Source organism: Strongylocentrotus purpuratus, unplaced genomic scaffold (assembly GCF_000002235.5).
Source record: "Strongylocentrotus purpuratus isolate Spur 01 unplaced genomic scaffold, Spur_5.0 spur5_scaffold_21, whole genome shotgun sequence".
NCBI classification, from domain to species: Eukaryota; Metazoa; Echinodermata; class Echinoidea; order Camarodonta; family Strongylocentrotidae; genus Strongylocentrotus; species Strongylocentrotus purpuratus.
The window spans coordinates 27,122,487-27,184,965 of NW_022145607.1; the positions used below are offsets into that span (position 1 = coordinate 27,122,487).

General features: G+C 37.7%; 3 protein-coding genes across 4 annotated transcripts; 2 read left to right on the plus strand and 1 right to left on the minus strand.

The window, feature by feature from the left end:
- Positions 1-27,056: 27,056 nt before the first annotated feature.
- LOC582980 (28S ribosomal protein S31, mitochondrial) lies at positions 27,057-36,862 on the minus strand. Its single transcript, XM_782908.5, has 8 exons — positions 36,732-36,862; positions 35,881-36,049; positions 35,146-35,333; positions 33,764-33,919; positions 31,905-32,117; positions 29,735-29,793; positions 28,577-28,735; positions 27,057-27,336 (listed from the first exon to the last, which is right to left on the minus strand). Exons 1-8 carry the CDS (start codon positions 36,770-36,772, stop codon positions 27,092-27,094), a joined length of 1,230 nt encoding a protein of 409 aa, XP_788001.1. The 5' UTR covers positions 36,773-36,862; the 3' UTR covers positions 27,057-27,091.
- Positions 36,863-37,148: 286 nt separating this feature from the next.
- LOC115928358 (28S ribosomal protein S6, mitochondrial-like) lies at positions 37,149-40,610 on the plus strand. The gene is made up of 3 exons (XM_030995549.1): positions 37,149-37,277; positions 38,438-38,577; positions 39,423-40,610. The coding sequence occupies exons 1-3, from the start codon at positions 37,233-37,235 to the stop codon at positions 39,658-39,660; spliced, it is 423 nt and encodes a 140-aa protein (XP_030851409.1). The 5' UTR covers positions 37,149-37,232; the 3' UTR covers positions 39,661-40,610.
- A 1,308-nt stretch (positions 40,611-41,918) lies between these two features.
- On the plus strand, positions 41,919-49,207 carry LOC753513 (PEST proteolytic signal-containing nuclear protein). Of its 2 annotated transcripts, none has more exons than XM_001182487.4 (5): positions 41,919-42,044; positions 43,844-44,167; positions 44,980-45,054; positions 46,123-46,178; positions 49,006-49,207. In XM_001182487.4, the coding sequence occupies exons 2-5, from the start codon at positions 43,967-43,969 to the stop codon at positions 49,148-49,150; spliced, it is 477 nt and encodes a 158-aa protein (XP_001182487.3). In that variant the 5' UTR covers positions 41,919-42,044; positions 43,844-43,966; the 3' UTR covers positions 49,151-49,207. The 2 variants fall into 2 exon arrangements, with proteins under 2 accessions (XP_001182487.3, XP_011683554.2); XM_011685252.2 differs by having other exon boundaries at positions 41,964-42,044; positions 43,596-44,167.
- The last annotated feature ends 13,272 nt before the right edge of the window (positions 49,208-62,479 follow it).

Sequence of the window (62,479 nt, forward strand, 5' to 3'; positions counted from 1 at the left end):
ACGAGCAACCGTGCAGAGAGTTATATAAAGCAACCAAAATGTTAGAGAGGGAAAATCACTAGCAACGCGCATTGCCTTAGAAACGCTAGAAGGATTATTATTATTGCAATGACGACCTTCGTCATTGCCTTGTTTTCGTTCACATTCTGCCCCATTAATATTCTCCTTTTCCTCCTTTTCCTGTTCCTTATCGTCAGAAAATCGCATTCGTTTTGCACGTAGTGTTTGTTATTCCTGGTTCGGTGCTTTCCTCATGTCCTTTTTCTTTCAAATTTCATAGGCATGGTCTCTAACATCTCATCAAGGTCACTACATTCTTTGATTTTCGAAATCACTCATGCATAACCGTCCAGGCGCCATTTTGTCCGTTTTTGGTCCATTTTAAGGCCTTTCTGTCTTCCTTCCTATCTCCACTATCCTAGATCCTACAAACTTCTAACAAATTCCTCTAGATAGTCTAATAGATGTTCTTTCATCTGCGACGTATGACCTGACCTTCAAAATGCCATCTTCGTACTCAAAATTCAAATCTGAAACTGACTCCGTCAAAAATCTCTCAAATTCTTGAAAAATGGACCCCTAAAAATCTAAAACTGCCATAACTTTCTCATATAAATTCCGTTTTGTGTTTTAATCTCACATTATCTTTATCTTATAATTGCACATAGCCATGCCAAATTTCACGCTCCAATGGCTTTGCACAACATAAATAGCGCCCTCTAAAGTTCTGGGAATTGGCTTTCTCTCTGTGGCCGTATCTCCATAATGGCTTGGCAAACCCGTACCCTTTTTTGGATTTAGATACTTGAAGATATGCCCTTTCCAGCCATATACAAAATTATATACCCTAACACTGACCAAATTTGAGAAAAATGCCCTCCAAAATTGCCATTTTCGAGAAAATTCGAAAATAACTTCAACTTGCTCTAAAATGGCGATCTTTATACCTATATCAGTGAAACTTGGCGGATATATGTATCCATATACGTGACAACTGTTTGCCAAGTTTGGTAAAATTCGAACATGTCAGCGCAAAGTTATCGCCCAAAATGATGAAATTACTATGCATTACGTAATAGCGCGTTTAATGCGTGCAATACATTGCGCGCAGATAACAATGGTGTCAAACTGACCGCAATGAAGTGCCCTTTCGAATGATACCAAGTATACTATATGTTCACACAGAAAATTGTGAGTAAATCGTATTTGAACAAAGGTCACTACACGAATTCCGCTGAGTTTCCGCCCGAATCTAACACGTATCGGCTATGACGTCATTTTTTCAGACTGCTTTTCGCCCCTTAAACGTCCTTTTTTTTCCTTGAAAATTTGCAGTGACATGCCGAGTTCCAATACGCAGGGCACCTCTTGGCCGGATTTTTGAAATTGGTCAAGGGGGCCATTTAAGACGCCATTTTGTCCTATACATTTATTTTACATCACGTGTTTCGATAGGATTATCATAGAAAAAAAGAGAGTGGTTTACAATAACAACCATGAAATTCTCTTTCTAATGATACCAAATACGGCCCATAAAGAGACGTAAAGAGAGAGAGAAAAAACAATTTAACTCCGGCCATAATACAGATCCTGCACGTTTTCCGCCCATTCATTACACGCATTGTCTATGGGGCATATCGGGTTCACGCTTTTGGCCCCCAGAACGAACTTGATTGCAATGTCAAACATGCACCAAATCCCATTGGTTTGTGCACGCAGTGCTTGCGAGCCCTTTCTAGGTTCTTTCCCCTATCCCAATTTCTTTCAAACTTCGTAGGCATAGTACCATCCCATCAAGGTCACTGTTGATGCCTTTCTTTCGCCCTACCTATCTCCAATATCACAGAAGCTACAGACTTCGTGCAAATCTGGATAGTCCGAGAGAAGCTCTTTCGTTTGACACGTAGAAACACGGCGTCATTGCACGCACATCGTTCTGACACGATTGCATTTCTAGTTATAAATTGTTGTCATAAGCACTTGATAAAAACTTAGGTAACGTCGAAAATATCCCCCCCCCCTTCCCCTCGGCCATATGATCCTAGCAATACCCATCTGATTTTATTTTGTTGGTATTTTTGGGGGGTTTTATGGTCTGTTTTATGTATTTTGTTTTGAGAAAATCTCGTGTAGATCCAGGTATGCACATCGCTTAATATAGAGTTCATATTCAGAGCCGACAACATTTAATATCTGGATGTGTCGTCCATTATGCCCATAATTTTAGAGTAATTAGCTGAAAGTTGAGGCTATCTTTCAGGTGTATCTTCCGAAAAGCTCACTTCATTGCAATCCCAGAGTGGTTCGTAGAACTCGCGCACACACAACTTTCCGTGTGCAATATATACAAATGGTCACTCTCTAAAATTACAACCTTGGCCAGGTTATATATATATATTTCTTTGAATCTGTCATCTGTTTAATATTCCATTCCAGGAAAAAGGGCATTGCATCTTAGCATTGTTGTTGTCTTTTTTTTCATCATCGATTAATTTTAAGTAAAAATGAAGAAGTTTACTAGAGTTATGCATGGCCTTTATTGTGCGAGTTACGGCAGCTGTGTGGACGCACTTTATATATACTTGGGATTTTAGGCGGGAACCCTAGATAACCTTGTAACGAAGCAGACGATCAGGGCATGATCTGAAAAACAATTCTGCGCTCTTTCTCTTTTCTTTATATCTCTATATCACTCTCTCTCTCTCTCTCTCTGTCTATTTATTTCTCTCCCGTTTCTCTCTGACCCCTTCTCCTTTCTCTCTCTTTCTCTTTATCACACACACACACATACACAAGCACACGCCCACATTTTATCAGTACTTTTTCTCTTTCTGTTTATCCCCCTTTCTCCCACGCACGGACCACACACACACACACGCACACCCCCTCTCTTTCTACTCTCCACTCTCCATCCCTTTCTTTCTCTCTCTCTCTCTCTCTCTCTCTCTCTCTCCATCTCTCTCTCTCTCTCTCTCTCTCTCTCTCTATATATATATATATAACTTCTCTCCCACATAATCTCACTGTCTTTTCTGTGTGTTTCTCTCTCTCTCACACACTATTTTTCTCTCTCCCATATATGATATCTCACTACCTTTGCTGTCTATCCGTCTCTCTGTCTCTCTCCGTTTCTCTCTCTCTCCTTTCCCATTCGCTGCTTCCCTCATTTTGTCTCTATATCTTTCCCCGTGTGGCGTGCCTGATTTTTATGAAAAACCTTGAAATACATGCCAAAGCTGGCCGATAATTGATTAATTAGTAAATAGCATGAAATCTTATTCGACCTTCCCTTGCTTGTCAATGAAACCACGTTTTGGCAGTAATCTCAAGTATTTCTCTTCCATTGTATCCGTGCATAGTTATTGCTACCAAAGAGATACCTTGTTCTTGATCTCTTTATTCATATTCTCTAAGATACGCCATTTCTGATGAATGTGTACGAAATATGACGTTTTGTTTTACACAATATGTCTGGTCCTTTTTCTTTCGCTTAGTATCGTCTTATGGTGAAAATTATAATGAATAATACACTACAGAGACATATACTGCCATTATAATTTTAATTTGAAGGGCCCACTATGTCGGACCGGTAGGATAATAGGTAAATATGAAGGAAAAAAATACGAAAATTATTTTAGAAAAATTAATTAATATTTGATGTACATTTACCTGGATAATATATATGCGCATATAATTATAATATATTCATCACGTAACAAAATCTGACAGTGTTACCTGTTGGGCGTTTGATCAGAACACATTACCATCATTTCTGACCATTGGTTTTAAATGAAGCCCTCACACATTATGTGCACAATCTCCATTTCCATTGTGAGAATTTCATGACTCTGTTTTTCCACTACCAACAACTTATCGCACGACTAGGTCAAAATGTAAAATAGCATATTTTTAAAAACAGATCTGTGGGATGAATATAGAGGATTTTCTCTTTTCAAACGTGCTTGAGTTTGAATCCCGACTCAGAGACTATTTTTCTAACCACTCGGTCATTACCTGCTTTTTAGTTTGAAGCCCATAGGCCTATAGCTCAGTCAAGGCCAAGAAACTTTTCGTCATCCCCTCCTTTTTCTTAGCATTCTCATCTGCCTCAGCTACTGTGAAGTTAGAATTAAATGTCAAACAAATTAGAGGTTTAAACAAAATCTAAATCCCTGGAAAAACACGAGATTATATCCCAGTGTGCAAGAATTTGTTAATGAATTTTCGTTCCAAAGCAAAACGGCATGCAGCGTTTTTAGTAAATTTTGTAATAAAATGTGTTTTGTTGTGTTTATGTTGTTGGGACATTCTATGATCAGGATGAATGCTGTTCACTGTCTCAATACAGATTAGACGCCACGATAATATTTTTAAAAGGTAAGAGTTTTTAGGCCTATACATCAATCACCTTGTAACAGTCCCCGGCCCCCCCCCCCCCCACTCAGGTTTCGAAATGACCGCATGCGTGTTGCCAAAATGTCCGGTAAAGGGGTACTTTTCGTGCGACAAAGTCCGGCCCGAGAATTGTAAAAAAAGGGGTGTATTTGACTTTTCACCCGGAGATTTCTTTAAAAAGCCGGGGGTGTTTTTTCTTTTTTTCTCTCATCTATTTGGACTCCTGAGAAATTATTCCGAATTTAGGGGGGTACATTGAGCATTTTTCCTGATTTAGGGGGGTCTCCAAGGCAGGAAAAGCCCGCGAAAAGCCCGCGAAAGGGGGGTTCGGAAATGTTGGCAGTCCTCAGATAGGGGATTTCAAAAAGAGGGAACGAGCATATGCGTACCCTAAATAACACTGAGTGGGGGGGGGGGGGGCCGGGTAACAGTCATGTTGATTTTAATTCATTAGCCCGAAACTTGGCTGGGGTTATTATTATAATCTTTTCGATTTATCTTGTTTTGACCAGTCGTCCTTCATTTTATACGAAGGTCTGTGATTCCAATTACATGGACAAATTAATATCCAAGAACAATTATCAACCCCGGAAAATCCAAGCTAATTAGTTTAATTTCATTGAAAGAGATTAAATAAAAACAAAATCACATAAAATGCAATTTCAACAAGCCGAAATGGTCCTGATTATTGATATGGCCGAACTGTATTCTTCTAAGTTGAAACAGAGAGAATGGCAGACGAAAAATAATAATCTGTTGATTCCCAATTATTTCTCTTCAAATTATACGATCACGAAACTTATTTTCTCCATAATCTCTAAAGCATTTTTGAGAAGGCTTAGATGTCAATGACAGTTGTCAAATCAAGCTATATAATTATTATGGGGCCACAAACTTTAAGTCCTAAATTTTACGCTCCATCGGTTGTCTGAATAACTTTTTGTTTGTTATATTCTTTCCATATATGAGGTTAGGAAACTAGTCTTGTAGAAATAAAAAAAAAACTTGCTTAGTTCCATTGCGATTTTGAACTTACCTTGTCATTTATTGTCTGTGTTGCCTCTAACAGTAGCGTATCCGTCAGTGTGGGTGTAGCCATAGCGTTTACGCTATGGGTGGACGCCCCCGCCCCCCTCCGTTTGAATGCCCAGAATACCAAACAAAAATCAAAGTTGCACAGGGTCTATTGTAGTACGCGGGCAGCCCTTGTGTAATCCTATTCACTGTCCTACAATAATGATCATTACTACTTTTTGATATCTGGAAACGCCACTGACCGCCCCCTCCAAAAAGTAAAAACGAAAGAGCTGGCTACGCCAATGTACATGCACTATCATCAATACCACCTTTTAATGCGGTCAGAGTTACGGTCACTACACTGGTCAAGTACTCTTTGTATAAAGTAATGAGTTTCGATTTCATCCACCATTGCGTCCTTTTGACCAGCTCTTACGCATGATGAAATTCTAACGCCGTCCATTTTCGGCATCATAACATCGTCTTTCGTCTTTATTTTTCACAATACCAACTGACCACCTGCGTTTAATGCCGTGGGAGCACGCTCCAATAATTTTTCAGACCTACGTAGAAAGAAATGGTCCAGTATCCTTGTTTTTTCTTCTTCCCTTAAGTCCCACTGCACTACTTATAGCTACTAATTGCGCCCTCTATAACAAACAATGCCTAATCGGTGACTGTTGGTCCCCCATGATCCCATTTTTCTTATATAAATTGAGAGCTGGTTTGATGAAATAACCACCTGTCAGTGACCTTGCAGGGAGGTCTAATCCCCCTTGACCAAACTAATACAACCGGGCTTTAAAGGGTCCATTACACTCGATGGGCCCTCGTTATAATCTTGCACCCTCTACGCCTGTCCATATTTTGTACCCATCAAGGACCTCTGATATACAGCAGCATCCTCCTGAATGTGCTACTTGTATCTTTTTTTTTTATATTTATGTAATGTGCTATTTGTATCTTGATTTCAGACTTCGTTAATCCAGCATAATCTATGTATAGTTCCTTTAATCTTTTTCAATGTCGGATCAAGGATTACCTGATGCGGGGGTACAACTCCAACTCTGTAACATCCAAATGAAAAGAAAAAAGGAAAATACAACTTCATCAATGTATAGTTTCTTTAATCTTTTTCAACGTCGGATCAAGGATTACCTGATGCGGGGGTACAACTCCAACTCTGTGACATCCAAATGAAAAGAAAAAAGGAAAATACAACTTAATCTATGTATAGTTTCTTTAATCTTTTTCAATGTCGGATCAAGGATTACCTGATGCGGGGGTACAACTCAAACTCTGTGACATCCAAATAAAAAGAAAAAAGGAAAATACAACTTAATCTATTTATAGTTCCTTTAATCTTTTTCAATGTCGGATCAAGGATTATCTGATGCGGGGGTACTCAAACCCTGTGACATCCACACACAAATATTTTTTTATTTTTTATTTTTTTAAAGAGGCCATAAAATGCTCTGACAACTAATACAATTAATATTCACCCCCCCCCCCCTTTTTAACCCCGGTGCCCCTTTGATCTGTTAATCTATCCACTTTACCGTTTACAATTAATTTACCTTCTAAGTTATTTAATCCGGTTTTGTTATTCCACGAAGGTCCATTATGTGTCGTTGTCGAGTGGTTTAAGCACTTGACCGGGGATGTGAAAGTCGGGGGTTCGAGCCCCGGCGCGACCCTGTCGACTCCTTTGGCAAGGTTTTAACAACACGATAGCAACTACTTTTGAAATATCAACCTATTTTGATAGCCTTGTGTGTCACATATTAAAATGTGCGAACGTGATAATGACATGTTATGTAATCCGAACATGATTTATGATTTCTATGGGATTATATTAAAGGCATCGTTTAACAATGTTAAATCTGAGATGCATGGCCCTACGCGTTATCAGTAGAGAGGAAGAGAGGAATTTCTTGAGCACTGGAAACAGCAACCGAGCTAGTGGATGGGTATTGGGTCGCCTTTAGTACCTTGCGTTATTAATGTGTGCACTAGATGCTTCATAGACCTGAAGCGGTCTACTTCGAAATTTACACTGGCTGTGCCCTCAACGTCATGTAGTCTTTTTTCGGGTCCATTTTGCACCCACGGTGAAACACCGTCACTGATATAGATGCAAAACTATGTCTTGTATAAAGAGACTATATACTAGATAAGCTTGTTAATGAAGTAGATCAGCGTTTTTTCTACCGTGGTGCTGCAAGACATCTGTAGGGATGCCGATAGAGATTTTTTTTTTTAATGAAAGAATATTCGTTATAACGTCAATTTCGTGAAAACTAAATATCAGAATCCGCTTTGTATTTTCATTAGGTAATTTCAATACAAAATAGGAAAGTGTCTTTCTTCATCGGTCGCTTCGCCTACTCGCAATATTGAGAAACGAGAGAATGCCTCCATACCTCCATATTTGGGCAACAAGGTGCCCGAATATCCTTCTATTTGACAGCGAGGTACCCAAATGCCGTCATATACGGGCAGCGAGGTGCCCGAATAAAATGCTTTTGATATCGAAATTACTTTTCACCTTACGTTCCCTTTACTCGCTCGCAACATTATAGAACCCGCATAATTTTGAGCAACGAGATTCCCCAATATCCTCATATTCATATATCGAGGTAACCTAATGATTTTGGTATCCATTTTTGGGGCAGCGAGGTGCCCGCATACATAATGATACCTTTTTTGTATCTAGTCTGTTTTTAATTCAAAACACAAAGTTTTTTTTAGCCATAGCGAAATGCTTTTTGTTTGCTCACTCGCTTTGCTCCCTCGCAAAATTTACTAAACACATGTGCCTGTACGTGTGTTTGGATTGGGGTAGCGCGAACTTTTTTTATAAGGGTGCCGTGACTAATTTTAAAAAAAGGTAGAAAACCGCTGTACAGTAATAGATTATTCAACTTCACCTTGTTTGCAATGCATTACTTTCGTATTGTTGGTGATACTATTGATTACTTTAATATGTTTGTTATAATGAAGAGAGTTCATCCATGATTTTGTACCTTAATTTCATCTCCACTGCTATGTTTGATAAAGATGAAAATTAATAATCTTGATCTGATACTTCTCTCTCGCTCTCTCTCTCTCTCTCTCTCTCTCTCTCTCTCTCTCTCTCTCCGTGTCCTTTCCCTTTTATGCAATGTCGCATATTTTCTCTTTTATGTAACTCTCACCTTCGGCTCACGGTCTTTGTCTTTGTATCTCCTTGTCTCGTGCTATAAATACTCTACACATGTCTTCTCTCACTCTCTTTTAATCTCCATGAGTGCCCTAATCAAGGCTTTTCAGTCGTCTTTCTCTAAAATCCTACATCACGATGACGCATGACAAATTATTATTCTGTTACTACTCTTTCTCTCCCTCCCTCGAACACCCCCTCTCTTTCTCTCTCTCTCTCTCTCTCTCTCTCTCTCTTCAGACCATGAGAGATATTAATTAAATAAAACCCAAGCTTCTTTTACCAGACTTTGTTTTCGAATTTCTCCTCTATTATTAATAAATAGCCTACTCGAAACCACAACGCACAATTAGACGATGACCCCGTATTCCTAGAATGGCCGGGCAGTATGGGGTCGTTAGAGGGCTAAAGATATTGCTCATTTTCGATAGCGGGGCGCACATCTTACTCATTAGGGTCAAATTTAGCGATGACGTCATCGTGGCAATGAACTCCTGCGGGAGGGAGGAAAAGTACACTTTGGTCAAGGTCATGTTGAGAATCTGATACAGGTTGGGAAGTAGTCTCGAAGATCAAACCTTTTCTTTTTTCCCGTAATTTTTGAAAAAGAGAAAGATCAATATCGATGGCGGCTGGATTTAAATGATAATGATCATAATAATAAGAATATATTACAATTTTGATGATGATTATGATAATAATAGCCTGAAAATTATAATAATAATAATAATGACAACAATAATGACAATAACAGTAAGAATAATAATAATAATAATGATAGTAATGATAATACAATGTTGCCCATAAAGTTGGAATAAATTTCTTTAACCTTCTCAGAACTTTTATGATCAAACTAAAAATTCATAGACATTGATCAATAAAGTTCTGAGAGGATATATAAAATCTATAAAAATAAATCATGCGTTCACAAATATTCCATGAAAAGAAGTGAGAAACAAATCTATTCAAACTTTATGGGCAGCAATAGAAATACGTACTGTAAGTAAATAAATAAATAAATAATGTCAATTCATATAGAGCAGCCTCTCTTCAAATGAACAAATCGGCGTTTACCAAATACTGTATTACCCTACTTTAATTGAGCAATCATCAGTGCTAAGCATTCAATTAATTTCTTCCTAATGAATTTCTATTTCTCTCCGCCATTACATTTATAGATACGTTTTGTTGACATAATAGTGGAAAAGAGGGCGACGCCCTTATTTCATTTATGCCCAAAATAGACATAAGAAGTTGACATTCATGGAATTTATGGTTGTAGTTATTTCTTTGTAATTTCTATGTCAAACAAAGTTTTGAGAGTCAAAACGGAATTATGAATAAAGTTAAAATCATTATTATTACTATTATTTTTAATTACTAGGCCTATAATTACTACTATAGTTTGAAGTTTCCATCTGTTCATTATTACATTTCCCTTTTATACAGTAGCGTGAATTTGATAACATTTATTAAGTTTTGAGAAACAGGAAAAGATAGGATTGGGGAGAAGGGATAAAATTATGGTGCAAATGAAGAGACAGGAATATGTTCATAACAAAATAAAAGAATCAATAATTATAAAAGCGGAATGGAGAAACAAAAAATGTAAGTCAAACAGGAACAAATACACACACACAACAACAAAAAAGGTTGAAGATGCTAAGACGATAGAGTAGGAGACGAAGAAAGAGAAGAAGTGGGAGGATGAGATGAAGAAATGGAGGGGGTTAGGAGGAGGAGGAGGAGGAGGAAGGGGCAATAATACGGATAATAATAATAATAATGATGTTGATGAGGATTATGATGATGGTCATTGTAATGTTAATATAGAAATACCATTAGAGGCAGTAGTAGTAGTTGTAGTACATGTAGTTATAATAACAATAATGATAACAACGATGATGATGATGATAATAACATTAAGTAAAATAATGATAATAATCAACTAGAAGCCGAAGGAAAAGTAACGTAATAAAGTGTAATCGTTTTGGAGGAAATATGATAAATTAAGGTGACCAATCAGAAGAAGACAATGAGAAAACATAAAACATAAAATATAGAGAATTCAGATACTTACCATTTGATATTTGATTTATTTTATGAGGAAGGGAAGGTCATAAACAAATTGTTTGTAGTAAGTGCAGACTATAGACGGGAGCGGAGAATGAATTGAAATGGATAGATTAAATTCATTAGAGACTTTAAATAATATTGAAAGAGAAATTTGTAGCCAACAAAAACATTGACATTCCTCTATTTATAATGATACCAAAATAAAAAGTATGATATCATTAAAAAGAATTTCATGCTCGCTATGAAAAAGAAAGCACTGCTCACACGTAGATGAAATGGATTTATAACTTAATGTATTCATTCTTCTTCCCCCTATTATTTGGAAAGTTTCGTAATGATTTCACGAGCCATTCGCTAAGGACACTTACTTTTCAGAGTCATAATAATATATAATGCACATTCTTTGCACATATTTTATTTATTTCTATTTTTGTTTCGGGATTTTGCAAGTCTTTTATGATCACACCTAAAAAAAATCATGTCATTTTCTCTACATTCAAACTCTTTTATTTTTTTCTTCTTCAAAACCTAACTGTTTTCGTGTTTGGCGAGAAATATTTGTGGGGTGTATTTTAATGTTCATAAGGAGGAGGAGAGTTAGGGTGGGGGTAGAAAACACACACAAACATGGATAATTGTCACGAAAGTACAAGTTTAGCTGCCGGGTACAGGTCATGTTGAAATTAAGACGTTTTTTTTTGTGTACATGAAAACACAGCAATGCTCGCTCTAATTTTCTCGGAGGGCTCCTGGTGAGACCACCTCCTGAGCGGCAAGGTTAGGGATTGTTACGGGGCTGTGTCGGCGTGGAAACGTCAAGCTCCGCTGATGGGCCAGGTCAAGGAACAACGTTGAACTTGATCGAGTGAGGATTATACGGTGAAGTAGGATTGAGCAGTTGGATGTATTTAAAATCGCTCTCACATTTATGATTTGTTTTCTTTTTTCACTCGTGCCATTACAGGGTCTTCTTGTATGAACAGCGTTAAAAAGAAAACTTGATAAATAAATAAATAAATTAGATCACATTTTATTTAACAGGGGAAAACATCCTTACAAAACAATATGAATAGGCCTACTGATACTGATCATTTCACATAAATCATGATTCGCAAAAGCGACGCCAATAAATGATATATACAAGACGTGCGTTAAATCTTAAATGAGTATGGCACTTCCATCAAAATAAGGCGATAAAAACAATATTTCGTTTCAAGTTTCACATTTTAGTTTATTTCCTACTTCGTGACATACAAAACGGTATTGAAATTGCCCCATAAGTTAATTTTTGGAAATTAGATGCGATCGAGTTAATATTAGATGTATTTATACCAAACGTAAGTTTTTAAAAATCAATCCGGGGAGTCTACGTGCTTTTGACAAATAACATGAATGCTGTCATTAAATCCGCCAGTCGGATTGGATGCTCTAGATGACGAAATGAATTACCGTCCAATTTTTTCGTCCGGGGAATTTTCGTGGGGATGGGATCAAATCCGCCGAGGAACCATATTCGCCGGGACACCGGCAAACTGGTGCTACGGTTTGGCGCTTCTGTAAAATATTCTTTGAATCGCCTACAAGGTTCCGTTTCCAAAGAAAGGAGCTTATCCAAAGACTTGCTTAATCTGGTAACGAACTATATTTCTATTCGTCCTTAAAGAACTGAAATTATTTTGTGGCAAATTGGCAACACTATTGCCCTCGTGCAAAATCTCGCATGTTTTTATTTTCTATTTTTTGTTGTGAACCATACAAGTCTTGGTTGCAGACTAGCGCGTCTCGGCGGACTGTCGCGGATAACGTGTGAAGCAAATATTGGGCCGTCGCCGCGACTCGAGCTCATGTTGAAGGCGATATAAAAATAAGCTCTCATTACGGGAGGAAAAAAAGAAGAAGGCAAGGTTATCCAGAGATAATGGGACATTTTTAAATTGGTATGACCGTGAATCGAGAGCTCGAGAGACAAGCATTACAGACAGGGAATATTTTTACAGCCGGTCTGTGTCCTCATTCCTCTTCTAAGACCTTTGTTTTAATGCGATGCGAAGATACATGGGGAATATAAGCGCTAGACGAAACAACAATTATCATTTCGATAATTTCTATCTCTCTCCTCCTCTGTGTGTCTGTCTCTCGTTTTCTTCCCCACCCCCCCTCTCTCTCTCTCTTTTTGCATTTCACTTTCTCCACTCCTCCCTTTCTCCCCTTCCTCTCCTCTCCCCCTCCCGTTCCTTTCTCATTTATTTTGCAACCCTCTCCGCCCCTCCCCTTTTTTCAATTTTCCCGAAACGATAAAAATTCCCCTTCTAGCTATTTCAAATAATGTCCTTGTTTTATTTGAAAACAAAAATTGATCCCCCCCTCGCATAGAGCTATCTTTGCAGGTTAAAGAAAATGACAACTACAGGCAGAAAGTATCGACGTAAAGGGCCTTGAAATAGAAATTTCAAGTTGTTTTGAGGCTCAATTTCTAAGTCTGTTTACGTCATGCTCTTTGGACAAAATCATTGCCTCCAACTTTTACTTTCGAGAGAAAAATATTTCATTGGGTTATTGTTCTCAGTTTCTATTTTTTCAGAATTAGGGCTGCTTTTTTTGTCATAGCCAAAGTATTCAGTTTCTGTTTTCATTTTCGTCACTCACGAACAGCGAAAATGACATTCTATGAATTTTTCGAAACTAATTTACATTTTTATGGAATGAGTAAATGCTTGCCTACGTAATACTCTATTAATACAATTCTATTTTTCATTTGAGCTCACTGATTTCTTTTTATAAATGCATGATGGATGAGTCAATGGCTTCAATGTTTTCCGACATCCAGTAAACAAAAAGATATTAAAATTGTTTATTTTAGGAATCCATGATAGGTATAAAGAAGTTATGAATCCCTCCTATGCGAGATGAGTTGGTGCCTAACTGAGTAGTTTTTATTTTCCAAACACAGAAAATTTGAAATTTGACAGTGAATAAAAAGGAGCAACCTCCATAATAGCAACATTTCTTATGAGCTCATATATCCCGGGAATGCTCAATACACCTAACAAAATACTTCTATAACAGACAGTAATATGAAATCTGTGACAAGGATAACAATCAGGAAAAATAATAATTCTTGTAAATAAAAATCGATATTAGTGTTTTGTACACATTTATGTATTTTAATGTTAAAGATGAAATTGAGTTCTGGTCATGCGATTGCATTGTAAAAGAAACGGTGTGGAATCGACCAGAAAAGGTTGATCATCTAGCATAAGAATTTGTGTGAATTGCAAGGTTCTGGAATCATCAAAATGATAAGAAATTAGGCCAAGTCTTGGTAAAGTTACAAACACTGTACACAGAAAGATGTATATGGGACTACATGAACACTTGGCGTAAAAAACCGGCCCCCGAGTTTTACGAACATGACATAAGAATTAGGCATTTGAAGAACCATGCTTTTGAGGGAAAATGTCTTACCTGATGTTCTTCCACACTTGCATAATAAGAATGATAAAGTTTACAAATTATTTTTCACCTCTGCCCAGAACTCAACCTTCTCTTTAATTACTGTGTTGTTGTATAGAAATATATTTGCAACAATTATTTTTAGAGTGCATGTATATGTATGACTGAACAATTTCTTCAGGGTAAAAAACCAATTGTCTGATTTTTTTAGTAAAGCGCAAATGGGAGGGGAGCTCGCAAGATACGTCACAAAGTTGACAATTTGTGTTTCATTGATTGGAACTTCAAAAATTCATAACTTTCTTATCTTTAATCGGATTTTGCTCAAATTTTCACTGACCCGTTCCTCTCATTTTCTGATTCTATTAAAACAAACTTAATATCAGGGTGGACTTCCCCTTTAACTCAATTGTAATCCTAAATCTGATAAAGCCAGAAACAATAATTTTGGCCGGGGCAAAATCTTGAATCCTTACATCAACCAAGTCCTGCATCCTCATTGGATGGACCATCCTCCAATTATCTTGACCTCTTGCACACGGCACGTGGCAACGCCCTGCGGCTAATAAACCTGGTAGGTCACGTGGTCTGTTGGCGACCTTGCCTGGGCAGTTGCGGTTTCATCTCCGAGTCTAATCGAGTCTGCCCTGTCCTCATCTGAACTCTATCACTTTGTGGCGGATCCGTCCTCATCATCGCGACATTGCCAAATATCTCGAGATTGCCAAATAGCCCGCTATTTGGGAAATAATCCCGAAGTAACAAATCGCGTCTGCACTATCTCGAGATTCGACCTCGAAACTTGAAACTCGACCTTGAGAAATTAGCTCGAGATATTTTGCTCAGCGTTAGCGTGTATTGCGAATCTTCGGTCTCGTGAAGACGCACGGGACAAATAGCTGGATATTTTGCCAAAATAGTAGGATATTTTGCAAACTATCCCAAGATATCTTGGGATGACAATCCTGACCAAATATCCTTCTAATTGCTACTTCGGTCTAATGAAGACGCAAATTAGCTGGATAGTTTGCGATCGGGATAGTTCAAATAGCTGGATATTTGGCAATCTCGAGATAGTGAAGACAGGCGGGAGATGGGGGTGGGGGGGGGGGGGGGGGGGGGTGGGGGGCAATCTCACTTCTGATATGGCCTCGCCTACTACTAGTAATGAGAACTACTTCTAGAGTACCGCACTTTCTCCACCGGCCACCAAATTTGAGAATATATTTTCATTTCAAGTTTTTTGTGTAAAAAAAGTTCTTGTCAGGGATTTTTAAAGACAATTATGGACTAGAGAAATGCAGGAACTATGTTCATTATCAAAAGGTTTTTGTAATGTTTTCATCTTTGTTTGTCAACACTGCTTTTTAAGAAGTATTCCAACAAACAGAAAAATGTAAATCATCGACTTCAATTTTGTTCCTTCTTCAATTTGGCTTCATTGCTAAGAAAAAAAGAAGAGAGAATCCGGCAGAAAATCTGTAGAGGGGAAGGAAGATACTCCACCCCTCAAACAAGAGCTTTGCTTTGATCAGGTTAATTTTTGATAAAGATCTATTTATTTAAATAAGCTCATACCGGTGTATCTCTATAGTGATATTTAGTGCATGTTAGTACATTATCCATGCATGAGAAAATGACAGCTACTTTGAAACGTTTGCTTTCGAAACATAACTTCGTTATCAGTAATCCTGCGTTTCTATTTCTAACGACGAAGCAATCATCGAACTTTCAAAACAACTTAGCTTCTATGTATCGTTTTGTTTGGATGCGAAACGGTGATCTTATTATCACAGCGCAGCAAAAAAGGAAGAGTATGGAAATTTTGTAATAACAAGAATACATTTACAGAGCCAAAATAACCTTTTTTTTTTATAGAACGAATTACTCACGAATGTTGAGCTTACCAGCTAGTTTCACTTCTAAAAATAATCAGCCTCGTACAGAGAATACAATTATAGTTCAGGGCCATTCTGTGACAACGGAGTGAAAGCACAGTTTAAAAATTAGAAATAGACGTTTTCAGAAAAAACTCCCCCGAATCTACGATTCTGTGAAGACTGTAATATGAATCTTGTAGGAGATGAATTCCATATAATTATGAAATGTGACAAGTATAAAGATTTACGAGTAGATTTTATAGAAACAATTAGTAATCTGGAAGAAAATTTTTGTAATTTGGATAGTCAAGAAAAATTCATATTTATAATGAGATTAGATAATGAAGTTGTAATAGATAGTTTTTTTTTGTTCACCAAAAACATAATTGCAATGAGGGGTAATTTTTAGATACTATATGTTATAACAAAGTAGTCGTGTACAATCTTATGCTTTTGTTTTAGTTCTCATTTACATATTTCGTATTGCATGACTTATTGTTTATTTAGAAAGGTGTTGTTAATGTTTTATATTATGTTTTATATATCGATTGTTGCATTACATTGTAAAGTGATTATAACTATGTCTATAAACAGAATATTGATGTACATCAATGATGTTTAATAAATACAATACAATACAATACATGAATTCTACTTAGATATCAAGTTAGCGATAACAGGTAGTGGAAGCCGATGATTTGGCTGTGTTGAACTGTTAAACTAAGCATTGTAAAATATTTTGAAACAAATGATAATCTTACCAGTTTACACATCTTAAAGGGATCATTTAACAATGTTAAATCTGAGATACACGGTCCTACATGTTACCAGTGTCTGTGATTTGGTGTAATATTGAAGCGCTAAAAAAAAAATCGCGCTTCAAAATGATCAAGAAGTGCCTCAAAAAAGTAAAAATCTTTGAGTGACCGGTTTTACCATACTCGTTTTCCCCAATAGACTGTAGTGTTATGAAAACCGTTCGGCGAACGGTTTTCAAAATGTGTAATTCCAATCATTAATATCTTGATAATCGGACAGGCGATCGGCTTGTAAGAGTTCCTGACTGACCTAAATGTTTATATTTATCATTGCAGCATGAGCTAAATCAAGGATTATTTCTAAAGGATCTAAGACAAAGTTACCGGATCCCTTTAATATTTATCTAATGATATCATCCCTTTAAAATCTGTCTCGTAGCCGTAAAGCCGTAAAAACAAAATGCAAACAACAACACATAAACGTACTGTACCAACATACAAGGAAATAAATATGATACGTAATTTGGCTTGGTGAAGTTCATCTATTAATATGATTAATGTAATGCAATTAAATCAGAATATTCTGACAGCGTAGAACTATGTAACCCTTTTCCATTAATATGAGAACGAAAGAAATTATGAATATCCTCAAAATAATACGAAAATAAGCAACCGTTTCGTAAATGTATTCAAATGGGTTTCTGTACATCAGATGAGATTATCATTATTTTTACTGATTTTTCACAAAGAGCGAGGTGAAAATCCTCTAGAATCCAAAATTGAGATGATTATCATTCAATATTTGCCACGCATGATCATAAAGGTAGTCATATCTTCTAATTAATCTATCTTAGATTGCACGAATGTTTTCAAAATATATAATCAATGTATGGTATTGCACCAAATAAAGGGAAAAGAAAAAAGGAGAAGGTATTGATTTTTATGAATTTTTCCGTTTGTACCGAGATGCGCATAATTTTAGATTGTCATAATGAGCAAGAGGAGTAATTTTAGAATTTAGATCATCATAATGAGCAGTTGAGTAATTTTAGATCATCATAATTAGCAGAGGAGTAATTTCAAAACAACATAGTCCATCTTTCGTCACCACCACTAATGAAAACCTTTAATACTGCCCTTAACCTTTTGATTTCTCGATATCGAATGAAAAAACAAAATCTATTTTGTATTTGACGACATGTACGGTTTCCTGTTAAATACTAGGCCTATAGAATGTTAAGAATGTTACCAAACCATGCAGCATCTGCGAAATAATTTTCTAATGCCCCGTATTTATTTTTGTAAGAGTTACGTCACCTGACTCCATTGCGTTATTGTGTTAATCAGGTCAGTAAAAGGCAATTAGTGTAGGCATATACGCCAGTAAAAGCAATATTTGGGTTTTTGTTTTTGTTTTTGTTTACTTAACCCTGTCATGTACATTGTGATACGTCGATCACTGCCATATGATCCGCCAATGGCGCGGCCAATTACTGACGCAGTCATACGCCAATCACGTATGACGCCTCATGTGTGCATTACGAACTTAAACATATGGGCATGCCTGAGAAGATGTACAGGTTTAGAAATTAGGCCAAAATATCGTCATTTCAGTCTCCGAGCGAGACTAGTAGAGAATCTTTGAAGCAAACATCACACATTTGGCATGGCAATGACATTTTGAACGACATTGAATTCCAAATAAATATTGCTTAGCCGAGAGACTCTGGAATTATTGACGAATTATTGTTGTCTGCCAACCAGAACATGGATTTTTGTCGGTCAAAGACAGGGAGAGAGAGTGATTAGGCTACAGTCAAGACGGTCTAATTTATTTAACCCTTAGCATTAGTCGTTTTCGTCACGTAAGTTTATTGACGATGATTTTGTGATTTCATTTCTACCTTGATATACACCCTGCCCCAAGCCTAGAATTCCTTTTTTTTTTGTTGCTTCAAGATGGCCAGTGCAACGGAAATAAAGGGGTATGTCATATTATTATGAGTCCTAAAATATTTGCTGATAAAGAGCTGAAAAGCATAGCCGTAGTAACATAAATCGCGACCACTGTGTGTTTACTGTAACTTCACCCTAAACCCTAGTTTAGGAATTCAAATTATGAAGCCCGGACTAACTTATATTTCAGTCCAAGTCTGCTGTAAATAAACTCTGGTTTAGTTTAAACTGCAGTTAAATATCACAATTTAACTTCATTTTTGACAAATTCCAAATAGAAGGTGCCTAGTCATCAAACTGTTACACGCGATTTTTCTCAGTCATTCAATATCATGTTTCTGTATAATATACATTATACAGGCACTTTTATAATGTCAGCTTTGGGCAGTGACGAAGTTAAGGAAAGTGACAAACAAACGTGAAAGTCTACGAAATAGGCTAGCGGAGGACATGGAAAATCGAAGTGGGGTCCTTGGAGCGTCATTGGGCAAAAATAGCGCTCTAAAAACACGACCAAGGAGTGTTTATGTAGACGTGCTTTGTCGGCCAAACCTATTCGATAAATCTGTTTGGTTCAAGGGGGGTAGTGGTGGGGGCGAAGCCCGCCCCCAACAAAAAGAGAACAATTATTCAAGCCCCCTAACAAAATGTATACGGGAACCCCCGAGTGCCCCAAGTCCCCATCCCCGAACAAATCTTCAAGCGCCCACCTCAATTTGTGTTGATTTATAAATGAATTTAAGAGAGGCAAAATAATGTGGTTAAAGATGGCAAGAACCCCAACCCCCTAGCTCCCAATCCCCTTTAAAAAAAAAAAAAAAAAAAAAATGTCCGGGCTTTTCCATTCTCCAAAATTGCCCATGAATGCACCCTGTCTCTGACCTTTAAAATATGTATTCTGATTCGTAAAGTTATATTTTTCATAATAATAATATTCTCCATATGAATATGGTAAAATAATAAATGGCCTATAAACAGACGGGTGCGAGCTATGCCTATTTTACACGATGCGCCATTTACTGACGTAGTATTGCGTCACCGACTGGCGCCAATTTTGATGCGCATTCTGTGAGTGGTCTCATAAAAAGCGAATGCAAAATGATAAGCGCAAACATACTTTTTTGGATTATTGGGGAATGCTTTCACAGGCTTGATTCATAGAGGTGGGTCGTGGTATTAATAGTGGATACGTCACTGGAATGTGAATCGCATGGATTGCGGTTCGAGTCCCGCTGCGGCACTAAATGTAATTTGCCACTCTCCACCCATATCCCACAATGCATTACCAACTGATGACGCGCGCGTGATGATGGTTGGGTACTGGAACCTGAGATCGCTCTATGTAGGCTATATGTTTTCCCAGAAAATACATTTCAGCAGCAGCGATGTCTGTAAAATACCCTAATTTTACATCATAGATCGTCCTTGCCCTTTTTCTCAAAGAATAGGAAACAATGGAGGTGAAGGATACAAGGTCGATCTTCCTTGATGACTTCACCAACACTTACTAATTATCATTATCATGAAAAACAGGTGAAGTCTGGGGAAGGGGCATCAGGGGCTTTGCTAGAAGGTGGAGGGACAGGAGAGGTGGTCGGCAACCATTTCCAAATTTCTCACAGGCAATCTTATAAACAATATTTCATTTTCATCAAAAGAAGTGGTTCAGAAAAATTGACGTCGTCATATAAAAGCGGAGGTCTTTCCTTTTTTATTCCTGTTCGAATTCTCCCCTGAAAGTTATCAGGCGACGAAACGGAGAGAACAATAGAAGTGGGGAGAGATAGAAAACGGTAGAAAATGGAAAATGATAGGCAAAATTCATCGCATTGGCAGGGGGTATTGATCCCCACCCCCCCCCCAATAAACAACGCTTGTCAGTTGGCCGAAATTTGACAGAGAGTTGGTTGGCAAAGTTGACACAAGCTTCATCTTTTTGTGTAGACCCCCCCCCCCCTCCCCGCCCCTTTTTTTTAAGAATTATGGGTTACGGGGGGGAGGGGTGGAGATGACTGAAGAGAGAGATTGAGAGAGAGAGAGAGAGAGAGAGAGAGAGAGAGAGAGAGAGAGAGACAGGGAGAGAGAAATGAAGAAAGAGAGAGAGAGAGAGGGGAAAAGAGGAACACAAAGAGAGAAAGAGAGCGAGAGATGATTGTATACAGAAGGAGTGGTGTTATTTACTTAATTTCTTTTTGTTTTGGGCGCAGATATTATTTAACATGATTTTGAAAACATTGCACTGCTGCATGCCTTCATGCTGAATAGCAAGTCAGTCGGCTGCTATAGCAAGATAAATATCAAACTCTTGCTCGATACATCAGTTTCAAAGTATGTTCAGGGACATTTTTTTCCTGTTTTAGTCATCATTAGGACAACCTTGAACGAACGTGGAAGGATGCTTGCAGCCGCGAATCAAGCGGGACGCTCGATAAGACAAGGCCGGGGCGCGGCCCGCTGATTACGGCCTTGAACGAGGCCAACTTCGCTGGGATCGGCCAGCTCGTCGACTGGCATTTTCAAATAGGATTAACTTGAACTTTGTCTTGATGTTTGGAAATCATGAAGCACTATGCATTCTCCTGCAAATTATTCCTCGAATTTTCCCTGCCAAAGAATTAAGTCGATTGAGATTGAAGGTCGAACCCACGTGAACTGTAGGCCTATGCGCCAATTAAAGCGCAAACGGAGCTTGAAAATTGCAGTTTCACAGTAAATTAGTCTCTAAATGAAAGCAATGTCACTTTTCTCAGTCATGCTCTATTTGTTTCAGGTCAGATTTTACTTTGGTATGCAACTATACTTTTATAACCCATTATCTGAGTGGCATTCTTAACCTTTGTCATTTTGTCAACGAAATGGCTGCAAGTTGTGTTCGTGAGTGCCCCGGCGGTTTTGACATGCAGAGCTTGCGAAAGGAAAGGCCTTAATAGAGGAAGGTGATCAAAATAAATGATGACTATTTTGCTAAAATGTAATATTAATAATTTAATTCCATTAAGAAGTGATGGTGATTAAAGTCGGAACCACGCCCGTTTCTAAATTGTAATGATCGTTATGACCAATGGTTTAGCCTGGGGGCGAGGGGGAGGGTGGACGTGGGGGGGGGGGGGGGGGGGGGGGCACGGGCCTTGGCCAATTTCTAAAAAAAAGGAAGCAAAATTGAAAATTTCGGGGGAAATTGAAATAGGGAATGCGGAAGGGATCGTGAAAAGAAGCTGTTATGACCATCTCAGACCCCTAATCAATAAAGTTAATAATTTGCATTGATCCGCCGAGTATCATAAGGAGAATGTCGCCCCTCTTGCAATAATGTCCGTGCCGCCCCCTCAATGCTTGGTCCTACGCTACCCCTTTGAAAATGACTGCCAGAAAGTAACACATCATTATCACCATCATCATCGTTTATAATGTTTACCCAACAATGATCAAAATATTCACTTCAGTTATCACTGCTCGTCAACATGCCAATTTCAAACGATTTTTTTCCACCTTTCAGTCGATCTGCCCAGCCTATCAATTTTATATGATCTTGATGTGGTACTAGGCTAAGTAAAATTGACTCCTTGTTTCTCGTCCAGCTTCATTTAAAAAAATTAGGGGAGGTCCGTGTTGGTTCCACTTCATTTTTTCACTTCCTGCACTGTATCATATAAAATGTCAATTTAATCAGTCAATTTTGACACAATTTTCTTTTGCAACGCGACTTGCAAAGACTCGACAATGCGCGAACATTACATTGACGTACTGCGTAAACCAAAACATGATTTCTGTGAGAGATACAATAGGGTAGACCAATTGAAATTGCACTTGAATTGATTTTTCGAAAGTCTGTGCCTTTGATTAAATTTGTATATTCACCACAGATATTAAAAGAGGGCTAGAATTATGTAGATGAAATCGCATTAATATTTTGTGACCGCATTCTAGATTCCTCAGATTAGGTCCTACTTCAATATTTTATAAAATAAAAAATACATAACAAAATTAAAAAAAAAAAACCCAAAACAAACAATAGATTAAAATGAAATGAAAAATGCTAGCCAAAACCAGAAGGAGACGAGAAACGAGAAGTAAGTTTCATTCGGCCTAACATTTTGGAAGATATTTACCCTTCAAATGCCCTCATAAGAACACACACTGAACTACGGTCACAAACGTTCAAGGAGACACTTTGCGTTTTGCGGTAACACTTTTCATTCATTGTGGTTTTATGATTTGTCATCCAAGGGTGGCAAATGATTTTCCTATGCTAACGTTATATGATTGTGCTATCATTTTATTTGATAGATGTGTAGACAGAGAGATTGATGGGAAATGCACATTTAACGTGGAGAAAGAGAGAGGGGGGGGGGGGGGGGTTGAGAGAGAGGGGGAGAGATAGAGAGATAGAGAGAGAGAAGGGGAGGGGTAGAAAAGATATATAGACATGTTGATAAATAGATATATGGCCAGAGAGAGAGAGAGAGAGAGAGAGAGAGAGAGATAGCAAGAGAGAAAGAGAAAACAAGGTTTTTAAGACCTTTTCAAAATATTGTTTCTGTTATATTCTCGGAAAACTTATTTTACCATAATCGAGCTTTGACGAACCATTTCTTTGGAAAGTATTTTTTCCCTTCTGTCAAATTTGTCTGAGGGGTCACCCTTCCCCTCCAAAAGTGCACATTAGAGCAATTCATTGACTTGCACATTCGGTAAGACGTTGTAAGACGCCTGATCCTGATGTATTCCTCCCTAGTAATTTCGTTCACTAACCAAATTACTAGCTTCAACCCTTTATCCAACACTGTTACCTAACTCTGACTCTAGCTCTAAACCCCAATCACAACCCTAACCCTATCCCCCTTTTTCATGTTTTAATTTGTTGTAAATATATTTCATCATGATGTACGTTAGGAATGTCTGTGACTGATGTGTATTTTGTTTATTACACTGAGGAGGCTACCCTGTTGAAATAAAACTGAAATGACTAAGTAATACTTTTGTAATAAAAGCAAGATAGTAATAATAAGTTGTAAACAAAAAAAATGAATTTATACTTTTGGTCGCATATTACAGAAAGAATGACATACAAAAACAATATTAACGGGGGAGATCGCTGGAAATAGAAGCAGAAGGCAGCCTCACATATTTGCAAAGCCTGAACAAATGGGCGACCAAAATGAAATTAGCGATACTGTACCATCTTCTGAAGAATAGCAGATAATAGACAGAAATGGAGGGCCATGGCCGCCGATATCTGTAACAGACCTGGCTCTTGATATTGGTTAATAAAAATAAACACCTCCCCCCCCCTCCAAAAAAAAAAAAAAAAAAAAAAAAAAAAATTAAAAAATCTGCTGTTGCCTCTGTTTATTGCTCTTAGATTATCAGGTCTTTTCTGAAACATTCTCTCCTTTTTTCTCTCTCGCTAATACAATTTCAGATCATTTGATAGATGTACATGTATACCATTTGTTTGCCCTTTTCATCCCTCTTTCTTTACTTCTCTGCTTACCCCTCCCGCATACCCCCTCCCCCTCCATTCTCTCTCTATTTCTCTTTATTTATGTATTCTTTGCACGTCCCTCACCTCTCCTTTCCTTTCTCATCCCTTTTCTTCTTTCTGTCTCATTTTGTGTCTCTCTTTTCTGTCTGTCTCTTCTTCTCTCTCTCCCCCTCTCTCTCTCTCTCTCTCTCTCTGTCTGTCTATGCCCTCCTCCTCCTCCTCCTCCACTCCCTTTCTCTCTCACCCTCTCTTGCCACTTAGAAACCATGAATGCATATTACGTGATACGTCACTTTGGTCTGCCTTGATGATTTTTTTTAACCGACTGCTGCGAAGGCATGTGTTTCCTTGTAAGTAAGCAACCAAGGGATTGACGGCTTAAGTCCTCTCCAAGGTTTCGAACCCGGGACCTCCCGGTTACTAGACCACTGCTCTACCACTGGGCCATCGCGCTCCTTCTCCTCATAATGTTCGAAAGGTGATGGATGGCCTATTCGAATCGTGTTAGACTTATATCTTGCGAGTCTCTGCAATCATGTTGGGTGTGGTCGTTATGGCTACAGCCCAAGATGTCCATGTGTAACACATCCTACAGCCCACACGTCGTATCTTATGTGGCTTCCGACAGCTTTTCTGAGAATTCAGCAAATCAATATTTTCCATCTTGTTGACTGTCACTGGACTGTCATAATTACGTGTTTACGATTAATTAAAAGACTTTCTTTGAATGGTTGCATTTCCCCTTCTTAATTCCAAGGCTTTCTCAGAAGTTGCAAGCAGAATTCACTTCCCTTTAGGATAAAAATGGCTGCTTTAATCTTTTTGTTGTTCTGTAGTACTAGTCATTTTACATGAACTCATTAGATGAGTATTGTCCGTCTGGTTGACTGTCACTGGGATGTTACCATAAAGATTATGATGAATGATTTTTTAAAACTTCAGACTTACTTTGAAGGGTTGCATTTCCTTCTTTATTCCAAGGCTTTCAGAGAAGTTGCAAGCCGACTTCCCTTTAGGGTATAAAATGGCTGCTTTAATCATTTTGTTGTTCTGTCGTACAAGTCATATTACATGAACTCTGTTTGTTTAGTCTTGCAATTTTTCCATCCATCGATATGATTTAATGTTATGCTAACTTAATCTATGGTTGAGTGAACAAAAAATTAGTTTATGAATAATCTTGATTTGTCACCGTTATAAAAAACAATATCGCTTCGAACACACATGAATCGGAACAAATGCAAGCAAAACTTTGGACCAAATATTCTGAAAAGACAAGTTTCATTTAATCATCAAGCAACATCACTCAGGATTGCATGGAGGGCAACCAAGCTCTTCATGTTGATCATGGAAAAATCTCAAGATTTGTTCACACAAGGCTTGTCCTCATCAGCCCGAGTTTGCCAAATAACCCGCTATTTTTAACAATCCCGAACGCAAATTATCCACTTAACTTGCGTCTTCATCAGCCTGCAGTTACAATTAGCGGGATTTTGGTCGAGAAAATATCCCAAGAAATGTTGGTCTTGTTTCCAAAATATCCCAATATTCGGGAAATAGCGTGTTAATTTGCGCCCATCCGTGACAAGAGTATTGGTCTGGTGAAGATGCAATTTTCAGTTTCTGGATAATATCCAGAATCTGAAAACAGCGGGTTACTATTTGGCTGATGCCATCAAGTCGATGGTTAGTTTTTTCAACAATTTTCGATTTTCCAAGCTTCAGATTTGTAGTTTTCCGGGAGCTCTTACTCCTCTGACAGACGCTTAAATAGCATATACAAAGGTAATTAATATCATAATAATCTATGGCTTTTAAACTTTCCCTTGATATATAATTCATCTTTTTCATTTTTCACTTCCGACAGGGTCTTTAAAGGGATCCGATTTTACAACCCGATCGCCTGTCTGATTATCAAGATACTTATGATTGGAATTATAAATTTTGAAAACCGTTAGCCTGACAGTTTTCATAACACTACAGTCTATTAGGGAAAACGAGTATGGTAAAACCAGTCACTCAAAGATTTTTACTTTTTGAGGCACTTCTTGATCATTTCGAAGCGCAATTTTTTGAGGACTTCAATATTACAACATATCGCAGACACTGATAACACGTAGGGCCGTGTATCTCAGATTTAACATTGTTAAACGATCCCTTTAACAGAAATAAACAGATCTGCCCTACCTTTGCCCTTGTACATATCCATGTGCCGTGGCCCAACCACAGCAAATCCTGTATACAAAGACCACTCAAGGGAGACAAGAAACGTGGTCTTTACAAGCAGGTGGTCATCACCTACAGACTCCTTTAATGCGTGTGTGGATGAGATACACTGTTTAAGGAACAGGTAAATGTTGTCTTTGTAAATAGGTGGTCTTTCTATACAAGTGGTCATCAATTTGATTGAATATCTTGAGGGTTCAGTGACACAGAGACGTAACTCCATATTTTGCCAAAATGAGTATTTGATATCAAAATGTTCAGAAAAATGTTGGCTTTCCAGGTAACATAAAGAATTAACTCCACCCAACACCCCATTGAAGTCAATGGCTAGTGAAACATAGATTCAACTCCTTAAGGTCCAAGTACTCAGTGACATATAAAAAAAAACACTTTTTCTCAAAATGGCCAAAATGGAGTCATTGAGGCTGTTCACACCGGCAGAGATAGCGAGCGCTAGACCGCGCTATCTCTGCGGTTTGGAAGGTACAACGTCGTTTCGGTCCGCCCAACAGCGAGCCACGGCGAGCCAAAACGGCGTGCCACTGGAGCACCTCTTGGGGGTGGTCCACGAGAGATAGCGCGGTCTAGCGCGGTGAACAGCCTCTTTGGGTCACTGACCCCTTGATCTCTAAGTTACTGGGATTTAACCGACGCTGACTTTCTCCTCTTTCTCGAGCTTCAGGAAGATCTCCTCCTTCTGCCAGAAGTAGTCTCGGAACCAGGCGACGTGGTCGTGCTTCTGGGCCACGGTGAGGAACGGGTTCTTGGAGAGACCGATCAGGACCAGTTCCATGAAGTCCAGGACCTGGGCTCGTCGAGGGAAGTCTTCCAGGAGGTGGTCTAGGAAGATGTGCTCGTGGAAGGCCACCTTCCTCTCCTTCTCCATCCCTGCTCCATAAAAGAAAGCAAACATGGGGGTGGTTTCACAAAGATCCAAAGTTGAACTTATCCCTAAGTTGGACTTAACAAATATTGAAAGCCGTTAGCATCTTTAAAAATATTTTGTAAAAGTGAAATTAAAGGCATAAAATGTCAATTCAAATCGTTCATATTTTCTTTTATCAAGGAGATTTCATGTTTTTATTGTGGAATTTATGAAAAGTCTAAAATACTTGAACATTTGCTTTTGAATATATTCTATTTTAAGGCTACAAATAGCTCTCCATAAATGTTTAAAGATGAAGTTGAGTTCTGGTAATGCGATTGCATTGTGAAAGAAACGGTGTGGAATCGATCATAAAAGGTTGATCATCTAGCATATAAGTATTGTACTGCAAAGTTCTGCCATCATGAAAATAATAAGAAATTTGGCCCAGTCTTGGTAAAGTTACAAGCACTGTACACAGACAAATGTATATGGGACTGAACTGAATGATGTTACATGCCATATCAAGGCATTTGAAGAGCTATGCTTTTCAGGGAACATTTTATCTGAAGGCTTTCACACTTGCATAATACCGGTACAATGATAACACTCACAAATTATTTTTTACCTCTTCCCAGAACTCAAACTTCTCTTTAAAGTTAGGAGAGAGAGGGCATTATGGTCCCCTGAAGATCTGAGCCATCAGACAACTGATTGTAGCAAAATTTTGCATACAGCTAAAAAATTACACAAGGAACGAGACCGCAACCAATAATTCATTCTAAAAACACTTACCGGGAACGTCATCAATTTTATCTTATGACAAATCATTGAAATTTATAACTGAACAAAGAAAATATAGAGGTGATATATCTGTTCAATATTCAAATATAAGAGATGACAGTCACCTTTGAATATGGGAAATGATAACCGATTCATGAAGACAATAGAAAAATATCATTTTTACTTTGTTTGGTAGACAAAATCTATAAATTCACCATTTCAGGTCTGGCTGATATAAAGTGATAAAAGCTTAGGTGCCTCTGTTGCAGTATGCCAAACTTTTAATAAATTTGATGTCAAAAGGACTTTAAAAAACTATGAAATCATACAATATTTCCTCTTCTTGTGGATTTGTGAAATTATCACAAAATTTCTCCCACTGAGAAATTTCTAATAAGACTATAGACAATTGGGGTATCAGGATCTTGTAGTCCCTCACATTAAACTTCCTGTGTCTTATGTAAAGAAATTGTTAATTACCCTGCTCGTTATCGATGGGGTACTTCCAGATCTTGCCTTCTTCCGTTAGTTTCATGGCTTCCTCGAAACCATTGTGCATCGTTGAGTAGGAGAGCTCCCTCAACTGCTTGTCAAGCTCTCGCTCCCAGATGGACGTCCCTTCCTCCTTCACCTCCGAGACTGGGAATGATAAGGAGTGTATAGATTTATAATCAGGGCCTGAAAGGGACTTGGTAACATTGTTCAGATGAGAGATAGTGGTGCTAAGGTAATGACTTCAATGATAGATGTACAATTAAAGATAATCTGAAAATTTGAGTGAAAACGGACCATTATTCATGGTACAAATTGAGAAAAACTGATCTGATCGATTCCTTAATTCTCCCAACTATATTAGTACAATTTAATTACATTTTAGGTGAATGGAAATCGTCACAAAGCAATAAATTGGCTCTACATTCCATTCCAGACATTTAAGTGTTGACAGATTTTTTATAGCCTGTTTTATGTCTTTTTTCATGGAAAAACGGTTGGGAAAATTTACTGTTAATCACTGTTAGAGGATGTCGTACATCGACGCCTTAAAAGAAAACCATAGATATCTTCGTGGTTTGAGAATTTTTTCAGGATTTTTTGCATGTCAGAGGGTTAGTACAGTAGAAGGAATATAGTAAGTAACATTTTATACAAAAATTAAGCAATTTTTTCATCAACCTTCAACAATGTTACCAAGTCACTTTGAAGGGATTGGGTAACTTTGTCTCAGATTCTGAAACAAAATCCTGGATTTAGCTCATACTGCAATGATAATTATAAACCTTTACCGGTAGGTCAGTCAGGAACTTCACGACTTTTACAAGCCGATCGCCTGTCTGATTATCAAGATATTTATGATTGGAAATCGAAACCAAATTTTCCATTTGTCACACGGTTTTCATAACACCTCAGTCTATTGGGGAAAACAAGTATGGTAGAACCGGTCACTCAAAGATTTTAATTTTTTTAGGCACTTCTTGATCATTTTGAAATGCGATTTTTTTTTTAGGGCTTCAATATTACACCACATCACAGACGCTGATAACATGTGGGGCCGTGCATCTCAGATTTAACATTGTTAAACGATGCCTTTAAGACTATTCCACTATTGTACCAGCTGCGTGGGTGATATTTTGAACTTACCATCTGTTTCAGTGGCTGGACTAAAAATATTCAGACGCTGACGGTCAAACAGGGTCCTCCTGAAGAGAAAGAAAGAAAGTCACAGAAAATTAAAAGTTGAGGAGACATAATGGCTCAGTGGTAGAGCAGTGGTCTCGGAAACCAATTTCACTACCGCAACTACAGTATTTGGCCATAGAGGGCAGCACCAGCCACAGGTATATTTGGCAAAGGCACTTCCGGTTCCCATACAAATACAATGGGTTGAGAACTGGAAAGTCTGATCGAAATTACTGTTTCAGAACCGATAACTATAAGTAACAGATTATGATGGTGCCTATAAAGATCTCATCAAATCAGTTGGGGTGTTCATGAAACCTGAACAATAGTTTAGTAAAGTAAGGAATTAGTTGACACTGCTGTACGTTCTCTATGAAAGCCAGAAGAAACTTTCAGTTCACTCTTGACAACACTGAATCTCTATTGATTCTCAGTCCTTTTCAAGACTTCTTTTGATCAACATGAAAGAATAAACGGTCCTTTTAAAGATGAAGTTGAGTTCTGGTCATGCAATTGAATTGTGAAAGAAACGGTGTGGAATCGACCAGAAAAGGTTGATCATCTAGCATATAAGAATTTGTGTGTATTGCAAGGTTCTGGAATCATCAAAATGATAAGAAATCTGGCCAAGTCTTGGTAAAGTTACAAGCACTGTACACAGAAAGATGTATATGGGACTACACGAACACTTGGCGTAAAAATCCTACCCCAAGTTTTACGATGTTACATGACATATTTAGAATATGAAGGCATTTGAAGAGCCATGCTTTTTAGGGAACATGTCTTATCTGATGTTCTTCCACACTTGCATAATAGGAATGATAACGCTCCCAAATTATTTTTCACCTCTTCCCAGAACTCAATCTCTCTTTAAGGACTATCCACATGGTATAACACAAAATTACTCTCTAAGATGTCTTTGATATGTTGATGTATATGCCAAGGGTTAGGAACGTCTGGAAACTTATAGGATGAAAAAAGTCAGGTTGAAAATAATACCTGCCTCATAATACATGCCATAACCCTTAGATAGCTCGAGTATATTGTTGATCATACAAGACTTGGGCATATCTATCTGTTATTTTTTTCTTTACAATTGGTCATGATAAAATTTGTCTACAATCTGGAGATGGATGAAAAATCGGTTAGGGCACATCTCATGGGGGTGGGGGTAAAGTGCTCAGGGACAGCTTCTTCCTGGACGGGAAGATGGATAGTAAAAGAGGAAGAGGAAGTTCCAAGAATTGGGATGGAGTCAGGCTAGATGGGTCACAGATCATCTGACCTAATGAAAAAGCTTCTGTGACCTTTATTTTCTGTCATAACCAGAATAACTTCAGGGAAGGTTAAATAGGGCTACCGATTGTCCCCAGACTCATTTTCCCCACCAACCCTTAGCTCCGGCCAGCCTAGATCAGGACCAAGCAATCCATTTTTCTCATTGTAACACAGGTCTACGACACTAAAAAGTGATCCTATTTTCCGTCATAACCAGAATAACTTCAGGGAAGGTTAAATAGGGCTACGGATTGTCCTCAGGCTCATTTTCCCCACCATCCCTTAGCTCCGGCCAGCCTAGATCAGGACCAAGCAATCCATTTTCTCATTGTAACACAGGTCTACGACACTAAAAAGTGATCCTATTTTCCGTCATAACCAGAATAACTTCAGGGAAGGTTAAATAGGTAGGGCTACGGATTGGCCTCAAGACTCATTTTTCCCACCAATACCTAGCTCCGGCCAGCCTGGATCAGGCCCAAAACAATCCATCTTCTCATTGTAACACAGGGGGTGTTTCACAAAGATCCCAAGTTGAACTTAACTCTAACTTGGACTTAAATATTAAGGAGAGCCATTTGTAGCCTTAAAATAAAATATATTCAAAAGCTAAAATTCAAGTATTTTAGACTTTTTTATAAATTTCACATCAAGAACATGAAATCTCCTTTATAAAAGATATTATGAATGATTTGAATCAACATTTTATGCCTTTTAAAATAACTTTTACAAAATATTTTCATAGATGCTAAGGGCTTCCTATAATTGTTAAGTCCAACTTAGAGATAAGTTCAACTTTCGGATCTTTGTGAAACACCTTGCTGCTGGTCTATGACACTAAAAAGTGACCTACTTGCGTTGTCTCTGGTAGGGTTCACCTCGACCCATTCTTCTCCTGTCCATGTTGTCATCAAACTCTGGCCGCATCGAGCCATCTGATGAGTAGTTCGGGTCAAACTGGTCGGCTATTCCTTGCTGACCACCCTTGGACGACATCACATCCCGGCCCTCCTGTCGTTTCTCCAGACTGGTCTGTCGCTGGACACGGATTCCTGACAGGACCGAACTGAAAGGGGAATTCATCAGAAATAATAAATCAAATCAAATCAAATCAAATCAAATACAATAACTAGTACTTGAAGCATAAATCTTGTTCAATATGGCACATAGTATTCCACATACTAAGAATCTTGCTCTACGATTGGTCAAAAGTAAATCACGTGATGAAAGATAGTTCGCCCATTATTGATGGGAAGCAAAAATTCGTTACACTGTGTATATAGTACTACTATCTACACAGTGCAACACACTTTCACTGAAGAGAGAGGTACTATCTACACAGTGCAAAGCACTTTCACTGAATATTATCCAAAAGCGCACTAAAACAGGCGTAATTAAGCGCGCATTACCAATTAGCGCAATTGAAGAAAACACATGCGCGCACCGTACCCTCAAGGGGTTGGGTTAAACTTAAACATTTTTGGTGTGAATTTGGGCCTAGGTGTCTTTCATGTAGATGCATACACATCCTTTTCTTTTTGTAGTTAAATTGTTTTAGATGTGGAATATAAAACAAAAATCACCTTTATGTTTCAGGCGATGGCAAACTATCACTTCCTCGTCGATCACAATGTATACGCTATCTTTCCTCAGCTTCGCTTCGGAAAGATAGCTACATCCACATCGCCTCGGAAGTGATAGTTTGTCCCATCACCTCCACCAACAGTAATTATTTGCTTACTAAACCACTACATTTTTTAATAACCTACTATTATGAGAGACAAATTGTGAAGAAAATAAGAGCTGCGTACAACAATGGTCCTACACGTAATCACATTTCTGTAACCACCCTGTCTACAGTGGTCACTTTTTGTTTCCTTCTGGTGGCCTTTATGGACAGAGTTGACTGTACATAAGATTTACCTGGTACTACATGACACATATTTCAAGGATAGTTTATAGCACCTCTTAAAGGTAATACAAAGTTTTGGTAATATTTAAACAGGATTGGATTATGAAATTTAAAATTTGCATCACCAACGTGAAACCTAGTGTTAGAATAAGCAACTTCGAGAAAATTGGGCTCTAAAATGCTAAGGATTTCGAGAAATTAAAATATCAAATTTATTCGGTGCTCTCGATAAATATTTAAAATAGCGCCTATGGCCATACAATTGTAGCTGTGATCATGAAAATCTCAGAATATGCAGTTCTGATATATAATTTCTAAACGGGAGTAGAAAATCGGTTGATTTTAGTCAAGAAACATTGTTTTGAGGCTAAGTAATATCAATCTTGAGAGGGAGTTATACAACATACTGTACAACAATCATTGAATATTGTAGGATCGCCTATGCTTCCAATATGTTTGTTTGAACCAAATTCATGACCCCATACCAAAACTTTGTATTACCTTTGAGAAGTGAGAACCAATCATTGCTCCTCTTGACCAGACTTCCCCGTCTTTCTCAAATAGCGTTACAGTAGTACAAAACCCAAAATACTGTAAACAATATTGTATTTGGTAATCAGCCATTTGTTCAAGGCTTACTTCATCAAACTCAAAGATAACGAGTAAGGGTTAGAACTGCAATGGATTTAGGTTTAGTGTTTATTATTAGGGTTGGTTATCGGGTTTGATTCAGGGTTCAAGTTGGGAATGCTGTTCTTGTACAAAATTGACCATGTATTGTACAATTCTGTTCATCTTACTCGATTCCTTCTGCTTCACCCCTCTCTCCTGCGGCCGTCGCCTCGTCGTGTCTCCGAAGCTCTTTCAATAGGTCTGACTCGACTAGCTCCCTCTCTGGGTAGACCTCGGCCACCTTCTTGGCTGCCTCCATCGTCATTTCTTGGATTTCTTCGAGTCTGAGATATAAAACAATACACATATTTATAAATAATAATAACAAATTAATACTCTGGATATACATAGCGCCTAATACGAAATACCGTCTCTAAGTGCTTTACATATATATTATCATCCCCGTCATTGGATTCATCCACACACAATGTGCAATCTCCACTCCCTGGGGAGTATTCCTACAATATGGTCACCATGAGGGCATATGGCAATTACTAACACAAGGCTTTTATCATCCCACCATGTCCCTATATTTTTCTCCTGGGTAAGCAGTGGCAAATGTAGATTAATGCCTTGCCAAAAGACATAAGTGCCGGGAATTGGATATCAGGGATCGAATCCGCGACCTTTGAATTTCAAGTCAAGTGCTTAAACCACTCGACAACGACACTTCTATGAATGAAAATGTTAATGATACTTCACCATGTTATGTCTAGCAAACGCATGACAGACCCCATCATTTCTGAACAGGGCTCTACAGTTCAAAACTAAATAATTCATATCACTTTTAAATTTGATGTCTTTTGTGTTTTCGTAACTCAAGAATGAATAGTGGACTGGTTGAATAAGGCCCTTTGTTGAAAACTTTAGATGTTTGCTTTAATAATAATAATAATAATAATAATAATAGTGTAAACTTATAGAGCGCACACACCGTCCAGGGACGCTCATGGCGCTAGCTCAGCAACAGTTCTCTTTGATACAAGTAAAGTAAATAACTTTGCAATATTTTTTGCGATATTTTATTTTATTATATTTTATTATAACCCATTTCAATCCTCAGCTCTGCATTTCACATTCTCAAGAAACATAAATCGGGATGAATTGTTTTTTCACAAACTTAATTACAAAACTTGGTGAGGGTACGAGTGATTTAGTTTAACCACAAATTTTTTCATCATTACTACACTTGCTCAAAAAAATGAAAAACTAACCGAAGTGCGGAAACCTACAGAAATAAAATTCGCAGGAATCAAATTTCCCACATTTTAATAGGAATATTTATTAGAAGTTTCACTGGTACATTTTCAGGACTGTTGCAGCTATGTACACTGGCACAACATACAGGAACCAAAGTCAAAGAATCAAATTTCTTATATTGTAAGGGAAATTTTCATGCAAATATTCGCTATTGGGTTTTGGGGAGGTTTGTGGCACTCTGACAGAACTCTGTGAAGGAGTCAAATTTTCTGGTTTTTCCCCGCTATTGTGACGGTACCCGATCACTTACCCTGGTAATTTCTCTTCCTCTGCTACAATTCCTTTGGCCTCTACTTCTCCTTCTCCCTCTCCCTCTCCCTCTCCTTCCGCACCGTCTCTCCTCTGCTCGGCCCTGGCTACGATTCTCTGGAAGTTGGCAGCAGCCGAGACTTTTTTCCGCCTGTTCAGAGAGGTCTGTTTATCCCCAGTCGTCTGGACCTATACAGATCATTGCGATCAATGCCAAATAGCATAGCATTTGAATATTTAATGTTTATGAGCGAGATGGCAAAAACTATTTCATTATTAAAATTAAACAGTTTTTCTCTTCACTGCACGACTATGGAAAGCCAGGTCTGGAAATCCAAGGTCACTGTGTCTCATTATGTACTAAATGACAAATAATAGAACGTTTTTATCTTTATTCCCTTAATTATTACCCAGCCTGATGGAGAATGCAGTCATATCTGCAGTCTCCACTCCAGTTAAGAATATAAATTCATTTCCAAACTTTCATTTGCTTCATATTTTGTCTGATCTATGATCCGGTAGGGCTGTCAATTTAATATGAAGATCAGGGACCCGTTTCACAAAGCTTTTTTTCAATGACAAATGATGAAGATCAGTGACAAATCTGTTGACAACCAATCAGAAGCAAGGATTTCAGTAGCTTATAACAAAAACTGTCATTTGTCACTGATGACAAGTTTTGTGAAACGCCCCCCAGATCAGTCTCTATATCTTGGATGGGTGTGTTCTCACTTACTCTGAGATCTGAAAGCGCATTAAGCAGGTCACTGGCTGCCACGGCAGATTTCTTCTTCCCTCTGCTGTCCGACGTTGACCCCAGGTCATCATTCCCATCATCCTCTGCCCATCTCCTGGTAGCGGTGTGGATGCATCGAGCGCATCTTGCCTGCTTGAGCCTCAAGCAGCTGGTGTGTGGAGGGAACAAAAAAATTGAAAAAATAGTACACTGATAGATAGAGATATTAGCGATATCGCCAGAAATCTTTTGACAATAATTTTTCTAGTCGTACCCTTTGGTAGTCTTTAATTTTCTTCGGCGCTCTGCAGGTTTCTCATCCGCGTGCTGGCAATTAATGTGAAAAACATATTCCACGTAATAAAATACCCTAAGTTCACCGTCACTTTTATGGGTTGGACAATTGTCCTTAGCATCCCTACTAGTAATGAAATGATGCTAATGAAGCACTACTGTGCAAATGATGATGTTCGATTTCATGTAAACGCCAGAATATCTTTATGGAAAACTGATTGGATGCCTAACCCATTTTGACCAAAATTATAAAAAGAACATTCTAATAATTAACATCATCTCTCATTCATACCCTTACCATCACAATCCCCCTGATCCCCTCTCCCACCCACCCCTCCCCCAAATTGGCAATATCATTCCTTCATCATGATTTCATTTATGCCTTTATCATGCCAAAATTCAAGCTCAACATGCTCAAACTTGAGAACAATTACAAATTATACAAATCAATGCAAAGCCAAACTCAAAGTTCAACAAAACTCAAAATAAAAAGGTTTAATCTTCAAATATGATAAGAAAATCCGTAGACAAAATAATCATCTACTCCCCCAACTTACAATCTTGATAACTGGCTGGCAGATAACAAAGAATTTTGCATTTTCCTTTGGAAGTATAAACGTTTCACTGGCAATTTTCTGTGGCTGTATATTGTGTATACTTCAGACTTCGACTGTATAGCCTAAAACGTATAGATACCGTAGTACACAAATGCATTGGCGCACACACGTGTGTAAAATGGAAGTGATAAAACAAAAATAATTTTCTACGATGCACCACTCAATATTATAAAATTAAATAAAAAGAATCAATCAATACTAGCTGTTTTGCGCTTATCTAAATACATGAAATTCAAATAGATTTTTATGTATCTATTGAATTAGAGAATTATCAAATGTAGTTAGGAACGAACCCCTTTATTCTAATGTGAAACTACAATTTTCCTTATTTTGACTAGGCCTAGGGTCTACGATAAGCGTTCCATACTTGTAGAGCTTATTTGAGTGCATGCAGTGAGAGAAACGATCACGAGCTAAATTAACTTCGATTTCATCTGCAAAATGCCGGGATACGAGGCAGCATTGATAATGAGGGTCATGAGGAGGGTAAGTTGAGTAAAAGGCAAAAGGAGGCATATATTTGATGTAGAATTATGATTTGTAACATTTCATTAATTCTCGTAGATATTTGGATTCATTCGTGCTGGTGGTGCAGCGGGTGCAGACTGCGCTTCTCCCCCGCGGGCGTGTGGGGAGGGGGTCGGGAGCGACATCCCAAGTTCGCTGCATGCATGCTGCAAGAGAAAGAGCCAGGCAAAGGGACTAACCAGGGCCAGCCAGCTCATGAAACCAACTCCATGATCATGACACAACGGCAGATCCAGGAGGGGGGCCGAAACGGCCGTGTCCCCCCTAGTGCTAGTGGCGGCGCAAAAAAAAGAGGAAGAAAAGAAGAGAAAAAAGAAAGGAGAAAAGAAAGAAAGGGAGAAGAGAAACAAAAGAACAGAAAAAAGGAGAGAAAAGAAAGAGAGAGAGGGGGAAAAAAAGGAGAGAAGCCGGGTTAGAAAAGGAAAGGAATTGCACTAAGTGACAGTAACAACGAATAAGGGAAAAACTGTGAGGGGGGGGGGGGGGGATGGGTACATGGGCATGTGAAATTGCGGCCGTTTTATAATTTTCAGAATTCAGCTTATTAAAAAAATACTAAGCATGCTTGTTCATGTTAAGCCGGAGTGTAAAAACACTTTTGAAAAGGCCGCAGCCGACGGTACCCTCCAAAGAGTGGCAGAATGGTAATCAGGAAATATCACACATAGGAGCATCACTATCCTGGCTGTGTAGTAAAAGCTGTGCTTTTGATTCTCAACATTTCAAACACCACTGTACAAAACTCAACTGATTTCACTCAAAATCGGTACTTTAGTGACAATTGATGACACCTAAATAGCAGTAAAATACATTTATTTTAACTTACTGATGTTAAAAAGAATAATTTAAAAATTAAAATTGTAAGTCTAGTGTCAAACTTTGCTTACAGCTGCATCGACATGATTGTGTACAGTCTATGCGATATTGTGTGGTGTGTGTATTTGTGTATAGACTTCTAGGTCCCTGCCTCACAGCATGTATGCAGTGCTAGAGGTCAATACGCTTTAGCATTGACTCTCTATGCTTTGCTGGAGTGGGAAATATGGGGGTCATTCCTGAAGGCTTGGGGCCGCTATTGAATGTAATCTTTGATATTTCCCTTTTTTTTTGTTCTTCAGCCCGAAATGGTGGATGCATTGAAGCGATCCCTCACAGAAGTGATGGAAAATGGAGGCATTGTGAGGAAGATAGAAAACCTGGGTGAAAAGCAGCTACCTTACCGTTTCACAGCTCATCGGCAGAATTTCAGCCATGGACAGTAAGTAGATCCTGTAATCAAATAATAAAACAATGTAAGATTTGTTAGGCATCAAATCCACTTTAAATCAAATGATCATTCTGCAATTTCTGCACTTTTGCAAAAGATGAAATCACATAAAAGCATCTGTACTACACACACAAGAACAACAGGGGTGAGATAGATATATAAAAATGAAATCGAATGAAATTAGTATGCGGAAGCAAATAGATAGTCAGATACATTTTATGATTATTTTACACTTAACTGATCTGCTATTATGAATCTTTCGAGGGAGAGCATTTCACAGCAAACGCCCTATACATGTAAGTACATGAGCAAAGGTTTTCTACACCACTTAGTATTCAGCTTGGGACAAACAAGTGATCCAGAATATTTTAAGAGCATAAAGACCCAGACAGACTATAATGATTTATCAAAGTAATATTTACTGTAGTGTAGAGCAAAGGCAGAGCCATGGACATAAGAAAAGTTTGTATTGATAACATCTCAGTGGCTGAAACAGTGGCTGAACTGTCATTAACTTCTTGCATGGATATGCATGTACATGTACATGTATTGCATGCAAAAGGCTTATATGGTTAAATTAAAGTGATAAGAAAAGTCTTGTAATAGATGTATAAAATTCACACATGACACATTTGTTGAGTTGAAACATCAAAATGTAATTAGAATTACATTTTGAGTTGAACCATCAAAAAGCCAAGACTTGGTTATGAAGGAAGATCTACATTGTGTACATGGAGCTTCTGGATACAGCAAAATTATATTCTGTTTAATAATCTCTTCTTGCCCCCAACCATCATCTTTCTCTCTCTCTAACCATCCCTCCCCACCTCCATCAGATACTTTGTGATTGACTTTGATGGCCCGCCGACCATCGTCGAACCTCTCAGGGAGTACTTCCGTCGCGACATTGACATCATCCGTCCAAGCCTCCTGAACAGGGTGTCCGAACAGTGGCCGGAGGACACGGTCTGTGAAGGACCCCATGACGAGCGGTACAATCCGGTGGTCAAGAGTGCCAAGAAACTGAAGGTCAATGTGTTACAGGAATTGGAGGATGCAAACATTAAACTATGATCGAGTCCTAAATTGAGCGTTGAACATTGGTCGAAAGACGCCGTCTGTGAAGAAACTTGTGATGAGAAGTATAACCTTGTTGTCAGGAAATCTAAGGATCTTGAAGGTCAATCTTGAAGGTCAATGTCTTCAAGATCTGGAAGATGCTATAACAGTGAAGTTTGACAGCATCTTGAATTGAGTGTCTGAACTCTTTGAACTCTTTGACAAAATCCCAAGAGCAGAAGATCAGTGTCTTCAAGAACTGGTAGAGGCTAACATTAGACAATGACGTCATCTTTGATTGAGTGTCCAAATAGGGCCTGAAGGACACAGTCTGTGTACAGGCTCTTTATCAAAGGCCCCAAGAAAATTGAGGCCAATGTCTTACAAATTCTGGAAGATGCCAACATTAAATGATGAAGGCATCTTGACTTCAGTGTTTGGAAGACAAGTTTTTTTAAAGTTTTTGTTTACAATCGGTTAAGTTTTGCTCGATTATGTGAGAATTACTTACCATCAATATGCAAGCTCAAAATTATCTTTGAGAAATCTTGTCTGGGAAAAGCACATTTTCCGGCAGAGTAGATCAATCAAAACTTTTGTATAAGAGTCACTCGGACCAAAACTGTGTGGCAAATTCACTGCTGTACTAGGTCAAAATACACACCAAAATCAGTAGAAGCATGTTTCCATTATCTTTATAATTTGCTATTTAAACTAGAAAATTGAAAATTAAATTTTAAATAATTATTTTCCTCACATGTTTCAACTATCCCGGACAGATCGGGGTTGATACGAGCAAAACCTATATAAGCTAGTTCTACACATGAATCTGAGCAAGATCCAGTACAAGGTTATTTCCAATAACCTTGTTCATGTATTAGTTGAGTGGATCAATGATGTATGCAGTTGTTATTGTCTGAATCATGTGAATTTATGCAATAAAGAAAAATTTATCATATCTGGAATAGTTTATAGACTGTAATGTGGTTTCTAAGTTTAACTTTTTGACTTATAGTACTGTATTTGGGAGAGTATGTTGACAAAATAATCTGTTCTGTACGTCATCTGCTGAAAACCAGAAGGGCTTTAACTCCATATTTGATATTTGGGGTTTATAGTTATGTTAAAAATAAGATTTTCTTGCAGTCAATTACTGAACTTTATCCCTCAAATTGACTTTTACCAGAGCTGTCTTTTTCATTATTGAGAGCTCTTTCATGGTTTGCTAGAGCTAAATATCTCTTTGTTACAATTTTCTACTATTTAGGTGACCAAGAACATGAGCAAATAAGTGATCCTTTGATAGTCCCCCTCCCCCCCCCCCCCCCCCTCCCAGCCTTAATTTTTAGCAATTTGTGCAAGTAAAATTTGAGTCATCATGAGCCCAGACAGGGAAATGCCTTAAGCAGGGCTCCCACTTAGCCGAGTTGGAACCTCGAGTTGTGGCGAGCTGGCGCGATCTTATGGCAAGCCGTTTATTATTACAATATGTGATATCAATAAATCAATTCTTGTTATCAAGAAATAATTTTATGTTCTAAAGCAATGGTAATTCTTGATATCAAGAATTCGATTTAGTGATATCAGGAATTCGATTTCGTGATATCAAGAATTGAATTCTTGATATCAAGACATACGTTTTAATGATAAAACTGCTTGCCATAAGATCGCGGCAGCTTGCCACAACTCGAGGCTCCAACTCGGCTAAGTGGGAGCCCTGCTTTAGACTATAAGAGAAAGAATGTTTGCCGAGCAGCTCAAGAGAGAAAGAGAAAAAAGAAGAAAAAATACATGCAGAGAGAGAGAGAAAGGGAGGGGGGGGGGTAGGGAGGGGAGAGAAAGAGAGATATATATATGTATAGAGAGAGAGAGAGAGAGAGAGAGAGGGGAGAGACAGATAGAGGCAAAGACTAGCATGAACAGTAAAGAGGAAAAATATAGATAGGTGCAGCAACAACTGCTATGTTTAATTCTTTAATGACATTTTGTCAACCTGTTCTACATGAGGTAGAAATCCCCATGATAACAGAAGGTTATGTTCCAAGATAAACAAACATAATAGGGAGAAGAGAGAGAGAGAGAGAGAGAGAGAGAATTTGTTATAAAAATGAAAGGGGGATGTTGAGAGTAATTGAGAGTGTTTAGACTGGAGGAGATGGAGGATCAGGAGAGAGTACACGTTTTTAGCAGACTTATGTCAGATAAATATTGGTAAAATATTTGTGATCTCATGAAGAGGAGTATTATATTCCTTCTGTAGATTCCTGAATTCATATTTTTCAAAAGACCGCCCCACTCCCCCGATCAACAAATATATCGGGTGATAACAAATTCCAGTGTCATTTCCTTACAAAAAAATTGTGAGATTTTCAGAACTGAGAAACAGATGCGAAACTGAGGTAAATATTTAAGTTTTTGTGCAATGTATTCGAAATAAAAATCAGTTACATTATCATTATTTCATGTTGATGTTAGAAACATAGTTGCCAGATTTTTATCGAAGCTAGCACCTGCAACTGCGCTCCAAATCGGCCAGCTGCCACCATTACTTTTAGTGCATTACACAAATATGAAGTCCCACTCGTATGATTCCATGTCACTCTGTAACTCGTGATGATGGTGTGTTGAAAATGTGAATCAAACTGGGTCAGGGGGATGATTTCAGCTTTTTGTTTATTTATAAAAGTAGATCTATCTCAGGTCTGGATAAACTTTGGTGTCCATTCTAAAATTTTTAAACAAATAAACAAGATTTTAATTTTTAAAAGAAACGGCAATCAAGAATCCCGGCAAAAATCATGCAGAAACACAACTCACAAGTTGTGCCAAATTCAAAATTGGTCTCATCATCATCATCATCGATATATGGGAGCAGAGTGAGATAGTCCTGTAGATCTCTCGGTCGTCTTCCAAGATATAAGTTCAATTGTCAGTTTGCGACTTAAAAGGTAGTGCAGAATGAGTGGATGTCAGGTTACATAAAATTGTTTAGCAAGCCAGTGTTTATCTAGACCCGTCTTAAAAATACCAATAACTTTGTGTGGTAGAGTCTAAAAATGTAAATGGTCGAAAACGTTTACTAAAGATAAGTTTAATGTTAAAGTCTAGATGTACAATTGGTAAATCATCAAAGATAACTAGAAGATTGGTAATATGGCATTGTATGGTGCGGGGCATGATGGGTAATGTTACAGTAGTTGTTACCTGTTAAATGATGACTCTGACTCTGTCAAACTTTATCGCCGTACAAGTTTCTTGGTTGAGGTTCTGATCGTCTGCCATGCTTTCCATTGCTGATGAGCCTGATTAAGTTGGGTCAGGGAGATGTATCATATCTCCCTGGTTGGGTTGAGCTGAGCCTGCATACAATTTCGTCTTTGTCCTCTCTGCTGTCACAGGTTCACCATATGTTCACTTTAAAAATCTAAAACTGAGGAATGGTTAACTTAAGCAAACTTGGTTTCTAAACTTGGGCATCATTTCACAAAACCGTCATGAATATGATTGGATGTCCAATTTTTGTGGACTTAAACAAAAAAAATAGGACTGAGACAATATTTCACAGTGACATTTGATCCATGATTTCGCATGTTCTGGACAAATTTTGTTTCAGATCAATTGATACTATATGAACGTAAACTACCATAAACTACAAATGGGTGCAACTAGAAAAGCCACTGCTAAAATGTCTCCAAAAATGGTAGACACACTATCTATTATGACACCAACAGTACAGTGTACTTAAATCTTCTCTGTGATTTATTAGAAATGCTTTTTGTTGTTGCATTTTTTCCTTTTCTTTATGGGCTTGCTGTATGCTGCAAGAAAAATTGACGCAAAATTATATTTAAGCAGAGTCCGTCGCTTATATTTCTCACTCTTGTGATTTTCATTTTCTTTCCAAGGTTCCACCTATGTCTCACCCTTCTTTTTCCTTCCCTTATTCATAGCTTTAAACATGGCCATCAAACGTGAGTTTGATAGCATCATCACCATGAAAACAATCGCCATGGCTACTCGGAGGAGAAGAAGAAAAGAAATGTTCCTACATAGAGACGAGACTAGACACCGTGATGATGAAACAACCACTCTATACACGCCTCAGGGTATATAGGTTGGTGAGTCGAGAGACGATTTTGTTTTAACTTCCATCAAAACGTAAGTCATTCATGAGTTCCAGTCCTTCTTCCTACTCTAGAAAACTGGTTGAACTGCCCTCAGAGCCACGCCCCTGTACCTACCCCTCTGCCTCCAGTTGCCCCACCCGTCACTACAGCCAATATCTGCTCGTCAACTTTGTAGAACAACTCCAGCTTGCACCATGAGCGACAAGGAAGCCATCTTGAAGCGGAAGCCGTCAGACGAGCAGGAAACAGACGGAACAAAGAAGTCCAAGCTCTCGTTTAACATCGGACTCAAGAAGTCTCCAGCAGTTGCAACAGAAAACAAGACCTTCAACGCGAAGCCATTGATCAAGCCAAAGATTAGAATAGCTCCCGTTTCCATCAAACTTGGAGCATCGGTAAGTTGATTTTGTACCAGATAGTAATTCACACAACAACAAAAAACTTTTAAACTACCGGTAGTGAAAAGAAAAAAAATGGAGATATTAGAGGAGGGCTAAGGGAGAAGAAATAATGTTAGTTACATTCAAGAAATATTTATAACTTGAAAAGTAGGCCTACTCGTTAACTAGTCACTGTATAAAATCTACCATGAAATTATACCAGTATATGATTTTTTCCCCTCCATTCTATAATGGAGACCTCTGTGAAATAAAGAAAATGTGAAGAAAAAAAAAGGATTCATTGAATAGTAACTTTACCAGCCGTCTATTTTGAGCACATTGATAGCTGATAGACAGGAACTCAATCAGATAAAGTTCCTATTTTGTGTCACCTTGCCTGCAAAATGCTTTGAAGATTTTTGATAGGTAACATTTTATTTTGAAATTGCAATCATACCTTTTATAGGAGGTGTGATAATAATAAAATGGTATTCAAATTGGATATACTGTGTCCTAACAAAATGTACATATAACTGAAGCTAAAAGGCCTTCAACAAAATAATGGAAGTCTGAAAAATGCATGGTTTGAAAGACTTTCCCAAAGATCGCATTTTTCATTAATTTGAATAAACTTACACCCTCTCTCCTTTGACCGATTGTCTGTTTCATGACTATCTCTCTCTCGTTCTCTCCCCCTCTTTCTCTCTCTCTCTCTGTTTGTTCCTCTCTATCTGTCTCTCTCTGTTTCTCCCTCCCTCTCTCTCTCTTTCTCTCTCTCTCTCTCTCTCTCTCTCTCTCTGTATCGCCCTCTTCTTTTCTGTACCCAGAAACCAAAGGAGCCAGAGAAGAAGATCTTGAAACCAAGCGGAACAGCAGCCAAAGCCTTTGCAGATGAAAGTGATGTGAGTAGAATGTGGACTGGTAATCAACTATAATTTGTCTGCTGAGAGGCAGAAGGGAGGAAACTTGTATAATTTAAAGCCCGTCTGCACTAGTTTGGCCAGGAGGGATTAGACCACCCTGTTGGTAACTGACAGGTGGTTATCTCATCAACTCAGCTCTCAATTAACATAAGAGAAAGAGGATCATGGGGGACCAACGGGCAGGCACCGATTAGGCATTGTTTTCTATATAGAGGGAGCAAGTAGCTGCTAGTAGTGCAGTAGGGCTCTAACACATAGCTATCTTCCTTCTGGCTTTGAACATTAACATGTTCACTACTGAATTCTCGGATTCCAATAGGCTTTATACAGGGACCACCAGGTACCTGTAGGCAATGGGTTAGGTAGTCCTTACAAATGTGCTTTAAATTGGCTACGGCCCACAAGGGCAACAGCCAAAGAGACCAACATTGTATCTTTCTGGCCACATAATATCCTTTGGCAAGGCATTAATCTACATTTGCCACTCATTACCCAAGAGAGAAATGGGGACCCGGTAGGATGACGAAAGCATTTGTGTTAAAAAATTGCCTATGCCCTCACGGTGACCATATTGTTTGGATACTCCCCAGGGAGTGGAATGGTTCACATTGTGTGTGAATGAATCCAATGACCGGGGTAATAATATCTGTAAAGCGCTTAGAGACGGTATTCCTCATTAAGCGCTTTATAACTTAGACGGTCCATAAGACCAACAGCCCGAAAGACCAACAGTCCGAAGACCAACAGCCCGAAAGACCAACACCGCTGGCAACTTTGAGATGAACAGTGCCGGTCTCGGGGGTCTTTGATCTTATGGGCTGTAATTTTTCTGGGATGTCCTTCATGCTTCCTCTTGCCCGGGTCACTTTCATTTTTCCAGGCTTCATTTTGTGTAATACATAGGGTTAGGTTTATGATTGGATTCAGTTATTAGGTTTAAGGCTAGGGTTAGGGTAAGGTGTAGTATTAGCTTAAAGGGTGTAATCATTGTATTGCTTACATACTGTCTTTATTTCAATTTTGTTGTTGTTTTCTTTTTGATTGTAGGAAGATGAAGAGGACATGCCTCCTGAAGCTAAGATGAGGATGAAGAACATGGGACGGTATGTATCCATGGACATCTTTCATGGAGAGGTGTCCTGGGACCCATTTCACAAAACCTTTTTTCAATGACAAATGACAAATATCAGTAACAAATCTGCTGATAACCAATCACAAGCATGGATTTCTCTAGCTTATAACAAAAAAACTGTCATTTGTCACTGATGACAAGTTTTGTGAAATGGGGGCCGTGGTCGAGTGGTTTAAGCACTTGACTTGAAGTTCAAAGGTTATGGGTTCGATCCCTGACATGGCACTAATGTCCTTTGGCAAGGCATTAATCTAGATTTGCCCTTCCATACCCAGGATAGAAATGGGGACCTTGTAGGATGACGAAAGCTTTGTTTTTGGTTTGCTTTTATATCATCATTGTCTAGTAATATTCAAGTTTACAAATCATCAACTTCTAATTAACTTCAGAAAGATAGACAAACTTTCTCGGTCAAAAGAGTTTTGGATAAAATAATATGGATACTGTAAATAATTCATTCACCTGTTACGTATAATTGTTTTTCAATACTCGGAATACGCGAATTGCAAACATTAATTGTTGCTAGGTAGGACAAACAAAAAGGCTTGTCCTACTAAACCACATGAAGTGTATGCAATTCGCATTCTGACTTTTGAAATACAACTATTCATAACAGGCGAATGAAATCATTTGTAACAATTGAGGCACTTAACAAAGGTTTGTGCATTAAATTTGATTACATTATGAAAATGGCCTATTGGTACGTGTTCTGAAAGGGTTAGAGTGACAAGGGCAAAAGAAAGAATGTTTTGAGGACTTCAATAGAAGCTAGACAATGGGATTGGATGCAACAAAAGAACAATCAGTGTGCATAACGATTTATAGGTCTGTGTGGTATACATCCTGGTTCAATGCTGATAAGATTGCAAACTAGACTTTAAAGGTAGTTTGTCCCTTTTGCAGGCTGAAAAAATAAACTGATGTGACTCCTATGGTAAACAAGAGATAATACCAACTCAAAACTCCCCTGAAAAGATTAAAACGGGTCATTGCCATTATGTTGGATTATATCGACCGTTAGGAATTTTTGCAACGCGTTTAGACAATTATGCATAGAAAACAGTCTGATTTTCAGACCCGTTTACTGTATGGTCGTACGTTTTGTGCTGCGCAAAGATTCAATTAGCTTAATTTTGGCCATTACAATAAGTGGGTTGTTGATGTAGACAAATGCTCATGTGCCCTTTACAGCTCATTTCATGTAAGTAATTGGCAAAGAATAAAAGAAGTCAGTCAGTCACTCAATAGAGTCTGACAGTGAAGTCTAGAAAGTAAACAGGTTTCCTTGCATGATTTGAATAGTAGGACACTGCTAATGTTTAAATTTCACAGATAGACTTTCTCTGAGTCTATTAAGGTTTTCCTCCGATAACACTCTAAATTGGTTCTGTTGTCTGATAGTTGATTGAAGATGATTGGGTAAGGCTTGGTATAACAGAAAAATATTGGAAAATGATTGGACAGGTCAGAGACAAAGATGCCAGAGAACTCAGGGGAACAGTTAACTAAACTTGAAGCCTTTGGTATATCTATCTCATGATAAATACAGCGTGGTACAGGGAGATCATTTGTGTGGCATATAAAGAGTTCAGAACAGGTTTCTCTGAGACATGCTCGTCGAGGGGAACATCAAAATGTGGTCCTAATATGAGACAAGTTGTTCAGCAGGTTTCATTGTAACTCAATATTTAAAGTAATCACCCAAAGAATCAAGAGTGTTTTGAATTGATGCAAAATTCATATCATTGCAAAGGGGAAGTCTTACCGATCAAATACAACAACTTCCCTCTTTAAAATATGTTTGGGGCCCGCAGTAATCTACTCTAAAAAATATTAATTTTGAGATCGAGATTTTCTGCCTTCAGCGGTCCTCCGTAGAGCGTCAAGATTCGTGATGTCACATGCGAGACACAGCTAGCCACAAAATTACATTTTACGCCTTTCCATGATGTCTATATGATTTTTCAGCAAATTATTCATGTTTTTCAGGAGAAAATCTTTCCATCAATATTTACTTTGTCCATAATTATCAGTTACCGGATCGTGAATTTTCTTTGGCTGACTACTTTAAAGCCACACTGTCCTACTTGTAGCTACTTGCTCCCTCTATTTAGAAAACAATTCCTAATCGGTGACCATTGGTCCCCCATGATCCTCTTTTTCTTATGTTAAAGGTATTACAAAGTTTCGGTAAGGATTCATGAATTTGGTTCAAATGAACATATTGGAAGCATATGCGACCCTACAATATTCAGTGATCGTTGTCGCGGTTGAAATCGATTCTAAAGTTATGAAATTATGAATAATAAACTCTTTATGTTGTATAGCACCCTCTCAAGGTCAATATATTAATTGAGCTATAAAACAATGTTTCTTGACTAAAATCGACCGATTAGCTATTCCCGTTTGGAAGTTATATATCACATCTACATATTCTGAAATGTTCATGGTCGCAGCTACCATTGTACGGCCGTACGGCGCTATTTGAAATTTATCAACATTTACCGGGAGCACCGGTAAATTTTTACATTCAATTTTTCTCGAAAGCAGAAGTGTTTTAGGGGCTAAATTTTCTAGTGCTTATATTACATTCACAGGGGCATCCAAATATATCAAAATTGAACAGAATCACCACCATCCAATTTTCAAAAATTCCCAAAACTTTGTATTTCCTTTAATTGAGAGCTGATTTGATGAGATAAGCACCTGTCAGTGACCTTGCAGGGAGGTCTAATCCCCCTGGCCAAACTAGTACAGACAGACTTTAAAGGGTTCAAATCTTTCTGTTTCAATCTCAGGGACACGCCCACGTCGGCAGGACCCAACTCCTTCAACAAGGGCAAGATGGGATTCAGCAGCCCCTCCGCCAAATGGAAGACGCCCCGCCTCAAGAGCAACGCCGAGCACCCTCTCGAAGAGCACGAGGTGGAGGACACGTCATAGCATCGATCGGAAATGGAGGTTTATTACAAGACGTGTATTATATTAATGTACAGAGAGAGAGAGAGAGAGAGAGAGAGAGAGAGAGAGTGAGCGAGTGAGTGTGTCAGAGAGAGACAGAGAATGAGAGAGAGAGAGAGAGAATGAGTGAGAAAAAGATGCCCAAGAGAGAGAGAGAGAGAGAGTTAGAGAAGGAGCAGCGGCTTGTCTGAGAAGAAAAAAAATAGATATATAAAAAAGTATTACACCTTGCACATTTTTAGCGGGGAGAGAAGAAATAGGGGGGGGGGGGGGATGGGAGGTGGTTAGGATATAATAAGGAGAAAGCGATAGAGAGTACTGGAATAAATTGTTTCAATTACAATTAGAGAATGAGAAGTAAGAATAAAAATGTATGTGTTTTAATGTTCAAAGCAATATTTATTTAATATTATTTTAGGCATTTTGAGATCTGGTAATAAAATACTGCATCTCAAGACACACAATCTAAAATTCAATATGAATTTATTTGTCATTAAATATGTAATCTGTTATGTATCATATGAACTTTTGGCCAAGCAAAATGTGAACTTATTTACAAATACCGGACAAGCAAATGGAGATTAGACTTAAAGATACAGACCAGTTATGGTCATGCGATTGCATTGTGAAAGAAACGTTGTGCGTGACACGTGCGTTATATCTATCAGGTCCAAATAGATATAATCATTTACCAAATATATCAATTAGTAGGCGGTTTCTCACTGAGCAAAATTTGTATGATTACGTATTAGTCAAAACATATTCTTTCACATGATGGATAATAAGAGCTTCCATTTCATTTTTTTGAGAGGGGGCGTTTCTAAAACTGGTATTTACCTTTAATCATTGATATTTTTAAATGAAAATGAAGCTGATTGAATCAAGCATTGTGATCTTAAATAAACTTATTGTTGAAAATATTTTGGAAAAAATTCATCCTGTTGCATCATTTAGTTTATTTAAAGAGAAGGTTGAGTTCTGGGAAGAGGTGAAAAATAATTTGTGAGCTTTATCATTGTTATTATGCAAGGGTGGAAGAATATCAGATAAAACATGTTCCCTGAAAAGCATGGCTCTTCAAATGCCTTCATATTTTAAGTATGGCATGTAACATCGTAAAAATCGGGACGGATTTTTACGCCACGTGTTCGTGTAGTCCCATATACATCCTTCTGTGTACAGTCCTTGCAACTTTACCAAGACTTGGCCAGATTTCTCATCATTTTGATAATTCCAGAACCTTGCAATACACACCAATAATTATATGCTAGATGATCAACCTTTTCTGATCGATTTCACACAGTTCTTTCACAATGCAATCGCACGACCAGAACTCAACTTTATCTTTAAATTTAAAGAAAATTTGTTGTATTTCTTGATTTTTGTTAGCATGGTTCATATTAGGCTACAGGTAAAACATTACCCAAATCATAAGTAAAGTTTGAAGGAATAATATTGATATTAAGTATTTCTTGTCCATTTATAAATTTCTTTTTCACTGATATGAATTTTACAAATGAATGTTTATATAGAAATTGAAATAAAAGTGATTTACAAATACAAGTAGAAGTAATCATAAACATTTGGATAGTTAAAGTTATCTGCTTTGTGGAACTTCATGAACTTAATGGCAGCAGGAGACAAGCTAAGAATGATATGAGGAAGTAGAGTTCTGCATGTATTCTAAATTCTCAAAGTTTAGTATGACTCGTAGTGTGGTTTTCAAAGGTCAAGCCTTTGATGACTGATGGTGTTGATTGAGTGGTCATGAACATGGTTAAAGGCTACCTTAAAGATAAAGTTGAGTTCTGGTCATGCGATTGCGTTGTGAAAGAATCGTTGTGGAATCGATCAGAAAAGGTTGATCATCTAGCACATAAGTATTGGTGCGTACTGCAAGGTTCCAGAATCATCAAAATGATAAGATTTGGCCCAGTCATGGTAAAGTACAAGCACTATACACAGAAAGATGTATAGGGGACTACACAAAGATGTGGCATAAAAATCTGTCTCGATTTTTATGATGCTACATGCCATATTTAGAATATTAAGGCATAAAGAGCTATGATTTTCAGGGAACATTTTTATCCGATGTTCTTCCACACTTGCATAATACAATGATAATGCTCACAAATCATTTTTCACCTCTTCTCAGAACTCAACCTTCTCTTTAAAGCCCCTATCAGGGATTTGCAAGCACTCAAAACCTGCTCTTAAAATTAACTTGAAACGGCAAGTTGAGGTTATTAAAGTATGTGCCAAATTTCAGATCGAAAGACTCAGTCTGTGGTTTTCTCTCTTTTTCGCGAGTGAAAGTTGAAGCCCTCATTTTGTACACAACAAATGGGATGGATGAAACACTGTCACAAGCAAAATTCAAATTTGAAGGAAAAAAAAGGCCCATCTAAGGTCAGTTCTGTCTGTTTTTTTTGGGGGGGGGGGGGTGGGCTCTGTGTTGCTATCTGATGGGACAAACAGTGAAAAAAATACACGGGGGCTTGGGGCGGATTGCCCAAAAGAGCCCCCTAAAATCAGAAAAGAGCTCCCATAAATTTGCATAGAGTTTAATGCAAAACAGATTTTAGAATGTTACATTCATGCAGGCAAGCTTGAAAAGTAGCCCCTGAAAAATAAATTTTAATTTTTTTCCCTGGGAACAAACATTTCCTTGGTTACCGGCATGTGGGTATCGTTGCATTCTGACTTCTGGCCTCTACAGACTCTAAGGGGTCCTGGTCCTCAAGATTTTTGCTGTTGACCTGGTGGACAATATAGTTAGTTCCAGTGAAAATATCAATTTTAAGAGATTTAAGAATAGTTCATTAATTTCTGTAATCTAAGGTAATGTATGCATGGCATATTTTGTTGCCTTTTAAAATTGTCACATTTTTCAGCCATATCTGTGAATTTGTCTGCGATTTATGTTTTTCCTCTATAAGTCCAATCGGTAGAACAGTTCATATGTTGTCATATTTTTGCCTCTGTGTCTGAATTTCTACTTTTGGAATAAAAAAAAACTTAATAAGGCCCCACTTCATATATAATGTACATGTATGTTATATAATGTACGTTACAGCTCAAATTATACTGAGGTCAATATTAGAGGCCTTTAAAGGTAGGGTATTTTACGGACATCGCTACCACTGCTTAATGCACCATCTCTCAGTGAAGTTATACATACATATGTAGAGCGATTTCTGGTTCCTTTACCCAAGCATCATTACGTGCGCAAATCATGCAGTTGGTGATGCATTATGGGACATGGCTGTTGACACATCAGGACATTGTGAGCAGCAGATGGCAGTATACAAAATCTGAAGTAGTGTCAGTAGAACAGCCTGCCTTTAAAGCCCGTCTGCACTAGTTTGGCCAGGAGGGATTAGACCACCCTGTTGGTAACTGACAGGTGGTTATCTCATCAACTCAGCTCTCAATTAACATAAGAAAAAGAGGATCATGGGGGACCAACAGGCATCGATTAGGCATTGTTTGCAAATAGAGGAAGCAAGTAGCTATAAGTAGTGCAGTGGGGCTTTAAGTTCTGAATGATACTATTGCCTCTCTTTATTTGCAGTTTCATATTGCAGATCTCAAGATTAATGCTGATAGTCGCTCCCAGGGCAGATGTTTATAAATATATCAATCCAAGTAATTCCTGATAAATAAGAGACTTCCTGTTAGTGATCAATTGAACTTTGAGAGTTATCAGAACTTAGTGATAAAATTGACTTATATCATTGAACAATTGAATGTCTCTGCATTTTTTTCTAATGTGACAGTTTTTAATCATTTCCCAGTCTTTTCCCACGGTTGAAACAAATGAAAAAACATGTAAGTAGTCACTGATTATGTAGTTGACCATTTTACAGAACGTGTGTTATATGACACTTTGAAACACATTTAAGTTTTGTGAAAGAAAAATTAGCTTTATTTTCAAAATGGTGTGTTAGCTTGTCAAGTTGACTTTAAAAATAGATGTAATGATTATTGACCCCATTTTTTAAACACATGATTTTGTTTAATCATAAAAATGCAAGAACATGGTAATTTATAATAAAAAATAGATACACAACCAATTAAGTGATATTCACAAGGGAAACCATAGTCATATACATGTGTAGCTGCCAATTTTTGTGTAATTTGTGACAACTTTCTCTGCTCATAATTGTACAGTGGAACCTCGTTATAACGAGACAGAAATTACCTAATTATTGTTATATCAGGGTACAAAAACTAAAGAATACAAAGAGCTGCCTTGGGACCAGTAAAATCACCTTTTTATAACAGATATTTATGCAGAGCTGCCAACCATTCCGTTTTTGCCGGAATTACTCCGTTTTTCCCTCCAAATTACGGTATTACGTTTTTTCTTCATAAAATACGTTTTTTAATACACAATTTTTTTTATTTTTTTTTAATATTTTTTTTTTACATACCGCGCGTCCAACAACTGCCCTAAAATGGTGATTTGATCACAAATTCAATAAAAAACTAATTTTAAAACATACTTGAAGAGAAAAATATTCTCTAAAAAAAATGAAATGCCGATAATACCAAAATAACCACCAAAAAAATTACTTGCTTGTATGGAAAAAACAGCATGATGAATGAACATTTCTACATTGGAAGTGTGTCCGCGTGGTTGTAAGTTTCGTTTTTATGTATTCCTTTTTTTTGGCTTGAAATTCCTTTTTTTTGCCATCATGATTCCTTTTTTTGGTCGCACAAGGTTGGCAGCTCTGCTAATGTTTATTTTTACATTTGTATGTATGTTTTGAATTCATGTTTTGATTGTACATAGTTGTATGTGAATGCAGGGCTCTCTGGAAGAGCAGGTCCAGAAATAGACTTGAAATGAGACCACCCTGTTGAAATAAAACTAAAATAATAATAACAATAATACTTTGTTTTATCATAGCTCTTTATAATGAGGTTCCACTGTAAACTGTAATTCTTCAGATATTTCTCAAACTTTCACTTATCAATTCTCTCATTTCTCTGCATTTTTTAATAAAAAAGTAAAATTATATAACTGAAAATTGGACTTTCCCTGATGATAATGTACGTTTTTCTTGAGCCGGAAGAATTTTAACTCTGTGTAAAATCCTCTTTCGCTTCTCAATTTTCCTGGGAAGTTAATCTGTTCCTATTTATGAACAGGGAAGTAAAGTTACTGATCCGGAAATGATATCTCCTGTTATTTTATTTTACTTCAGGCATAGTGACCTTTGATATTTGCTTGTTAAATAACATCTATAATTTATAAACAAATGTTCTTCCTTGTATATCTTTAATTGTTTCGGTCATATAGTTTTATACAGTTAACTAAATTATTCATAACCAATACCAATACCAATGAGAAAACTTGGATCTACCTCTGTTCCAATATGACTCTGCCTCCGTTCCAAGATGACTCTTTTGTAGAGAATAATTTCAGGAAAGTGTTTGTTTTCCTGGGAATCTTGCTGTCTACAACATTTCATCCTGCTATTTTAATCATATTTGAAATCATTTATTTATTTCAAATAAATTGATGACATTCTGTTCCAATCATTTATAAATAATATTATGCTGAAGCATATCTTAATTAGCATTTCTTTTATTTTTATTTCTTTTGTTTTTCTCTTCTTTTATTAAAAAAAATGTTTTGCTTTCAGGGCAAGTTGAAATTATGTCCTGCACGTTTCCAAGTAGGCCAAAACAGTGTCGAAAAGAGAATGAGGGCGAGAGGCAAGGACTATCTCCGGTTCAGCGTTGAGGGTGTGTTATTTTCTCAGCTGATTGGACGCGCGACACGGAAACGGTCTTTCACTATTATAGATCTTATTCCTAAGTTTAAGTTATCTTTAAATGTTGGACTTAACAATTATAGAAAGTCGTTAGCATCTGTAAAAATCTTTTGTAAAAGTTATTTTAAAACTTAAAAGGCATAACATTTTAATTCAAAGAATTGATATTTTCTATTATCAAACTCTGTCAAAATCATTCATGTATTTTTCATGTTCTTTATGTGGAATTTATGAAAAGTCCAAAAAGCTTGATTTTTTTGCTTTTTGAATATATTTTGTTTCAAGGCTACAAATGGCTCTCCGTAATGTTAAAGTCCAACTTAGAGGTTCGACTTGGGATCTTTGTGAAACACCCCAAGGCTGTGGACTAGTTACCAAGTATCAATGTATTATTTGCATTGTCTGTAGGAATTGAGCGTTAGTGACAGAAAACTCTAATTTTATTTGATGTGTAGTCTGATTCAAGCACTAGTATAGTAGGCTATATGATGTTAGCTTGGTATGCCTAAATTTAATCGACTGCAATCTTAAATGTGATCAAAGTATAGTGACAAATTGGTTTGAACCGGCCGACCCTTTAAATAAACACTTGGAAGAATTCCTGTTCCAGTCAATACAGATTTTGACATTGAAGCAAGGAGAGGCGTTGGTATGAACATTACTAATTTGCTCTCGCCTGGGGGAAAGTTCAACTTTTCCTACAAAAAAAGTATATTATTGTACTATTTCACGAAGTCCTTTTTTTCTTAAAAATTACGGTAGTACGTTTTCCTTCATGAAATACTTGTAAAAATAAAATAAAAATTGCACATACTGCACGTCAACCAAATGCCCTAAAATGTTGATCACTACTTCAATAAAAAACTTCACTCGAGATTTATGAAGAGTTCGTTTTTACAAATAGTAAACGAAAAAGAAAGAAAAACAGAGTGAAAAGAGTAAATATTCTTAAAAAGAATGAAACGCCGAGAATACAAACAACAATAAAAAACTACCTAATTGTAAATACACTAAAGGTCCTAATACGGAAATAACAGCATGAGGAATGGACATTTCTGCATTGAAGGTGTGTCGCGGTTTGTTATAAGTTTCGTTTTAATGGGTTTTTTTTTGGTTACTTGAATTCCTTTTTTCCCCATGATTAATGGTTCCTTTTTTTTTTGGTGCACAAGGTTGGCAGCCCTAGGGTGGATCCAGGATTGTGTGAAGAGAAAAATGGGGGGGGGGGGGGAGTTTTCTCAAAATATCAAAATGAGAATGTTTAATCATAAAAAAGTTTTTTTTTTTCAAATGCTTTTTGATTTGAGATTAAAATTTTGTTCTGAAAGTGGGGCACATTTTTCAATGTATAATAATTGCTACGAAGGACAAACATGAATTATCCTATCTAACAACAACACTTAATGTATGCAATTCGCATTCCGAAAAATAATACAATTTTTCGTAAAGGGTGATTGAAATAGTTTTTAACGAGGCACTTAACAAAGCTTTGTGCATTCAATTTGATTAAATTACGGAAAAGGTCTATTGGAATTTGAAATGGGGACACAGGCCGGTTGTTATCTCACTGAATTAGATCAACAACAAAAATATGTGTTGGAGCCGTCTGTGACTGTGTACCGAAAATTAATAATATCGCTCTGCCCGACACCTTTGACTCTCTGACTCTGGCCGAGTGGGCGGTGGAAGTGGGCGTAGTGGTTAGCAGGCGCGGATCCAGGATTTCTTAGGGGAGGGGGCCCAATTTTTTTTTTTTTTGCTCCCGAAAATTTGAAAATCGCGCCGGCCGAAAAGTCGCTCAGTGGGGGGGGGGGGGGGGGGGGGGGGGGGGGGGGGGGGGGGGGTACAGAGCACAATTTTTTTTTTTTTTTTTTTTTTTTGCTCCCGAAAATTTGAAAAACCGGCCAAAAATTCGTTCAGTGGGGGGGGGGGGGGGGGGGGGGGGTAGTGAGCACATTTTTTTTTTTTTTGATCCTCAAAAAAATTTCGATTTGCACCCCCCCCCCCTTGAGCGCCAGGGGGGGGGGGGCCCAACCCCCCAAAAAGGTAAAAAATCACGTGATTTTACATGATTTTTTTCTCAAGGGGGGGGGGGGGGGCCCGGGCCCCCCGGGCCCCCCCCCCCTGGATCCGCCACTGGACTGGTGGTTAGGGTAGAATAGCACCCATAAATGGAAACAGTAGAAGAATGAAATAATCTCCTGGTATATCTTCCCTTTTTTCCACAGAATGTATATTGGTAACATTACTGTTCGCGAGATCGACCTGGGGGTCATTATTGCCGCCGAGGCCCCCGCTTTTCGTGAAAATTAGCTGTGTTATTATGAAACCGGCTACATCATGATCAACTGCGCATGCTGATAATCAGAAATGTCTTTATAGTTATTTTAAAAAAACGTACTAAATTAGGAGGAACTTTACGAAATCAAATTAACTCGTCAACGATTTTTTTTTTTTTTAAACTGGATTTTAAATAGCTATAATATCTTTTCCAATACGGGACAAGGGACCTATCCTCACCTTGAAGTGATTTTTTTTTTTTTTTTTTTAATCTTTCTTGCCTTATTTCTAGTAGCCCCCCCCCCCCCACCCTCAAATATTTTTATATTTTGGACTGACAACTTTCTAAAAATTGTGCTTGTCTGATTTTTTTGGTGGGGCTTTTCATATTTTATGAATTATGTCCACGCCCCTCCTGTTTAAGCTATGGTCACAAATCAGAGCAGCGACCGACCGATCAGTAGCCTGCTCGGTCGCTGCTGGAATTAGGCATCGCCCAGCGATTAGGTCGCTGCCCGGGCGGCGACCGCCCAGGCACCGAGCGTATTTTGGGCGGCGAGTGAAAAGTGAGCAGGCGCCACCCAAATTTTAACTCCGCGCTAAAGCTTCAGCGGCGACCGAGCGATGCCCTAAAAACGAGCGGTGCCTGGACGGCAGCCGCTCGGTGGCCGGGCAGCCGCCGGGCAGAATTGGTTAAAAACTCGCCGCTCGGCCGCCGAGCAGGCTACTTTTGGGTAGTGTGACCATAGCATAACTTGGATCTGCCTCTGTTACAAGATGACTCTTTTGTAGAGAATAACTTCAGGAAAACGTTTGTTTTCTTGGGAATCTTTCTGTCTACAACATTTCATACTGCTATTTTAATAATATTTAAAACCATTTTATTAATTTCAAATTAATTGCTGACACTCTGTTCTATCCAATCATTTATAAATGTGACACTTAAGAACAACATCTTACCATACCTATCTTTATTTCTTTTGTTTTTTAGGACAAGTCTAAATTATGTCCTACACGTTACCAAGAAGTCCGCTAAACTTTTCCCCGACAAAATTATTTTATTGCTCTATTTCACAAAGATTTTATTTCAATGCCAATTCTGCTATTCTTAAAGTGATAGATGGTCTTTTTGTATTGAAAGTTTCAGATGAACACTCTTTGGAATAGGGGTGCAGAGCTGCCGACCAGTTCGGTTTTCCCGGAATTATTCCTTTTTTTTCCTGAAAAATTTAGGTAGTCCGTTTTTTCTTCATAAAATACTCTTCTTCTTTTTTTAATGTAATTTTTTTTGCACATACTGCACGTCAACCAAATGCCATAAAATGTTGATCACTACCCTAAAAAAAAAACTTCAATAGAGGTTTATGAAGAGTACGAATTTACAAATAGTAAACGAAAAGAAAAAAAATTAAAGCGAAATGCGTAAATATTCTCATAAAGAATGAAACTCCGATAATACCAACAAAAACTACCTAGGCCTACTTATAAATAAACTATAGGTCCTAATATAGAAATAAAAGCATGAGGAATGGACATTTCTGCATTGGAGGTGTGTCGCGGTTGGTTGTAAGTTTCGTTTTAATGGTTCCTTTTTTTGTTACTTGAATTCCCTTTTCCCCCCATGATCATGTTTTTTTTTTTTGGTTGCACAAGGTTGGCAGCTCTGGGATGGATCCAGGATTCTGTGGAGAGAAAAAAATGGGGGGGGGGGGGGGGGGGAGTTTTCTCAAAACATGAAAAATGAGAATGTTCAATCATAAAGAAGTTTTTTTTTTTCAAATGCTTTTTGATGTGAGATTAAAATTTTGTTCTGAAAGTGGGGCACATTTTTCAATGTATAATAATTGCTACGAAGGACAAACATTATGAATTATCCTATCTAACAACAACACTTAATGTATGCAATTCGCATTCCGAAAAATAATACAATTTTTCGTAACGGGTGATTTGAATAGTTTTTAACGAGGCACTTACAAAGCTTTGTGCATTCAATTTGATTAAATTACGGAAATGGGGACACAGGCCAGTTGTTATCTCCCATTGAATAAGACCAACAACAAACAGAAATCCGTGTTGGAGCCGTCTGTGTACCGAAAATTACTAATATCGCTCTGCCCGACACCTTTGACTCTCTGACTCTGGCCGAGTGGGCGGGGGGAAGTGGGCGTAGTGGTTAGGGTAGAAAAGCACCCATAAATGGAAACAGAAGAAGCATGAAATAATCTCCTGGTATATCTTCCCTTTTTTCTCAGGATGTATATTGGTAATATTAATGTTCGCGAAATCGACCTGGAGGTCATTATTGCCGCCGAGGCCCCCGCTTTTCATGAAAATTAGCTGTGTTATTATGAAACCCGATATATCATGTTCACCTTCGTATGCTGATAATCAGAAATGTCTTTAGCTATTCATGAAGAAGAAGAAGGAAAAAAAACGTACTTAATTAGGAGGAACTACAAAATCAAACAAACTCGACAACGTTTTTTTTTTTTTTTTTTTTTTTTTTTTTTTTACTGGATTTTAAAAAGCTATAATATCCTTTCCAATACGGGATAAGAGACCCCCTTTCCCACCTTGAAGCGGTTTTCTAGCTTTCAGCCTAATTTGTATGTAGCCCTACCCCCCCCCCCCCCCTCAATATTTGTTACTTTAGGAAGCCCTAACTTGTTACAATGAAGGCGTCCATCCCGCCTGTTTTTAATGTTGAACTACTTTCCCCCTAACCAAAACCAAACCAAAATTCTGCAAATATGGATCGACATAAGCTCAAATGCCCACCAGTAGCGTAATAAGCAAAAACTCCTTTTTTTTCGGGGGGGGGGGGTACAAAGAAGAAAAAATCATGTCATTTTAGCAACATTTTATAAATCAGTATCGAATTAGAAATAAACCACGTTTGATTTTTTTTTTTTTTTTTTTGGGGGGGGGGGCAACTGCCCAAGCCCCCCCCCCGTATCAGTACACCAGTGATGCCCACAATCAAAGTCTTGAACTCTTCTTTGTTCGTTTTCATATACGTGTCAGTCATTAACAGTATGTTAATAAAGTAATATCTTCGTGTTTTCTTTTATCCGTCTTTCGGGATACGGAAACGTCAAAATAACGGTATGGTAAAGCTGTTCCGTGTTTTTGTATTTCGTAGAAACTCACAGATTGATTCATACGTGCATACATTTCTTGATAATTTTTACTGCAGTTTCCGTTTCCTATTGCAACTTTTAAAACTTTTCCGATTTACAATCGACCACATATCGCATATCCGAAAAATGTATCCGTTTTGGATTATTCAGAATCTCAAATATGCAATTGGCCTAATATTTCTGTATTTTAATGAGAAAGAAAGATCCCCTATGCTCTACTATATCAAATTCCATGAAAAGAAAATCGGACCATTTCGTGGACTTTGCACTTTTCACGTTGATCACCTTAGGGCGCAGATAATGGGGGGGGGGGGGGAGACACGGGCCTGCCCCACCCCCATTTTTGATTATTTTTCCTTGTGCTCTTATTATTATTTTCATTTGCTTGTTAGAAATTTTTGCTTTATTCGGCGATTCCTTTTAATGCTCAATATCACTTGTTTCTCCCCCTCCTTTTTAAACAGTTTTGCTCGTCAGATTTCGATGGCAATCAGGCCCCCCCCCTTTAAACAATATTCTTGAGATGTCATGCAGTCGATTAATACTTGTTGCCGTCAAGTTCATAGTTTCGGCAATATCGGCAAAGGAAGGCCCAACTCGGGGCTTATTAGCCTTTAAGGAATATAATTTCACCAACTGACGAATAATCATTGTTCAAACACTTCGATTAAAGATTTGTAACACAATAAAAAAAATGTTCAAACACTTTGATTAAATATTTGTAACACAATAAAAACTGTTCAAACACTTCGATTAAAGATTTGTAACACTTTTTTTTTCATCGATAGTTTTTTTGTATTGATTCCAAAACAATACAAATCATTCTTAGGAATACAGTTGTTTGTTATCTTGACACGATTCAATACATTTTCAATACATAGATTGTACGATTGATGAAAACAAAATTGAAATCAGTTGTAACATAAAACAAATAACCCCATCAAACCAAACACACTACTTCCGGGGGTAGTAGTGTGTTTGGTTTGATGGGGTTATTTGTTTTTGGTTATTTGTTATTTGTTATGGTGGGTGGGGACCCACCATATGCGACATACGACACACAAACACACAAACACACACACACCACCCGACCACACTTCCACACATAATACATACTGTTCTTAGCCTCCTCAGAATACCCAAAATTGGAGTGACAGAATAATAACACAAACGCAAACACAAAACAAACAACCACGCGCGCACACCCACTGTAACATTACAATATCCGTGTGAATCAGCTATTCTATATGCGTTAGTTTAACATTTTGAAAAGGAACGAGAACCTATTCATATTTTTCAAAAACGAAAATAAGTCAAGGAGATGCAGTGAATGTAATGCCTCCTAGCAAAATAGCAATGAATACCATCAAATTGAAAGAAAATGGTGCGTTAGATATTTTAGTGATTGTATTGATGACTGAAGCATATACTTTATGATTAATATGAAAATAGAAATAAGGTGATACAGAACAATGTAGTCTGGTATGGCCGGAGGTGGTATACGTAAAACTTCTATTTTCTCCTATATACCACAAATACTGTGCGCAAGCTTACATGCAACTTTAATTCAATGTATAGGCAAAAGCGATAAAATGGAATCATTTTCACCAGCTCGCAAACTTACTAAGAAGAAAAAAAAACTTTATCGACGATGGAATCCGTATATTAGAAATATCCTTTGTATACAAAACAAAAGAGAAAGAAGGTTAAAAAATGAAACAAAAAGAATGAAATTTAAAAAAGTAAGCGCGTAAGTAATTTATAATTAAATGAATAGGACCATTTTATGGAATTCTCTCCCAAACTCCCTACGTTGTATATCCAATACTGAAACATTCATATCTAAACTCAAAACTCATCTTTTCAAATTAGCATGTAATAAAGGATAAGTAATGTTGTAATTTTTCTCTTTGAAAGAACTTCATTGTTTTCTATATATGCTTTTGTTTACTCATCTTCCTTTTATGATATTTTTATATTTTATATAAAATAATATATGTATATTGTAAAGTGCATTGAAATGTCAACAGACATGAAATGCGCTATAAAAGAACAAAGTATTATTATTATTATATATGAAAATCGGGCAGTCAGTCAGACGG

Bases quoted from the DNA above. Each gene is read 5' to 3' on its own strand.
- LOC582980 (XM_782908.5), bottom strand. From the start codon at position 36,772: ATGCAAAATTCTTTGTTATCTGCCAGCCAGTTATCAAGATT. The intron at 36,050-36,731 runs GTAAGTTGGGGG...TCCACACACCAG, and splicing joins GCCAGCCAGTTATCAAGATT to CTGCTTGAGGCTCAAGCAGG. The intron at 28,736-29,734 runs GTAAGTTCAAAA...TATCATTCCCAG, and splicing joins TCCAGCCACTGAAACAGATG to TCTCGGAGGTGAAGGAGGAA.
- LOC115928358 (XM_030995549.1), top strand. From the start codon at position 37,233: ATGCCGGGATACGAGGCAGCATTGATAATGAGGGTCATGAGGAGG. The intron at 37,278-38,437 runs GTAAGTTGAGTA...TTTGTTCTTCAG, and splicing joins TAATGAGGGTCATGAGGAGG to CCCGAAATGGTGGATGCATT. The intron at 38,578-39,422 runs GTAAGTAGATCC...CACCTCCATCAG, and splicing joins CAGAATTTCAGCCATGGACA to ATACTTTGTGATTGACTTTG.
- LOC753513 (XM_001182487.4), top strand. From the start codon at position 43,967: ATGAGCGACAAGGAAGCCATCTTGAAGCGGAAGCCGTCAGACGAGCAG. The intron at 44,168-44,979 runs GTAAGTTGATTT...TTCTGTACCCAG, and splicing joins CCATCAAACTTGGAGCATCG to AAACCAAAGGAGCCAGAGAA. The intron at 46,179-49,005 runs GTATGTATCCAT...TTTCAATCTCAG, and splicing joins AGGATGAAGAACATGGGACG to GGACACGCCCACGTCGGCAG.